Below are 72,089 nucleotides of genomic sequence, written 5' to 3'. Positions count from 1 at the left end.
TTGGGGTTGTGGCACGTTATATGGCTACACATGGCAAGAAACATTGGGATGCCGTAAAGGGTATAATGAGGTACCTAAAGGGCACAACAGATATGTGTCTTTGTTATGGTAGCCAGGATACAGGAGTCGTAGGGTACACTGACTCTCATTATGGAGGACATGCAGATTGTAGAAAGTCCACTTCTGGCTATGTGTTCACTTATGCTAGAGGGGCTATCTTTTGGATGTCCATGGTGCAGAAGTGTACAGCCCTTTCTACTACAGAGGCCGAGTATATTGTAGCCACAGGCTTGCAAGGAGGCTATCTAGTTAGGCCATTTGATTGCAGACCTTGATATGGCAGATGCTATGCCTACACTGCATTCAAATTCTATGAGTGGCATTCAATTGGCCAAGAATCTGGTCTTCCATGTGAAGACGAAACATATTGAGGTGAGGTATCATTTCATTTGCCAGGTTGTTGAGGACTGGTCTATTGACCTTGTTATTGAGCAGAATCCTGCAGACTTACTCATCACGAAGAGCCTCACTACCGAGCGCCTTGCCTTCCTCAAGAGATTGATGGGCATTGGATGAGATGATGTCTTTTTCCTCATCCTATTGTACATGTGTACATGCTCTACTATCTTTTCTTTTTCTCTCTCACTAGGGTAGATTCGCCTTTAAGTGGGAGGTTGTTGGGGGTAAAGGCGCCTCCGCCTAGCCGCCTGTGTATTACTACACAGACAGTACCCGCCATTACACACTGTAGGTAGCAAACTGCAAGTAGTGAGCGCCCGTCACAGTCACTTATTCTTTATTCTTTTAGTGACAATTTGAATAAAGGAAGGCCCGGCCACGCATTGTGGTTGTTGCAGTTCCCACTTTTGAGTCTCTCTCTCTCTTGGCTCTTGCTCTCCATCTACCATAGCTCTCACAACCAAGCTTCTTCCTCCTAGGTTCCACTTCCCTTTCACTGAGTGGGACGTCTTTGCCTACGTAATCATGCCCTTCGGATTAACGAACACACCAGCCACCATTCAAAGACTCATGTGTGCCATTTTCAAAGACATGCTTAGGCAAGAGTTAGAGGTATTTGTTGACGATCTATGTGTCCACTCTAATTGAAAGGCATACCTAGACAAGCTCTGAGTAGTCTTTTAAAGATGTAGGTTGTATTGTCTCTCGTTGAACCCCTTGAAACGCTAGTTTTGGGTGAAGCATAGATGCATCCTAGGGCATGTGGTGTCAAAGAAGGGCATTGCCATCGACTTCTTGAAAGTGAGGGCTATTGCTGACCTTTCGCCACCAACTGACTACAAGGGAGTTCAGTGCTTCCTCAACCATACAGGGTATTATCGATGATTTGTGTTAAACTATGCATTAATCGCTAGGCGTCTATATAAATTGTTGGTAATATTTGAATGGACAGAGGAATGCCAACATGCATACGAAGAGTTAAAGAAGGATCTAACTATAGCACCAATCTTATGAGCCCCAGAGATTGGAGCATAACCTTCCACATTCACATTGATGCCTCGAAGTCTGTCGTGGGGGCTTTGTTATGCCAGCCGACTAAACACAATTTAGACTATCCAGTGAGCTTTGCTAGTGGACAACTCACGAATACCAAGATGAACTACTCCACCAAGGAGAGGAAGGGGTTAGCCATGGTGTTTGCTGTGAAGAAATCTTGGCATTACCTTTTTGCCACATCTTTTGTCTTCTTTGTTGATCATCAAGCCTTGCTTTATCTTGTTAACAAACCCTACGCTACCGAATGCATTGCTCAATGGTTACTTTTGCTTCTTGAGTTTTCGACTTCTCGGTGGTTGTACGCAAAGGGAAGCAGCACTACATGGCCAACCATATGTCTCGCATACCCACATGAGAAACCACTAGATAGGCCATCATAGACGACTTGCCTAACGTGCATCTATTTAACCTATCCAATGAAAGTGACTTATTTAGAGTTGATTTGATGTCTTACTGGGCAGATGACATAGTCCAAGTGCTTGAGCACGACGGACTACCCGAAAGACCTATCGAGAAGGCCCAACTTCTCATCCTTAAAATACAACCATATTAGTTGATAGTGAGATAACTCTATAGGTTAGGGCATGATGGCTTACTGTGCATAGGTGCATGTGCAAACATGAGACCATGACGCACTTGTAGAAGCACATTGTGGAATTGTAGGAGGGCACTTCAGTAGAGACACAATTGCCCATAAGTGCTACAATCTCAACTGTGGTAGCGAGATAACTCTATAGGTTAGGGCATGATGGCTTACTGTGCATAGGTGCATGTGCAAACATGAGACCATGACGCACTTGTAGAAGCACATTGTGGAATTGTAGGAGGGCACTTCAGCAGAGACACAATTGCCCATAAGTGCTACAATCTCAACTGTGGTAGCCTAGTTCTTTTCGAGATGCAGCACAATTTGTAAAGCACTGCAAGACAAGTGCCAACGGACCAAGATACCAGTTTGCAAGGACTTAATGGAGCTAAGCCCAATCACTGCACAACCATTCGAGAAATGGAGAATTGACTTCATTGGGTCGATTAGTCCTACGGCATAGTCTTTGCATGCCAAGTACATCATCATTGCTCTAGACTATCTCACCAAGTGGGCAGAAGCACAAGCCACGAGGAAAAATGATGCTCAAACCACTCCTAAGTTCCTTTGAGAGTAGGTGATCTCACATTTCAGCTGTCCCATTGAACTAGTTAGTGATCAAGGCACGCACTTGATTAATGAAGTGATTGCTCACCTCATGCCGACCTTTCTAATCATCCATTGAAAATCCTCACCCTACTATCCTCAAGCAAATGGCCAAGCAAAGTCTACTAATAATGTCCTAATGAATGTCTTGACCAAAGTGGTCTCTGCCTCGCGTAGTGAGACTAGATGGTGGCAGCCTTATGGGCCTACCGAATAGCTTATAAAATAGTGGTAGGATGGACTCCCTTCAAGTTAACCTATGGGACTGAAGACATTCTACCTATAGACTTCCTTGTCCAGAGCCTAAGAATAGCCACCCAAGAGAGATGGGGCAGAAAGGAGGCATGGACTGACCGGCTAATTGAGAGATGGGGCGGAAAGGAGGCATTGACCGCCTAATTGAGCTAGAATGCTTATCGAAGACTCGACTTCTAGCCACCCAAGAGAGATGGGGCGGAAAGGAGGCATGGACTGACTGCCTAATTGAGCTAGATTGCTTATCGAAGACTCGACTTCTAGCCACCCATGCACTAATTTGTAAAAAAGCATGTCACAAGAGTTGCTTTGACAAGCACATCAAGGCAACGAGAATTCAAACAAGGTGACTTAGTGTTGTTGTACTCAATAAAAGGCCACAAGCAGAAGATGAAGTTCAGGGGATTAGGACCTTTTCAAGTCTACACTATCAGCGACCAAACTAGCAATGTAGAGCTCAAGACCCTAGATGGAGAGGGCATAGGTTTCTTCAACAAGAGCCGCATGAAGAAATAATACCCTCCCATGCATCCACTTTACAAGCCTCCCATGCTAGAGCCCCCTATGAAAGTCATAGTCACCACAACAACAAAAATTGAGGAGGAAGATGAGAAAGCAATAGCACCCATGTACATGCGCATAACAGTCGTTGCCCAACAGACACATACCTTTGATGCATTGATCAATGAGGGAGAGAATTTCAATATCTTAACTCACGATCATCGAACTCAAATTGGCAGCACACAATAACAACCTACCAACACCAAACTGAGCCCATTTGGGGGTCAATCATATGCCCTTTTAGGAAGGTGCAAAGTAGCAGCCTCTATCGATTCTGAAAGCATACCCATAATCTTTTACATGTTGCCGAATAAAAAAGATTTTGGTTAGGAATAGCTGTTAGGACACTCATTTAAAAAGCGAGCACATTGTAATGTTGACTATGAGTCACAATGTATTCAACTTGCTATTGGCAATGTACGAATTGTCATAGCTTTCGGCAAGGGCAGCGCAACTCCGTCAAAGCTCGTGAGGCCACCGATAAAGAAACCCACCACCAAGTCTAAGGATGGGGGTCAAGACTTGTCACAACCCACCATGCCACACCGCACGTCCCTAGGATCAAGGCTAAGGCTCCTAAACCACAATTCAAGTGGGTGCCTAAACATAAAGGGGAGCATGCAATCACAACCTCGCAAGCCTAGGAACTCATACTTGAGACCTAGAAGGCAAAGAAGCAATTATAGGCACCGACAAATGGTCCAAGCCGTGATGGGTCCCCAAAACCTTATTATACAAGCGCAAGACTATTACGAGGGCTAATAGCACTATTCAAATGCCACCCTCAAACTCTACTATACAGAGCTGCATGACAGATTAGGCACTAAGGCCGTAAAAAGCTCAAGTGGCAAAGCCCATAGAGCCCAACATTATTGACCTAGAAGAACCTCAACAAGTCTATCAACCTAAACCGCAAGTTGATGACTCCAAACCAACTCAACCCAACACTATTAGTACTACTCAAGCCTCACAGATATATGCTAGCACAAAGTTGAAATCCCAAACCAAGCCTAGCGCAGGAGAGGCCAAACCACACACTCTAGAGTGGCCACAATCGTAGACATCAGCCTATTGAGCTGTAGAGTGATTGCCTTCCTCGGTGCTTGGATGCCACATTTACCACACTTGCTAGAAGCTATGATTGATTAGACCTAGATCTCTTAGACAAGCCTTTAGCAACAAAGGTACACGCGCTACCTTGCTCATAGGAAGAATCAGAATTTGCATTCATCAAGGCTCCCCAGGCAGGTGAGAAACTTGTAGACACTGAGATTTCCTACGAACAAGCATATAAGCAATGCCTCAGTACATCTTATGCCAAGGGCACAGTCCTTATCACTGACCAAGAAATTGCAAAGTTGAAACACCTGGCCACTAACGACTCCTCTTTCTTGCACCAATGGTATGCTCTCAGACTCCAATGGGAGCAAGAAGGCTACCAAATCAAGACCAATGCGGAGCAGAGACACGCAATCAAGACCTCGGAATACAACCCAACTTATGTAGCCCCAACCTCCTATAGGGTGTTGACCACCATCTAGAACCCGCCCCTCAAAGAGCACATCATGACTCACCCCTACTTGGATCGCCGCATGATGACCAAGGATGAGCTACACATTGCCAGTCGAATGGACTCCGGTGATTTCCTCACAGATGTCCTCACTTACCTCACCCATGTAAGCATCCAACTTGTCGACATGGACCATTATGCCCAAATAGAGTGCAACCCGAACTTCTACGCCTGGCTCATACGAAGCTAAAACACATAGGCATGTGTTGAATGGTCTCCACCCTTCAAGCTCTAATCCTAGGAAGGATTCTTCTCATCCCTAAGGGGGGAGGGTATGAATGATAAAAGGTGTAAACATAAAACTTCAATCAATGTTCAAAAACGGAAAAGAATGCATAATGATAAAAGGTGTAAACATGGGTGTGAATGATAAAAGGTGTAAACATAAAACCTCAATCAACATTCAAAAATAGAAAAGAATGCATAAAAATCAATTCATGACTAAGGAAAAGTGTTAGAATTTTTTGTGAAATGCATGGATTGTTTTAAGAAAAATTATCTTTCTATATTCAAGCATTTCAATTTTCATAAGCATTTCCTCCATCTCCTATGCATCTTCCCACAAAAATTATCTGAAGAATACTAATGGTGGGTTAAGGCTTCATGATAGACACCTACAATGGCAAGATAGGAGAAGACCAGCAAGTTATCATTCTCCGAGAAAGAGTAGGCAAAGTATGGCCTCTCAGTGGAGACAAGGGCCTACAGCCAATTCAAGTTCAGGCACATCCTGAATTTGGGAGACATAGTCATAGAGGAGCCTGCCATCAAAGCAACTTGTGAAGCAATGTAAGCTACAAAAGTATGTGGAGAAGGTGGGCCAAGCCATGGACTACAAGAAATGCACGGAATTCCTCTCGACTTTCAATAGGAACTGTGACACCATCACATGTGTCAAGAAAATGAATCCCACCAAGAACTAAGTCCCCAATTGGTGTAGAGAGTGCTGGGCCTACCCAACAAAGTTGAAAGATGGCCAAAAAGGGATGTATACAGCATGTTGGAAATGGACAAAGTGATGGTCCACACCCATGACGGCATCGGCCTAACCGACATTCCCAACCCCAAAGTCTAGGTATAGGCAAAAATAATGCATGTCTTGTTCTCCAGCCAAATGTACAATGCATTGATGAGTAGAATTAATGTGCCAACGCTAGAAAGCATCACTCCCAAGTCCTTTGATGAGGTGAACCTAAACGACTTCATGAGGAAAACGATAGAGACATCAGTGAAGGTATTGGCCACAAGTGGAAGACCCATGGGGGGAGAGTCCCTCGCCTCCAAAGCTAGGAAGTCGTCGTCATCAAAGAGGCCTTCGAGGAAGCGCAAGAAGATGAGAAAATCGGCAAGATGCCAGACAGGTCCCCTCTGCACAAAGAACAAGAGCAATGTAGCGAGAGGACGATGAGTGAAAAAGAAGGAGATCATCAAGTACAATCTAGCCAAGGAGGGGCCAAGAAGTCAAAGAAAAAGACTCCATGAAAGAAGGTTGGGGAAGAGAGGATGAAGAAAGGAAAAGCAGATCTACCAAGAGCCTAAAGTGAGTCCAAAAGTGCCGAAGAGAGAAGAAAGAGCAGGGAAAATGAGGAAACAAGAATAATAAAATAAGAATCTAGGAAGGTTGAATAGGAGAGGAGGAGGAAAGCAGAGTGAGAGGTAGAGGAGCTAAGGAGGAAGAAAGAAGAAGACATAGCCTCGGCCATAGCCTTGGCCATATGCCTCTCAATGGAGCAGCCTTCAAGGGAAGAGGAGTTGGTAGCCATGAGACCCTCACGAAGAAGAACACCAAAGCACAAGCTCCCAAGCACCTAAAGACATGCCACCCCTAGTAGAGTCGAGGGCAAGGGAAAGGGTCTAATTAACCCCATCCCACCTGTCCTAGTGCCCACCACCCCAGCCTCTGCACCCACCCAAGGCTCATCTACCATGCTGGATGCCAACAACCTCGTGGCTTGGGTGCAGTTTCTAGCTAACACTCTAGCTAACAAAGAGATAGTTCAAGGTGGAAGCGGAGCAACCCTAGTGACTAGAACCAAAAGATCGACAACTGCAGATGCGGAGTCCATAAAGGACCCCAAAAGGCAAAAAATAGAAGCATCCACAACAGCTACTCCTATAGCACTGCATCGTATACACATTACAATGACTATGTCAAGGAACTCCTATCATAGCTGGAGAGGGAAAAGTACGAAAAGAAAAGTGCTATTGCAGAGCTCGAGGCCGAAAAAGAAGCCATGGTGACCTTCCAACTAGAGAAAACATGCCAAGTGGCAAGCTACTAGAAGGAAATAAGTGAGCTGAAAGCAGAGGTTAAGGCTAAAGAAGGAGAAGAGGATAAGTGGCATAAGGGGCTTGAGGAAGAATATAAGAGCTGATTGGACTCCAAAGGCAATACAAACTCCTCATAGTGTAGAATGCAAAACTGATAGGGCGAATGGATAAGATCCAATAAGCCATGGATCAACTTGCAACAGAAGAAGCAGCAAAAGCCCTAGAAGGGGAAGACCATTTTTTAAAAAAGGATGAAATAATAGGTAGGTTGATGATGGAAATGGAAGAGCAAGGGAGATTAGAGAGAGAGAGATCAAGTATTTGAAGAAGGAGAAAAGATAGTCATTGAAAAGTGGAAAGCACAAGAACCAACCATAGTGGCCCTAGCGCGAAGACATAATTAGAGCATAAAGGAGATGCAACAAAAGGTCAACGAATGGGTGGCAAAGAGTGAGAAAAGAGTGAAAGACCTAGTGATCCACCTAGCCCTTGAAGAAGGAAATAGAGTGGTTGCATAGAACAGGGCAGAGGCCGCGTAAACAATACTAGAAGCCCAACAATGTTCCTTTCTCAGCACTTTAATGGATGTCACACAGTCAAACGAGGAGGAGGCCGTTGAATCACTGACATGATCAAAGAGATTATTTGCTAAGGGTAGGGCTGACAGTCAAAGAGGCAGACTACTAAGCTTCAAGGAAGGAGAACCGCAAGAGCCCAAGAGTGAAGCTAAAAGGTAGAGGCCACTCCCAGAAGTCGCAAGCTAGAGCTTGAAATGGGACAACAAAGAGGAACTAGTACTGCAACCTCCCTCCCCACAACCAAAAATGTAGCAAGAAGTGGACACCATTGCTGAGAGAAAAGTAGAACTCAAGAAGAAAAGGGTAAGGATGTTAGAGCAAGCAAGAAGAAGATTAAGATCCCAACCAACAATAGCCCCTAGAGCGCCCATCCCACCACGAGCGGATTACGTCCCAATGGATTGGAATATAGAGCTCATAGTATGGGAGCAAAAAGAAAATGGCAGCCAACCCTTTGACTTCACCTTCAAATTCCCCTCCACCTTATACAGAGTGCTATCGACCAAAGTGGTGGAGGAGGTAATTAGCGTGGGAGGAAGGCTTAGCAAGTAGGTGGAACTAGGAGAGGGAGAAGAACATGGCACGATGGGAAACGGAAGCACTCGAGTATACTAGAAAGATAAAGTCATGGAGGTGCCCCGGACAATTTAAGGCTATGAGCCCCAACCAAAGTGGTGAAGGAGAATTTGGGATGGCAACATCGATGCCTGGATATCGGTTTGCAACACTCTACCCTTCGAGAGAAATGACCCCACACATATGCCATATCTAAGAAGCGTAGGGGTGGATTTTAATCCTATCATCCATGGCAGATATGATTTTCCAAAGATATAAAACATAAATGCCACCAAGCTAGAGGATGCCCTAACCTTCTCCAAAATCGATCTATGGGACTCAATTTTCCATTTCCTCAATGAGTTCACTTTTTGCCCAGATCTTGCCTTTATTACTATTTGTAATTATTTGAGATTACTTAGGGTACTACTTAGACAAGAGCCTACACCACAAGAGCACCACCTCCCACCACTCTTTTTTTATCTGAATGCCGACATAGATAATTGTGCAATGGCTAGGACAATGATGTGCATTGCCCTCCTGCCATCTTTTTGTGTAGCCCTCTTAGAGGATATGAGCGGTAGTTGTTTCACTAGCTGTAACCATCCCTTCCTATCTATCACTCCCCTTAACACTTGAAAAAAGGATACATCCAAAGTAGACAATTTCTTAGCAAATCCATTAAGCCTCCAAACCTCCCCCTCTCATGAATCCGATGAGGAGGACTAGACCTTCATATATATATATATATATATATATATATATACATATATAAAGAGAACAAAAATAAAGACAAAAAAAGAAATGAGAAAAAGCAAAAGAAAAGAATAAGAGAACAAGCAAAGAAAATAATAAGAGAATGCAATCGCATCATCGCACTATAAGTAGGCCACAGTCACTGCACCTAGGGGTCCTCAAGTTAGGAACATCTGGTGCTTCGGTCGGCCAACTCCACCCCTAGTCCCCCTAACCCATTTTGATTCTCCACATCATGCTTAGGGCACATCAAGGGCAAGAAATACCTAGGGAGACTACCCTCGCCTATGGTTAGACTTGTCTCCTTAAGCCACACTCACTGCACCCCCTTAGGCAAGAACTAGGTCCTCAAGTATGGGACAATGCCCAAGCCTACCTATGTTGATCAAACTCCTAGTTCCACTAGCACGATCACAAGGCAAACATGATAAGATAGACACACCCCCATGCAATGCACCTTCTTTTCTTTACAAGTAACTGTAAATAATGCAACCCACAAACTTCTGAGGCCCCATCATCATCGGCGCACACAACTGCCTATCAAATCACTGAATATCCCTCAATTCAAACTCACACGTTCCATGGGACTAGCACTCATCTAGGAGGGGGTAATGTTGTAATGCTACAAGATATGTCACGAACATGAACACCGACCATGCAGCCAAAAAGAAATGGAGGAAGCCTCGGTCAAAAAGTGAATGAAGAAGCTCATTCTGCCCAAGCAAGAAAAGAGGAGGAGAAGGCAAGCTCAGAAAAAACGTGGGAGAGCATCGAAGATTCTAGCAAGGCTCTCTCAAGGATAAAAGAGACCCTCCAAGGGCTCTCGCAAGGAAAGTGTGGAGCACAATGTAATTCATTTTAAAGAGTGCCATGATCCCTCTTGTGCAAGTTGTAAAGTCTAAATGGGCATGGGTGAAGGGATAAGGCAACTAGAAGGGAATAGGGAAAGAGAACCTTGGCAAGATGCCCGATCATGTAAAAAAGGGGATGGGTGCCCAAGGGATTTAGGGCTTGCATGTAAATCGAAAAAGTGAATGAGGAGCTCATTCTTTGGTGTGTGGCAAAAGTGGCCTCTTCTTCTCCTCTTCTTCTCTCCTTCTTGTGTGTGCTTGAGAGAAGAAGTGTAAGGGAGTGAGGGAGTGAGTGTGTGAGGGTGAGGGATCTTGGAGAATAAGCTCTCCTCTCCTCTCCTCTCCTCTCTTCTCTTCTCTTCTCTTCTCTTCTCTTCTCTTCTCTGAGTGAGGGAGTGAGTGTGTGAGGGTGAGGGATCTTTGAGAAGAAGCTCTCCATCCTCTCCTCTCCTCTCTTCTCTTCTCTTCTCTTCTGCATGGTTATGGAGGATAGAGCTTGAAGGAGGAGGCTTGAGATTGCTTGAGCTTTCATCTCAAATTGTGGAGCTATCGATGTACTTGAGGGAGGAGGCTACTCATTCGGGCATCAAGGTAAGCTTACTACACCTCGTAGGATCAAAGGTGCATTAGCTAGGTGAGAGATAGCCATTTGTGATTGCTTCAAACGCTTGAAGCAATAAGCGGATACAACATCCGATTCGCACACTAATAAAAGAGCACATTGATACTAAGTATGCGATTATTGAAGATGTGATACTCAACTCTTGGAGCCCTCTCAAAGACAATATGCTTGAAATTGCTCATCAATCACTTACTATTTTACACTACCATATTCATCAACAACCTTCCCAAAGATCATGTCACAAGCACCTTATCAATCTCTATCTTACTATGGTATCTAGTAACATTGGGATCATATTTCCATCTACAAACATACTCTCACCGTTATTTTACTCCATAACTATCAAGCTCCAATTGGAGTATATTATCTATTTATATGCTGAGCCCATCTCTTATCAAGTCTATCATGAAGCAAACTATGGTGATCAGCTGTTCATCAAGGTATCCATCAACCAAAGCCCAAATATCTTCATCATCAACTTGCATCTCTTAAATCATTGCAAGGAAATATTGATGTATATATTCTACAACAACAAGGACAAGGTCTCATGCTATAGTCATCATTGTAATCTTACTTCTCTTGTAGCCAAAATGATTGGCAGAAAGTCTTTGTACTGCAAAAGAAAATTCTATTTTCTTTGAGAAGCGAGAAAGAATGTTAGAAGATATTGTTAACCTTTTCTAGAGAGGGGGAATGTTAAAATATTAGGATGTACTCATATGAACTTGTACTCAAAGAATATCTAGGAAGACAATATCTAGATATTTAGGGGAACTAGATAAGATGGATCTAGAACATGTGGATGATACTTCTCCAAGAGAACCTACCATGTCCATGCCTTTATTGTATATATGTGTGTACTCTCACCTATTCCAAAATAGAAGTGTATAAGCAAGTGTGCATTACAAGTGTGTGGTTCATTCTCTATCTCATTGTCTCATTATATCTCTCTCTCTTTCTCTCACCATCACTTTCACTATAAGGCCTTTGGCCATTTTGGCTTCAGGCACCTAGATCCAAGTGTTACCCACATGTAGCCTTGTGCTTGCAACAGTAAGGTCTTGGGGACCCATCGCGGCTTGACTGTACGTCGATGTCTATAGTTTTGTCTTGGCCTCCTAGGTTTTGAGTGTGGATCCTTAGCCTTGCGAGGCCGGAGATATGTGCTCCTAGGTGGCGGGCCTTGATGTTTAGGTATCCATTGAAGCCTTGGTTTCGGGGTCTTAGTTTTCGACATCAGCGGTTTACAAGTCTTTAGGTTTGATAGGTGGTGGCAAGTCATGACCCCCCTCCTTAGACTTGATAGTGGGTTTCTCTACCAGTGTGGCTTTACAGACTTTAAAGAAGTCGCGCAGCCCTTGCTGAAAGTGATGACTATACATGCATTGCCTATGGCGAGGTGAATACATTGGGACTCATAGTCGACATTGCAATGAACTTGCTTTTTAAATGTGCATCCTAACAGTGATTCCGTACCTGCATCTTTGGTGTTTGGCAACACATAGAAGATCATTGATATGCTTTCAGACTTGATAGAGACTACAACCTTGCACTTTCCCAGGAGTGCATATAGCCGGCCCCCATATGGATTGAGTTTGGCATTGGTGGGTTGCAACTATGATCTACCAATGTGAGTCCAATGATCATGAGTTAAGATATTAAAGTCAACTCCCTCATCAATCAATGCATTGAAGATGTGTGTTTTCTTAGCAGTGACCATTATGCTCAGGTAGGCTGGTTCTATTGCTTCCTTATCCTCATTGTCAATCTCTGTGATAATGGCCACTCGCACATTGACAAGGGACTCTAGCATTGGCGGCTCATGCAGTGGGTGCACGGGAGGGTTGTACTTCTTTATGCAACTACCATTGAAGAAGCCTATGCCCTCACCCTCTAGGGTTTCGAGCTCTACATTTCCAGTTTGATTGATGGTGCAAACTCGGAAAAGCCCTAACTCTCTAAACTTCATTTTCTACTTATGTCCCTTGACTAAGTACAGTAGTACCAAGTCTCCATGTTCGAAGTTGCGCTGCTTGATGTGCTTGTCAAACTAGCTTTTGCATCTTGCCTTCTCACATATTAGTGCGTGGGTGGCTAGAAGTCAAGTTTTTGATAGCATTCTAGCTCAACTAGGCACTTAGTCCATGCCTCCTTTCCATCCCATCTCTCTTGATGAGCGATTCTTAGGCTGGGAATGAAGAACTCTATAGGTAGAATTGCTTTAGTCATGTAGGTCAACTTGAAGGGGGTCTGTCATCCCATAGTCGTTTTATAAGTTGTGCAGTAGGCCCATAAGCCTGCCATGAGTTTTTTATCCTAGTCGCTATGCAAAGCAAAGACTACCTTGGTCAGGACATTTACTAGAATTTTATTCATAGACTTGGTCTAGCCATTAACCTAAGGATAGTACGGTGAGGATTTCCGATGGATAATTAGAAAGGTGGATAGAAGATGAGTTATCACTTATTGATCAAGCGTGTGCCTCGATCGCTAACGAGTTCGATGGGACAGCCAAATCTTGAGATTACCTGCCCCTAAAGGAACTCGGCAGTGGTCCTAGCGTCACTTTCTCGTAGCTCATGTTTCCGCCCACTTCGTGAGATAGTCAATGGCAATAATGATGTATTTCGCTTGTGAGTATTGTGTTGTGGGATTGATTGGCCCAATGAAGTTGATTTCCCATTTCTCGAATGGTTGCCTCACAATGATTGGACTCAACTCCATTTTGTCCTTGCGAACTGGTACCTTGGTCCTTTGGCACTCATCACAGTGCTTTAGAATCGTGTTGCATCTGGAAAAGAGTATGCCACCATAGTTGAGACTGCAGCACCTTACACATTGTTGTGTCTCCATTGAAATTCCCTCTTGTTATTCCTCTGTGTGCCTTTGTAAGTGTGTCGTGAATTTCATGCTCGCACACACATATGCGCAACAATCCATCTTGTCCTAACCAATAGAGTTGGCCTACTATCAACTGATAAGGTTGGATTTTGAGAATGAGTCACCTAAGTCTAGCTTTTTCTATTGGTCATTCAGGGAGTCCATGCTCAAGCACTTGGACTATGTCATCTGCCCAATAAGGCATCAAATCAACTCTAAACAAATCTCTTTCACTGGATAGGTTGAATAGATGGGCATCTGGTAGTTCATCTACAATGCCTTGATGTGAGACATATGGTCAGTCATATAATTCTACTTTCCTTTATGCACAACCACGAAGAAGTTGAATTCTAAAATTAGAAGTAACCATCGAGCTATGTGTCCTGTAGTGTATGGTTTATTAACAACATAAAACAGGGCTTGATTTGGTCAACAAAGAAGGTAAAGGACATAGCCAAAAGATAATGCTGAAACTTCTTTACAACAAACACCATGGCTAAACCCTCTCTCTCCATTGTCGAGTAGTTCATTTTTGTATCTGTGAGTTGTCTGCTAGTAGGAAAGCTAACAGGATAGTCCAAGTTGTGTTCACCAGGCTAGCACAACACAGCTCCTACAACGAAGTGTCAATGTGAACAACGAAAGTGATTGTCCAGTTTGGTGCTCGTAGAATTGGTACAGTGGTTAGAGCCTTTTTCAACTCCTCATATGCATGTTGGCATTCCTCGGTCCACTCGAATATAATCGGCAACTTGTATAGAGGTCTAGCAATCAATGCATGGTTCAACACAAACCATCGATAATACCCTATATGGCCTACGAAGCACTGAACTCCCTTGTGATCAATCACGGTGGTGGAAGATCGACAATAACCCTAACTTTTGAGAAGTCAGTGGCAATGTTGTTCTTTGACACCACATGCCCTAGGATGCATCCATGCTTCACCTAGAACTAGCACTTTAAGGGTTCAATGAGAGACAATATAATCGACACCATTCAAAGACAGCTCGAAGTTTGTCTAAGTGTCCCTTCCAAGTAGAGTGAACACACAAATCGTCAACGAAAACCTCTAACTCCTTCCTAAGCATATCCTTGAATATAGTGCACATGAGCCTCTAAAAGGTAGATAGCGTGTTAGTCAATCCGAAGGGTATAACTATGTAGGCAAAGACTCCCCACTCAGTGGCAAAGGATGGTCTTATGCCTATAGTCAGGGTGCACTTGCACCTAATTATACCCCAAGAAGCTGTCCATGAAACTGTAGGCCTCTTTACCAGCCACTTTGTCGAGCATGTGCTCTCGTCGGTGTACGACAATGGATAAATATCTCTCTTCATAGTAGCATTTACCTTTTTGTAGCTGATTCACACTCTGATCTTCGCGTTCTTCTTCAGTCACGATGACTATGGGTGAAACCCAGTCCGTGTGCTCAATCTCATAGATAAATCCTACTCTCATTAGCTTATCGATTTCTTCCTGGAAAACATCAGCATGCTTTGGATTCATCGGATATAGTCGTTGCTTGATTGATGTTGCATTGGGTGTCATGGGGTATATTGTGAGTCACTACACTCGAATCTACCCCTTTCAGCTCCTCCAAGGACCAAGCAAAGACGTCTATTTACTCTCACAAGAGAGCAATGAGAATTGCTTCCTCTTCCTCGGTCAGGTCATCGGCTATAAAGACAAGTCAGCGTGTCTCTCCCTCCTTTGCTAAATTGACCTCCTTGACCTTGGCGGGTCCTTTTATTAGTTCGCTTGTTGCTTGCCTTTGGCATTTGGCTCCCAGAAAGATCACTCTTAGTGAATGTCTTTGGTAGGTCTTGCAGTTTTCTGTGCTCCTCTGCCTGTACATCCCTAGGCTATTTCCTTCTTTCCTCCTTTAACCTTCGACGCCTTAGGTGAACAGGTAAGTTTACTTTGGTGTTTAGTCTTAAGAAGTCGAGGTATTTCATGATCACTATTTGAGCTGACTTTCGATTCGAAATCAAACTCTCCATCTTTGCTAGAAGAGGGAGTCTCTCCCAGTGGTCATAGCTCCAATGGTGAATTCATCCTAAGCAATGGCGTGGCACTTGGTTGGGCTAGGTTTGCTTGCTCAAGGTCTATTGCACGTATGTGCTCCAACCATGTGCGATCGCAATCCATGCGCATGACTCCTCTTTCGAATCTAAAGGCATTTCCCTTGCTATCAATTTGTGTGTTGACGATGAGAAATAGGGTTGTATGCAACATGCTATTGGCAAGTCAATTGGAATCGCCGGCAACTAAAACTCAAGCATGGGTTGTTAGAATAAGTAGATGATATGGCTATTCTACAACAAGATTCTAATTCACATAGTCCCAACTTCCTTTAGGAGTTATGGATAGCTAGGAGTAATTATGGGCTGATTGTGATGAGTTGTGGACACTTGATGAATCTTGGACTTTCTCTCTTGCAATTGGGGACAAGTCTCTTGCATCAATCATAGGTAGCAATTGTGGATAGTTATGCAATTCTTATATAGTCGTGGGCAATTCTCATGGGGTGCAATCATGGAGTGTTGATGTAATCACAAGCAAGCTAATCATAAGTTGTGGCTAGAAATGCACCTTCTGTTAAGCATTGTGGCTACTTTTTTAGCTAATGATTGCTTTATTTAGCCCACAAAAGCATAAGTACTACTTGCTTTCCAGTCATGGGGCTACTTTCTTCAACCATGGGTTACTCTTTCATGCAATTGTAGGCTAGTAGGTAGGGTAATGAGTATAGGTAATTACCTAAAGATGATGTTTACATTGGACCACTAATATCAATGTGTACCACTTACAATTGACAAATAACTCTCATTGAACCATCTTTTGAAAAGAAAGCATGTTGCATTTTACCCAATATGCAGCCCTCACAATTTTGACAATCAAGACAATATTTGCAATTTCAAATATCAACAATAATTTCTTTTTAAAATTTGGCACATACAAAGCATCTGAGTGTAGGAAAGTACTATCGACACAAATTTACCAACTCCTTAAAGACAACAAGAGGAGTTATTGGCACAATACTAGGGGCTGCTTTACTAGAGAAGTGAACAAACTCCATTTGCTAAATAATATGCTTGGTGGCACCACAATCAAAGTAACACACATGTAAATCCATAATGCATGTGCAAAATCATGTAGAAAAGGGTCATCATTGCATTGCATTGCACAACATGCCCACTCTTTATTCTACAAAATGTTTACAAATTCTAAATTTGAAGAAGAGGAATTTGAAATAGCCATACTAACCTTTTTCTTTCTTTGCCTCTTTTGTGGCTAGTACAAGGCAATCCTTAATGACATGAACTCTTTCCTTACAATATCTATAAAAGCTTTTACTCTCATTTTCCATCTCATTCTTATTAGGCTTCCTTGTTTAAGTAGTATTTATAGATATCAAAGGTAGATTTTCCTTGATCTTTTTAATTGGCCATTAAATTTGCAAATTTTCTTTCATCGTCAAATGAGGAGTAGATGCAAAACTACCATGAGAATCAAAGCATCGGGATTTTCTTTCATCATCAAACACAGAGATGCAAAATGATGATAATAATCAAGAAGGTCTTTGAGAGCAATCTGCAAAAGTGAATTGTTTGGCAAAATCTCATTTGTAACAATTAATGGCTCCTCAAGTTATTTGATCTTTAGCAAGAAACTATCCATAAAATTACCTTTGTCCATGTGTTTTCTCTCTAATTTCTTACAAAAATAAGCAACATGGGAGTCATTTCTTCCTTGATACAAGCATGCATGTGTATCACAAGCCTCTTTAGTTGCCTCTCAAGAGCAAGTGTGAAATTATGGTATGTTTAACAAATAATGCAATCAAGACACAAGTCTCTACACCTCTGCAATCTTAGGGAATCTTCTTAACAGTAGGTGGTGGTGCTCTAATATTAATTGCAACAAAAGTGGGACTTGTGACATTCTTAGAATCACTTATTTCTACTACACCTACAATATTTGTAGCCATGACATGATGTACACCAATTCCTTATACAATGTTCCAAATCCCTTTTGTAACTAGAACATGATGCATCATATAAGCCTAGAATGGACAATTAGTTCTATTCAAGTTATACTAAACAACCAATAGATGGAATATATAATTATTATCCATTAAAAAGCTGCATACATAGAGGAAAATATACACAAAATCAACCTGTGCTATGTAGCACACCATAGAGTGGACTATAAAAGGCATTACTTGCAAAAAGAAGCTCTATGATAAATTCTATACAAAACAACAAAATAACTTGCATAATAACTAGCAGTAATGCAAATGGAGTTTGAAATTAGCAAAGTAAAAAGTTTGACACCATCAAGCTCCATGAGCTTGCCTATAGAATTAATAGATTTGTGGATGCTCATCAAACTTTATCCTAATTGGAGATGGAAACAAAGGGTGATTGTGCCCAAGAGGTTGAAGCCCACTCTCAGTATCAAAGATTGGATTTTGGATTAAAGGAATGCCCATATACAATTTGAAGAGAGAGGAGCTTGAAAACTCACAACATGAAAGTGTCTTTAGAGGTATCATAGTAAAAGAATCACGAGATTAAGTTTGGTCGGTAAATGGGCATATATGCAAAGTTTGGGGGGGGGGGGGGGGGATTTTCTAGTGAGGGAAAAAGTTGTGCAACTAGTCCTAAAATGTGTTCACACACATCAATACCAAAATGGTAATATTTTAAACATTTGACTTTGCAACAAAAAAGAGAGCCCTTCTTTCTCCCTTCCCTCCCCCCCCCCACCTTTCCATTTTCATAAATCCCTTAACACTAGCATGCTTTTATTTCAACTCGGTATTTAATGCATATCATGGTTAAGCAAGAAGAAACCTATAGTGGCTACTTCTATGTGTAAAGCACATTGCAACCTTTATAGCTAGGGCTCCTACAACTTGTTGCTAACTTGGTTGTTAATCAGTCATCACATATCATTGTCTCTTACTGTTAGTCTAGATGCTTTGGTATTCATGATGAATCCAATCTTAACACTTGCATAATGCACATTGAGATACATTATCATTATGTATAGGAGCAACTCTTAGCACATGAGATCAATTTGGTCTATATCTATACAAAGGATAACTTCATAGATCTATTCACAATGGCTCTCACTCATGATAAGTTTGAAGCTTTTTCTAAAACCATGAATATCTCACCCTTCTCACGATTATCTTGTTGAGAAATCAAATGATTTATGCCCATAGAGGCTGAATGTACGCACATAGAGGCTTTAGGAAGAGATGTCAAAAATCCCATAAGCATAGTGAGGAAGAGTGGTACTATCCAAAAAGCTATATAAGCATGTACTTCACACACATTTCAAAGAAATGGTACTATCAATTTGAGTCACTCAAGATTGTCTTCATGAATCCAAGCTAATCTATCATGGAATCTAATTCTCTTGAGTTACAATATCTCTTTTTGATAATGTATCGTGTGTTTGTTGACTTGCATCCACCATAGCTAATTAGCTTTAGATCCACGTTTCTCAACATGGTATTAGAGCCATGGCTAAGCTAGGTAGATAGTGGGCATAGTCTTTCAACATTTCCTTCTCATTGCATATTCTAAATCCTTTCTATCTCATTTTTCTCCTTGTACAAGCCATTCAACATCCATTGCTGTGCACGAGGTGCTATATACGAGGTGAAGAAGCTCAAGGAAGGAAGTGTTGCAATGATGTTCAAGAAGATTTGTTTGGAGTTCACATTGGAGGCATTGAGGTCCATTGTCATTTCCATATCCTCAAGTTGTCATTTGGTAGAAAAGAGAGAAAGGCTACAACCATTGAAGGCTAGTTGTTGTTCAAGAACAAGCAAGAGCCACAAAGGAAGAAGCAATTGGATAGAGAAGAAAGAGTGATGCTGGTTTAGAAGAATTGGTTGGCAGCATCAAGTTGTGCTCTACAAAGCATTGGGTAGTGTTTGTTGAGAATAGCAAATGATGCTTGCATGTACGCCCATAGAGGCTAGATTATGCCTAAAAGAGGCTGCCCATAAGAGGCTTTGTATGAGAGATAGACAAATATGTATGCTCTAGAAAGAGAGTTCCTAAATCCCATAAGCATAGAGAAGAAAAGTGGTACTATCTAAAAAGCTATAAAGGCATGTACTTGACACTCATTTCAATAGAATGGTACTCTTAGTTTGAGTCACTCAAGATTGTGTTTATGAGTCCAAGTTAATATATCTTGGAACCTACTTCACTTGAGTTACAATTCCTCATTCTGACAATGTATCGTGTGTTTGACTTGCATCCACCATAGCCGATCTAGCTCTAAATCCGTGTCTCTCAACATGGTATCAAAGCCATGGCTGAGCTAGGTAGCTAGTGGGCATACTTCCCAAACTTTACCAAAGCTCCAAAATCCAAAAAATTGTCTACTCATGAGGCTGCACTTGCCATCGTAGATGCCCGCAAATGAGACCGAGAGGATGAGACGAAAGAAGTTGCTCTGGTTTATGAATGCATTATCTTTTTCTTTTAAATTAAAACCCTATTTACCAAGGTTAAAACTCTCCCCTCTTTTCAATCCTTTTTACACTTACCTACTTTCCAAATCAATATGCTATAAGCCCTGTTCACACTCATAGTGTTTGAATTCATTGGTATACTCACTCTAATAGCCAGTTCACACTCTAACTAGCATTTGGCATTCTTTGGACCGGTTTATGCCTATTGTCACTGCTTGACATTTAGGCTTCTTGCATTTATGCTTTGGTCAGATATGGATGCCCCTTGGTTTGCCCATGTTTGACTATCACTTGGAGCTTCGTCTTTGGATGTATTTGAGCATTTTGGACCTACTAGGCATTACATTTGATTGTCAGTTACATGCTATTTGACTGTTTTCAAGCTTATGCTTTACGAGTCTGAGATAGCTTGGGATTTATACTCCGGATGTACCCTACTGGGATTTGGAATGTCTGATGCTATGTACTTGATGTATTTGAGCATTGCTTACTCTATTTGCATCTAACTTCACTTCCAATGGGAGCCTCTTGGCATATTCGAATATACACAGAGTTTTACTTACACTTGAGCTTGAGCTTGTAGGACAATTACATGTATTTGCTCTCTTGAGAGCTTTATGTCTGTAGTTAGTTTGTAGTGGGCTGATTTGATATGCCTATTGGGGCAAGCACCTATCTTTGTCACAGGTTTGTCAGTTTTGTATGCATCTTGGATGGTTATGCATTGAGCTTCTTGCTCTATCAGTTGTGCTTGTGCTTGGTCTCTTCTCTTACCTCTCGAGACCCATTACATGCATGACTTCTAGACCTATGAGATGTCTCTTTCCTGACAGGTTATTGGTTTGACAGTTCTTGGTACCTTTTTGCCCCTAGACACTCACCGTTGAATGTATCTTGCTACCTGGCAGTTGGAGTGACATATGTATGAGTGATTGCTTCACTTTGGGATAGCTTTACATACTATTGTCATTTATTCCAGCAAGCTAAAATCTACAGATTTCGAGCACTTCTATGAGGGTAAGGCTTACTATTTGATGTTATCTTGGTCATATTTGGTGGACAGGTGGTTCTCTTGGTGATATCCACTCTTTCAGCCAGTTTTAGCAGTGGTTTTAGTGCATTTTCTACTAATGACAACAACATGCAATTTTACTTTTTAGCTTTGATTTGGGACAGTATGGCTGGTCATTTGAAAGACACAGCTCTCTTTCACATTGCCAAGTTGGATGGTACCAAGTATGGGTATTGAAAGTCCCAGATATGGCAAGTTTTGGTGCAGAAGTTGTAGATTAAATCCTTGCGTTTCAAGGGTGTTAAACCCAAGGATATGGATGATGATGTTTGGATGGAAATTGATGAGCTATGCAAGTCTACCATTATCTTATCACTCTCATGAGAGGTCCATCATAATGTTGTTGAAGATGAGAATCAGAGTGCATGGGACTTATGGGAGAAGATTCGGGAGCTTTATGCGCAACAGAGTCATGCGTCACATATGTATTAGCTAAAGCAGTTAATGGACCTTTGCATGAAGGAAGGGACATCCCTGTCATCTCATTACAGTTAGTTTCATGCTATCATCATGAAGAATTTGTTGTCACAGGGTATTGAGTTCAAAGACAACTTGCACCCATTGTTTTTGCTTGGCACCTTGCCTGAATCATGGGATGTCTTCCGTACTACCATATGCACAAACAAGCTTGATGGGTTGAAAATCAAAGATGTTGAGAGTGCTTTATTGACTGAGGAAATCAACAAGAGAAACAATTATGCTTCCCGTTCTTCACATGCATTGACTATTAGAGGTGGTAGACATGGAAGGCATGATAATGATCATAAGGGCATGGACTCTCAGAAGTCTAGGTCAAAGTCATGTGGCCATAGTAAGTCCCTGTGGATGGAGTCTGATCTCACCTGTCATTATTGTGGGAAAGCATGGCATATCAGGCTGCAGTGCCATAAGATGTGCGATGATAAGCGCAAGGAAAAGGGAAAAGAGAAAGTGCAGGAAAAGTCTTCTCAGCGCAGTATTGTACTTGCAAAGTCTAGTGTGAAGATAGAAGAGGTTAATGTCATGCAGGCCACTGCTTTAGATGAGGATTACATACTCGTAGCTTCTTCATGTGATGCCTTATAGCCTTCTGAGACATTCTATGTATGTGCAGTGTTGTCTTTTGGATTCGGGTGTGTCATTTCATGTGACACCCTGTAGAGATTGGTTTCACACCTATCGTACCATGTCTGGTTCTGTGTGTCTTGGTGATGACAGGTCTCTTGACATTATGGGCATTGGAGATATTAGACTGTAGTTTTCTTCTGGTAGTTATTTTGTTTTGCATGATGCACACCATGTACCTGCATTGACTTACAGCCTTATGTCAACTGGATAGCTTGATGATGCAGGGTATTTTGTGTCTTTTGGAGACTCTACATTGAAGATTACTCGTGGCAGGCTTGTGCTTGCAAGAGGTACCAAGTTTGGTAGCCTCTATTCCTTACTTTTATATGGAGCTACATTGAATCATGTTTTGTCTATGGGTTCTATCCCCCATGTATCTCTCTGGCATGCTCGTTTGGGGCATATGTCCCCTAAAGGAATGAAAATGCTCAGTGCTTTGCAGTATCTTTCGCCTTTTGACTCTTCGCATTTTGATTCTTGTGATCATTGTTTGTATGGCAGGTATACTAGAAATATGCATAAAAAGTCTAATAAGAAACGCATGGGTGAGCCCTTGGCTCTTGTGCACTCAGATGTATGTGGGCCCATGCCTTGTTAGTCACTCGGTAGGGCAAAGTATTTTGTTACTTTCATAGATGATTAGTTACGTAAGGTTTGGGCTTATTCTATAAAGAGAAATTCCGATGTCTTAGACACATTTCAACGTTGGCTTGCATTAGCAGAGAACCAGTCTAGGAATAGGTTGAAATGCCTAAGGTCAAATAATGGGGATGAGTATGTATCACGTGCTTTTTGAGCAGTTTTGTGATGACCAGGGTATTAAGCGTCAGTTAACCGCCCCTTACACCCCTCCCCTGAATGGTATGGCTGAACGCATGAATAGGACCATTCAGGACAGGATCCGTAGCATGCTTAGCTAGGCTAGCTTATCACAACAATTTTGGGCTAAGGCAGTTACTACTGCAGTGCATCTCATTAACATGTCGCCTAGCAGTGGCATTGACTTTCAGGTTCCAGAGGAGGTATGGACAGGCAAGTCCCCCTTTTATGATCATTTGCATGTCTTTAGATGTGAGGCATTTTGCCATGTGCCCAAGGATAGACACAATAAGCTTGATCCTAAAAGTGTCAAATGTATTTTCATTGGTTATGGAGATGCAGGAGAGATGGGTTACCGTCTATGGAATCCCCACGTGCAAAAAGTGATCCGCGGCCATGATGTTATCTTTCATGAGGACAAAATGCATATATAGCCTGAGAAAGTGGTTGAGGTGCACAGAGTTATCTTTCAGGAGGAGCCACCTACTCCTATTCAGCCTGCTCCACGCCTAGCTAGACAGCATGCAGCATCACCTAATGCTCATGACCTAGATACTAGACATGCTGATGTTAGACAAGATGTCGGTCAAGCAACAAAGCCTGGATTGAGGCACTCTACTAGAGGTAGACGACCTCCTAACCGCTTTGCACCCTCTATGGATTATGTACTAGTTACAAATGCAGGAGAGCCTCTCGCTTATGATGAGGCTATGCACAGGGGTGATTGTCACTCTTGGGAGAAGGCTATGAAGTCTGAGCTTGACTCATTGTATGAGAATTTGACTTGGGATTTGGTTTCCTTGCCTCAGGGTAAGAAGGCTTTGCCATGCAAGTGGGTGTATAAGCTAAAAAGTACCCCTGGACACCCTAAGCTGGTATACAAGGCTCGATTGATTGCTAAGGGCTTTAAGCAGGAGCATGGTGTTGACTTTGATGAAGTCTTTTCTCCTATGGTCAAAATGACCACCCTACGCTTAGTCTTGGCCTTGGTTGCATAGCTTGATCTAGACTTGTACCGGATGGATGCCAAGATGACTTTTTTACATGGGGACTTGCATGATGAGATTTACATGGAGCAGCCTAAGGGCTTTGCATACCTTGGCAGGGAACACCTAGTGCGCAAGCTAAAGAAGAGTCTATATGGCTTGAAGCAGGCACCTAGGAAATGGTACCATAAGTTTGATGCATTCATGTAGTCACAGGGCTACAGCCACAATGCTATGGATCCATGCTTGTACTTGAAGAAAGCTCGTGACGGTTCTTTACTAATATTGGTACTCTATGCAGATGATATGCTTTTAGCAGGGACAGCTCATGAGGAGCTAGATGCTCTTAAGGCTCAGCTCAAGAAGAGCTTTGAGATGAAAGATTTGGGACAGGCCTCTCATATACTTGGTATGCACATTATGCGTGATAGATCTTAGGGACTACTCTATCTGTCATAGAGGGAGTGCATTCATAAAGTCCTTGAGCGCTTCCGTATGCAGAATGTTAAGCCTATTGGCTATCCATTACCTTCTCATGTGAAGGTTTCACAAGCCGATTGTTCACAAACAGATGACCAAAGGGTCGAGATGGCCAAGATTCCCTATGCATCAGCTGTGGGCAGTCTTATGTATGCCATGATATCGACCCGTCCAGATATTGCTTTTGCAGTTGGGATTATGGCATGTTATATGGCTTTACTTGGCAAGAAACATTCGGATGTCATGAAGGGTCTCACGAGGTACTTGAAGGGCACAATAGATATGTGTATTTGCTATGGCAACTAGGATACATGAGTCGTGGGGTACACTGACTCTAATTATGCAAGACATGCTGACAGTAGGAAGTCCACTTCTGGCTATGTGTTCACTTATGATGGAGGGGCTATCTCTTGGATGTCTAGGGTGCAGAAGTGTACGGCTCTTTCTACTTCAGAGGCTGAGTATATTGCTGCCACAGAGGCTTGCAAGGAGGCTATCTAGTTAGGCCTTTTGATTGCAGACCTTGGTATGACAGATGCTATGCCTACACTGCATTCAGATTCTATGAGTGCCATTCAGTTGGCCAAGAATCCGGACTTCCATGCGAAGATGAAACATATTGAGGTGAGGTATCACTTCATTTGCGAGGTCGTTGAGGATAGGTCTGTTGACCTTGTCAAGATTCTCCTCAGTCGTAAAATAGTACATGAAACTTTACCTTCCTTAGGAGATTGATGGGCGTTGGATAAGATGACGCCTTTTTCCTCATCCTGTTGTACATGTGTACATGTTGTACTGTCTTTTCTTTTCTTTTCTCTCTCACTGGGGCAGATTCATCTTTAAGTGGGAGATTGTTGGGGATAAAGGCACCTCCGCCTAGCCGCGCGTGTATTACTACACTGAAGTACCCGCCACTACACACTGCAGGTGGAAAACGTGCTTCACAGTCACTTATTCTTTATTCTTTTAGTGACAGTTTGAATAAAGGAAGGCCCGACCACACATTGTGATTGTTGGTGTTCCCACTTTGAGTTTCTCTCTTACTCTTGCTCTCCATCTGCCATAGCTCTCACTGCCAAGCTTCTTCCTCCTGGGCTCTACTTCTATTTCAAAATCTTACTTAGACAAGAAGCTAGTAGTGATATTGTTAGGTGTGATGGTTAATCAATGTGCATGCATTTCTTGGATGATATCACAAACATTATCACCATCTTCTTCACATACTTTGGTAGAGCATTTAACTCTATTAGTGTAAAGACGATGCTATTGTTCCAAATGTTGTAAGGGCAACACTAGTGGCATCCACTCCCATATGAATTAATGCCATCCCACCTTCAATGCATAAGTAAGGTTTTGTACCCAAATCTTCATTTCTTGGTGGTTGCACACTTTGACTATGAAGTGGTTCACCCATCTCAATTCATGTCTTTGATTTTAAGCTCATTGCCATGGATCCTTGGTTTTGTAAGTTTCATGTACTATTTTGCGAGAAATTGAAACCTTAGTGGCATCCATTCCCACATGAATTAATGCCATCTCACCTTCAATGCATAAGTAAGGTTTTGTGCCCCAATCTTCATTTCTTGGTGGTTGCACACTTTGACTATGAAGTGGTTCATCCATCTCAATTCATGTCTCTGATTTTAAGCTCATTGCCATGGACCCTTGGTTTTATGAGTTTCACGAACTGTTTTGCAAGATCCACAAATTGAAACCTCTCTAGATTCTTCTACATGCTACACATGCTTGCATATGGGTCATAATCCACCCCCAACTTCGTATTGGGAGAGTCTCATGCACCTTCCTTTTTGCATGTACAAGAGCTCACATTGACCCCTTTAGATAGTTGAGCCACGCCTAAATTTGCCTCAACCGGAAGTCTTGCGTGTTGTCACTAGGGACGGTTCAATTGGTGCCACTCCATATTGGTAATATGAACATGCATGAGGGATACTCATACACGATTGGTACAACCTCTAGACACACAAATATGACCACTAAGGGAAAAAGGAAAATCTCCCTAATGCACAAGCTATGTGTATAAGTATTTAGGCATTAAATGAATGGCAATAACAAAAACTTAAAAGAAAATGTTATAGGTACTCTCCATGAGGAGTTTTTGTAGTCTGGACTCCATGATAGATTTGCAAATAATTATTTGGATAAGAGTATTTGTACATGCTGCATTATTGTTGCATGGCTCGGGATGTGCATCGAGAGGAAAGGAAAGGCAAGTGTGGCTCGATAGTGGGTAGAAGAGGAAGCTCAAGAAAAATATGAAGGAAAACCACTAACAAATGGAAGTAGTGTAACACTATTTTGTAGATGTGGCAATGGGGTTCACCAAGATTCTAGCTAGATCACTAATGAGGCACCTTTCGGCCAGACACCATTTCCATGTACAAGCAAGGGGGCTTTGGTAATGTCTAATGGCTAATCACTCTAGGCCATGTTGTCTTTCTTTCTTTTTGGTTGTTTGCAGACCACATGTTCCCTTAATTTCGATTGATGTCTGATAGGCAGGTTGCTTACTGGAAATGAAATGGAGTTTGCATGTGTGTGTGGGCTAAGAGTCCTTTACTTTTGTTAAGCTAAGAGCTTGCGGGTTCAGTTTGAACTTTGAATGAGAGAACCTCAGAGCTATGGAAGCGTCCTCGAGATTCCTCACAAGGGGACATGCATCTATACATATGCATGCGCGTGTGTGTGTTTCCGGATCTTAAGTTTTAAGGTTGTTCCATCATTCGTGTCCGACAGTCCGAGCTCGAAAAAAAGCGAAAGAGGACTACACCACGCATACGCGTGTGTGAAAGGGCCTGTTCATGCGTCTCTCCGGGTCCTCGCTTTCGTCTCCCGCCATTGCCGAGGCATCTCCGGGCCCTTAGCGATGGCTCGCTCCCCGTGATCCGTCGTCGTCGTCATCATCATCCATGGCCCCGACTCTGCTAGCGGAAGCAGAGAACCCCGGCAAACCAGCCATGCCGCCGTCCGCCTCATCGGCCTTCTCGTCCTCCTCCTGCAATGCAAGCATGGCCCTTTGCGAACACATCCAGAAGCAAGGGTTCCATAGCCATCTCTTCTCCGACATCACCCTGTCCTTCCTTGGCAAGGACTACCTGCTCCACAAGATCATCCTGTCGCAGAGCCCCTACTTCCGCTCCCTGCTCTCAGGACCTTGGAGGGAGAGCGGCAAGGCTCGCATCGAGCTCCAGATTGATGATCCCAATGTCAGCGCTGAAGGCCTTGAATCTGCTCTGGCTTATATGTATGGCTACAGTCCTGTGTTTACCGTGGAGAATGTGGTCTCCATCCTTGCCGCCGGCTGCTTCCTAGGGCTCGAGAACCTGTGCGAGAACAGCGTGGAATTCGCACTGCATGACTTGAAGGTGGACACGTTTGCACGATACAACCATCTCTCAGAGAAGCATTGCTATGGAAAGTTCGCGGAATCCGTGCGGAATGCATGCTGGTCGCTGCTGTGTACCCATGCCTCCCGAGAACTGTTGCATCATTTGCCAAAGCTGTCTCTAGAGGTACTTAATGCATCTCTGTCTTTAGCGGCTGGTGAAATCAAACGGTTCGCTTACCTTTTTTCACGCTCTCTTGTAAGTGCTGTTCGAAAACTACGTGAAAGGAGCCTATGTGGGGTCGTCCAAATGTTTAAAGTTGTAGTGAGCAAGTTATATGCACGTCTCACAAAATGCTTTGTCGCTTGGATTCTTGAGGTGGCTTATGATGTGACGGACGTGCTTTACCCCTTTTTTGGGCGTACATCCTAGATTTCGCTGTTTACACGGCACACCGCAAGGTAGCAATTAGTATTCTGACACCGACAAACCTATGTGATAGTTAGACTTATTGAAACTTATTCTTAGATGACTCGAGCTGGTCACATAACTTACATTCAGGGATAGAAGGTATGTCAAAATTGCAACATACAAACAATCAGTTCAGAGGTGTTCAACTTGAGATTCAGCTTTAGAGCATTGACACTCACAAGTGATAGCAAGCAATACAATGCCTTAAAAACACACAAAACGAACATGGGAGAAGAGAATGCAAAGGTAGAGATGCTCCCTTATGTATATATTACATTACACTAATATAATGCATAGACGAGGGATTGGGCTGCTTAATAATTTACTAGACTTATTTGTAGCCCTAAGTACCCTCCAAGACAATGCAAATATTGAAACATAAACCTTTGAAGCCGGGCTTGATTTAATGGGTGTGAATACTTGCCTAGGAAGATCAAGGAGAGGATGATGAAAACTAGTAGGTTGAAGAGGAGAAGAGCTTTCTTGAAATAGGCCATTTGGAATACTTATATCATCCAACGTAGTGAGATTTAGGCACTAGTCAGTGGCGAAACTAATGTGATCATGAGGCTGAACCTTGATCAAGTAGTTGTTCCCAATGTGGATTATCCTGGTTGTAGGGGCTTGGGAGATGAAAATGTTCGAGATGGGGGTCATACGGTAAGTAGCTCCATTGCCCACAATCCAAGGAGTAGCTGAAATCACTCGGCTGTGATGAATGGGCCTTTGTAGCCACCTCGTCATGAGGCAACTCGCAAATGTGAACAAGACTTGCATCTTCAAATGTCTCTAAGGAGATGATGTGGGCCTCAACAGATGAGTTTGATATGCCCTCGCGTGTTGAGAATGATGTAGATTGTGGCAGTGTGATGGTTGACGAGTGGCAGCACGTGTTGAGAAAACCAATTCTTTAGTTTACACACTTCATCCAAAAAGGGCCGGTGTCCACATTTTTGTCACTTTTTTAGTGGGTGCCCTCTTAGTCGTGCACTACCCTAGACAACTAATGCCTATAAATAGGTAGCCACTTCATTCATTCTTGCACCACCTCAATCATTCTTCACCCCTCTTCCTCCATCGCTCCCACACTCTTTCCTCTTCTTTGCACTACTATCCATACCCCTACTGGAGGACATCGTAGTTCGTGATCACCCTTCCCCTTCTTCTTCAAGCACCTTGTTTTATCACTCAGGTCTTGCGTTTGAAGCTCTCCGAGCTTGGCGTCAACTTCTTCCATCAAGGCTCTCTTTGGATTTGCATTTTGCTATCCGGACTTTGGATTTGCATTTAGCTATTTGGAGGCCTCATTCTTGTTTGTGTCTCCTCCTGCAACCTGGCGTCAACAATCTTCACCTTGGCGATAGCACCCATACCCTAGCATAAGCTTTACTTCCTCTAGGTGTCATCACTTTTTTGTGTTTGATTATTTGTGAGGCTTCTTCCACCTTGGCGATCATCCTTGGCATTAGTTGTGTCAATATTTGGGCTAATCTCTCCTCCTTGCGTTTGAGAGCTCACTCACATTTGGCATTTGTGTTGCTGCCCATGTATCTTCCCAGCATTTGAGGATTGCAGTTCGCTCCCTTGATAAGCTGTCCTTCACCTTCTAGTGATTATTCGATAGCCCATTGCTCAGAGGACTGCGTTTTACTCTCTTCACTGTGTATATTCCCTATAGGTGTTGCTTCCTGATTTAGACATGATAGTGCAGTTATCTTTTGAGCTTCGGCTTTGCTATATTAGCTTTTTCTTCTAACAGTACAATTCAGTGCATCATCATCGAGTTCTTTTGTTTTTGAGTTTCTCTCCTCTCTCAATGTTTGCCGTACACACTTTGTGTTTCTCTTGTAAACCCTATTGTCTCTCTGGTCTCTTTGTCATTTTTTTGACACGGTATCAGCGCTAGAGGTACTTAATGAGCCATGAAGATCCTTTGCATCAAAGAAGGCAAAGATAGGCTATGGATTGGTCATCATCTACTAATTTTCCCCTTCATTTCCGTTGCATCACGAGGAGACAGAGATACTCATCTCTTCCTTTTCCACCCACCCTCCCTTTACAAGTTGACATTTGGTGCTGTGACTTCTCCACATGGACCATTGGGTGCTTCTCTTTTGGCATCATCGAATCTCCCACTGATGCTTGCTGTGGTGAACCTTTGCTCCCTACACCACTGGAGTATATGCGTTTATCCCTAGGCACTTGTTGTGCCATCTCCCCCTTTTGGGCCACAAAGTTTATTCTGCATTGGCTTTCAACTTTTTATGCTCAAGGCAATAAGACGCATCCGATGTGTACTAAGCCCTTTCGAGCCACATGAGAATTGGCAGGTACCATTGTCTTCTTGCCATTGCCGCAATGTGCTACGGAGGTTGCTTCTACTACTTCTAGGGTTTCAAGAATGCCACCTCGACAACCCGTGGTCCTACATTTTACTTCACTGAGAGACAGTGATTGTTGGCTACTGTCCCCTCGGCAATCCGCTCCTTCGTGATAGTGGTTGTTGGACATCTTTCATTACTTGGCTCCACAATCCACTCCATTGATAGATCGATTATTGCCCACCCTTGGCTTAGTATGAGCCTCACCTTTCCCGACCCTCGACTACTCAGCTTTGAGAGGCCACCTCTGGGAGTTCTTTGATATCTTTAATACCCTAGATACCTTCTTTGGCACAATCGATAATACTTTTTTTGTCATTCGATGATTTGGAGTCCGTGATCTATGAGTTTTTAGATTTTCTCTCATAGAGGTGGATTCAGAGGGGAATGCACTCTCTTTGCTTAGAGAGGGCTTCTACTTCCTCGTCTTCAGAGGGGGCCCCTGCACCTCCACCCTTAGAGGGGACACCTATTCACCATGATGTTCGTTACCCACCATGCACTCTTTGGAGATGGTTGTCTTCGAGGATTATACCCAGGATCTTCAAGTATCACCTAGATCAGGGTCTTGGAGGTTTAGCCGCGTCTTGGTGACGAGCCTTCGAATTCCTTCCAGCATGGAGTTATGGAGCTAGTGGCTTCTCTCTCGAGGTGGAGTTAGGTTCTACAGTTCATCTTGTCTATAGTTCCTTACTCGGGTTTCCTTTCAGTTGGAAATCTTGGATCTTTGGGAACCTCTAGATCTTCTTTTCTCTCTTTGCTTCTCTTTCTCGCATCGAATTTGCGTTTGGCTATTTGGAGGCCTTCTTTCTGTTTGATGTTTCCTCGTGCAACGTGGCATCAACAATCTTCACCGTGGCGATAGCACCCACACCATGGTGTTAGCTTCTCTTTCTCTAGGCGTCATCACTTTTCTACGTTAGATTGTTTGTGCAGCTTCTTTCACCTTGGCGACCATCCTTGGCATTGGACATCAGTATTTGGGTTGATCTTTCCCTAGGTTTGATAGCTCACTCACATTTGGGATTTGTGTTTTGCTGCCCATGCATCTTTCCAACATTTAAGGATTGCGGTGTCGTGCCGCTACGCGCACACCGTGTAAAAAAACTAGAGTGTAGCTTCCTTTTAGATTTAGAGAGCCAATGCCACTTTAGGCATTAGTATTAGTGTCCATGGTTCAAAATATTAGATTTTTTTGGACAAGTTTTTAGTCAAATTTTGATATTCTAGATATTATCTCTTGTAAAAATCCATAAAACTATAGATAACTTCTAGATTAGGAGGATATGTAAAAGAAAGCATGTAGCTTTCAACCAATTTGAGAGGATTTTATGAAAAAAAAAAAAGAGATTAGCGAAATCGCGCGACGCGCGATCGCTGTTTTCAAGCAGTAAACAGCACTCCGAAAGTGGGAGATGAAGGAGTGATCTAGCAGGATTCTGGCCAGGTGTCCTGGTATTTAACCTCCCTTTCGGAGCCATTGGAAGCATCAGATTGGCGATCTGAGCAGCATAGAGGAAGATATTATTTTGTACACGTTTTTGTCTATTAGAGTTATATTTTCTCATAATGCTGAAAGAAACTGACAGGCTTCATCTCTGTTAGTATTTTTCTATATTTTCTAATTCTTTTTGGGAGTATTCTTCTACATCTTCAATCTCTTCGAACCCTTCTCTTTCGTCTACTCCTCTCCTTGAATCTATCTATACCCTACTGTCTCTTATCTTTAAGAACTTGGCTTGAAACCTTCAACCCTTCTCTTATCTCTACCATCTCCAAAGTCTAAGCTCTTGAACCCCCATATATTCTTCTCTTGCCAAACCCCTGTGGTGATCTTTAACTCTATGCGCTGCGACATTGGTGAACCCGACGTGAATGTCGGTGTAAGAGAACTCCAAGATGGGGGATTTTTCAGGAGATACTCTACAACAATTGGTGCGGATACTACAGCAGACTCAGCAACAACAAATCCAAATGTTACAACAACAACAACAAAGGCAAGACGAAGAGAAAATTGATTCCACAGCTATCAAGGCCCTAAAGGAAGTTGGGCGTGAATTAAAAAAATTTAATGGTCAAAATGTCTCTATTTTTATTCGCTTATATGTTGAAAAAATGCTATTCTTTGGTGTACCACAACATACATGGAGCCGTTATTTTGCTAGACTAGCTAAGCGTGGTCTTCAAGAAAGAATCCATGGTATTTTTCAACAAGATGCGGATTGGGCTGCATTCAAAAAAGCCCTACATGAAGAATTATTCTTAGAAGACTCTGACCTAATGTCGAAGAAAAGTTTCACTGAATGGGTTGAAAAACCCAACAAAGGTTTAGCTGCAACAGCTCTATACCATGAGTTTGAAAGTAAATTTGGACAACTTGATGCTGAAGACCAACAAAGTATAGAAGGTCAGAAGATTGAATTATTCCTTAAGGTTGCAGATTCCATTCTACAAGAGAAGCTTGCTGATCGCCTAGACGACACTACCTCCGAATCAGGAGTCAAGACTGCATGGACAGATGCTACTGCTGCAGTTAACATGATTGCTCGAAGAGAGCGGATGCGACTAAGATTGGGCTCTACTTCAACTTCAACAACTCCATTGATGGAGCTTGTTCCACCTTCAAAATCTCTTATTCCTTTGACTAATCAACCAACTCTTTCTTCTTCTGTTCCTTCTAAAAATGATGTAATGGATGAACTCATTAAAAGCATGCATGACCTTCATTTGAATCTTACAGAAGTTAGTTCAAAAGTAGAGAAGCTGGATGTCAAAGTCGAAGAGCGAGGACGAGCATTAACTCAAAGACCCATGAGAGAAGGCTTTAAGAGGCGCTGTATTTGGTGTGACAGCCAACAACATGACAAGAGGGAGTGTTCTGCCTTTCGTGAGACTGAAGCACAGAAGCTTGTCTTTTGGAAAGACGGAAAAATTCATGCGGCTGAAACTGGTCTTCCACTAGAGCCAAATTTTGGTAATGGTGGAATGAAGAAAAGATTAAAAGATTTAGCTGTAAAGAATATCTATGTAGCAATTGATGCAGTTACCTATGGGTTGCAAATTGAGCCAATTAAATCAAGTTTGAAAGCATGTAAAGCTAATGTGTAATCTAAAGTATGGATGCATGTACTAGATCAAATGGAACGTGGTAAAGCAACCAAAGAAGATTTGGCTAACGCCAGTCAGTTTATTTGAGGAATAACTGGTTGGAAAGAACCGGTAGATTCTTTTTCTACCTTTGCACATTTGGCTGCCGTCAATCATAAAGAAGTCTTGATTGAAGAAAAGAGAAGATCAACCAGGGCCTTCCTCTTCTGGCCCTCCGAAACAGATAACTAGAAGAATGCGTGAACAACCAAAGCTTGCTGAAAATATAAAAGAACGCGTAAACAACCAAAGCTTGCTGAAAATATAACCCCAGATCAAGAGATGGAAGATGTGCCACAAACAAAGAAGACCGAAGGAAAAAAGAAACGCAAGCAGCCAGGCTACAAATTGTAGTCTGACATAGAATCTGCAACCGATCTCAAACGAGTCCTAGAAGAACGAATTCTAGGAAGTAAAATTGAATTCACCTTAGGCAAAATTCTTGGAATTGCCAAACGTGAATTCCATGATGTAATTATTAATGTAATCAAAAGGAAAAGACAATATGTTGGTGATGAAGCTGAAGAAACAATGCATGCTTTTTTACAAGTTCTTCGAGTTTTTGTGCAGGATGAAGAGAAGTTGACTTCACAAGGAGTTCAACTTGAAGCAGTTAAAGAATTAATTGCAGCAAATGAAGCTGAAGATAAAGAAAACATGAATAAAAAAATTAAAGAAGTGAAAGCTGAAAATGTAATGGTCGGCTGGTCCAAACCAGTTGGGTAGGCCACCTCTCAAAAAGAAGGCCGTCTACAGCACATGCATGAGGAAGAAGAGGCTCGGTTCATTCCAAGCAGTCACTACTCTCGTATGCATTGGGCAAGAGCAACAACGGAGACAGTCATCAAAATTGGAGAAAAAAAAAAAACCATGTATTGCACTCTTAGACCATGGCTTGGAGATAAACATCATGGCAAGGAGTCTCTATGAAAGTGGCGGATGGCCCATAGATGTTGATCCAGATTGGCGAATGAGAGCTACAAACAACTCTTCTGGAGAGTTATATGCTGCATGTCCTAATGTGTAGGTAACTATTGGAGACATAAAAGACAATTTTCACTTTTTTGTTCAAGACTCTTGTAGTTACCCTATCATTCTTGGGCAACCTTATATTTCTGAAGCCCGCTTGGAAACAAAAGCTCTTGATGATGGTTCTTCCTATGCTCGAATTTGAAGCAAGGATAATAAACGAGCTGTCCAATTTCTTACTGTGTGTGTTAACCATCATCGAAACAGAGATCGACTGCGTGATTATCCTGTGCGTCCTAATGCCTGAGAATTCAAGGGTTTTTGGGCTGCACTACTATAAAGGGAGGCTATGGTAGTGCGTTATGTAAAAAGATTGAACCTCCTTATGCTACAGAAATTGTGTCTAGCAAATTTGTATGTATGTACAGCCAATAGTATGGACTGTTATAAGTCTCTTCCGGCCATGACTAAGGCTGAAAGAAAATATTTGTCATGTAAAAAGGAAGCTGAAAACTTATGACATGACGGTTGAAAATGAAGATATTTTGGGTATTTTTTTTGGACCGATTACTACTGACACATTGGCTGAAATATATGCAGTTGCTCATGCAGAAAATCAGTCCATAGAAGTATGTACATTGGATTTTTATCAAACAATTCAAGAATTTGTTGAATAGGAAGACAATGGTTTACTCAACAAGGCTGAAGCACAAGTGGAGACAAAATACAAGACAGTGGATAAGAAAGTCAAACCTGTGGTAGTCCCACTGCCTTCTGAAAGTGAAGGGCTCATTGATAGGGCAGCAAATCAGCGAAGTCTTCGTGGTCCTTTCAACATTGGTCACAAGTTCACATTTGAAAGTATAAAAGAGCTCAAAATAGGTGAAAATTCTTTCCTTTCGCCGGTTGAAAAACACTCTTTTATGCAAATGCTAATGAAACATGAAAAAGTTTTTGCATTTCAACTAAGTGAAATAGGCTATGTGGATCCAAATATTGTGGCTTCTATGGTTATTTTTACGGTCCCACATGTGCCTTGGAATCTCAAGCCCATTCCTGCTCCAAGGGCACATCTGCCCAAATTATTGGAACTTCTAAATGAGAAGTTCAGAATGAAGATTTTAGAACCTTCTTCAGCACCTTACTCAAACCGATGGTTTACTGTGCCTAAGAAAAATGGATCTTTACGATTCATTCAAGATCTATAGCCTGTCAATCGTGTCACAATCCGAAATGTTGATTCGGGTCCAATTGTTGATGAGTTTGCTGAAGCTTTTGCAGGTAGAGCAATTTATTCTATGGGCGACCTATATTTAGAATATGACCAATTTCAGCTTTTATTAGAAAGCCGAGATATTACCACAATGAAGACATCTCTTGGATTGGTCCGTATGTGCACTCTACCACAAGGTGCAACAAACTCCGTAGCCCATATGATGAATGCCATGCACAAAGTCTTAAGGGACTTTATTCCACAACTTACTCTTCCATTTCTTGATGATGTACCTATCAAGGGATGTGAAGTCAATGAAAAGAATGAGGAGCTTGACGAAGATGGTTGCAGGACATTTGTAGTTAACCATATTCATGATTGTGACATGATTTTGACAAGGCTAGAAGAGGTATATCTTACCCTTTCTGGAGCTAAGTCGATTTTTGGAGTAGAAGAAGTCCTAGTGGTCGGTCATCTATGTGGCCCCTATGGACGTAAACCTTCTCCAATCAAGATAGATGCCATCAGCAGAATGCAAGAAAAATGCACAAATGTGTCAGAGGTGAGAAGATTTCTTGGCGCATGTGTATTCTATCTCATATGGATACCACATTTTGCTCATGTAGCCGAAAATCTTTATCAATTATTAAGAAAAGGCTTAAGATTCTCTTGGAATAAAGAGCATACTCTCACTATCCGTAAATTAAAGAAGCTATTAATTTCAGCCCCCACTCTCAAAAGGGCTGACTATTTAAATGGTTAACCCATCATCCTTACTGTGGATACAAGTTCCATTGGGATAGGATGGACTGTTGACCAAGAGGATCTTGAAGGTAACATGTATGCAATTCGTTTTGGAGCAAAAGTTTTGAATGAACGTCAAAGAAGGTATGCACAAGTAAAAAGGGAATTGTGGGGAGTTGTAATAGCATTGAAGTGTGATCGTGAATACTTTATAGGTGCTTCCGTAGTGGTAGAAACTGATTGTCTTCCACTCTTGAGTGTGATTGCCAACTGCTTTACACCCGACATTGCTATGCTAAGATGGATTGCATATATTAAGTCTCTTAATCCCAAATTAAAGCATTGCAGGAAAGGCGAATCCAGTTGTTGACATGCTATCACGTGCAAGATATGACAATGAAGAAGAGCTAATGGAAGAAGATGAAGTTGAAGAATCTATACTTGACGAATTTCATTCCATGGCTGCTGAAAATACATTTTCAGTTATTGCATATACTGGTCCAAAGCTGAAAACAACAGGATGGTCAACTAGAAGCCAGCATGCTCATTGCATTGCTCAAGTTCTAGTTCATTTCCTTAATAAAGATTATGAAGAAAATTGGCTAAAGATCGGCCAATATTTGAGCACAATGAAGAAGAAGGAAACTTGGACTCATGAGGAGTTCAAGCATATCAAGAGAAAAGCTTATGGCTTTTTTCTTAAAGAACATCTATGGAAGCATACTAAGAAGAAGAAAGGAGCGCCTGTCCGAGTTTTAGGTAACAAAAGATTGCAACAACAGGTAATGAATGAATTTCATGAAAGCCTGTGGATTGGCCATAGAGGCATATGGGAAACCTTTAGTAAAGTCAAAGAAAAATATTGGTGGCAAAACATGTATCGGGACATAGCATATTTTGTTGAAACCTGTTATGTGTGTCAAATGTATTCTATGGTCAAGCATCGAGATGGGTTACAACCAACTTATCCTTTGTTTATACATTATAGATGGGTTATTGATCTTGTAACCATGCCTATAAGAATATGGAATATGCGGTATTTAGTGCTTGCAAGAGAGGATCTAACTAATCAAGTTGAAGGCAAAGCCTTAATAACCAAATCCACTCAAGTTGTTTGTCGTTTTTTGCTTGAAGAAGTGTTTTGTAGATATGGTTGTGTGGGTAAAGTAACTGTAGATAGAGGAGAGTTGGATGCTGATGAGGCATACAACTTTTTTGCTCAATTGGGTATTAAGTTGGCTTTAACATCATCCTACAACCCTGAAGGCAATGGAAAGAGTGAGAGAGGTCATCAAGCTATTCTCAAAGCTCTAGCAAAGTCTTGTAGAGGAAAGATCAAAGAATGGCCTAAAATGCTACCTTTTGCATTATGGACTGACCGGACTACTCATAGTTCAGTGACTGGCTATATGCCAGCGGAACTTATGCATGGACAACAACCAATTATGCCAATTGAAGAATCTATTCTCACACATAGTCTTTTACCTTGGAAGGAAGGCATTAGTAGAGAAGAGTTGCTGACTTTGCGCATATGGCAGCTAGAAAGAAGGCCTGAAGATGTTCAAGCAGCTACTGAGAAGCTAAAGACTGCAAGACTAAAAAACAAAAGAAGATTTGATAAGCGACATCGACTTCGGCCAAGAGCAATTCAAGAAATGATTGGGTGCTTATCTATGATAGCAGCCTAGACAATCAATACAGTGCTTCTAAGAAGATGGTAAAGCGTTGGTTTGGCCCATATGTGGTAAAGGTCGTTCATGACAATGCCACATATTCATTGGCTGAATTGGATGGAACAAGCATGAAGATACCCATAGCTGGAAAAAGAATCAAGCTCTTCAAATGAAGAGAAAGTTTAACATATGAGCTAGAAGACTTGAATATAATTCAAGAGCATGAAGACATAGAGGAAGAAGAAGAGGCAGAAGATGAAGACATTGACATGGTAGAAGGTACTTTTTTTGACATTGCAAATCCGTAAGACTTTGGCACATGCTAGAGGATGTGCAGGTTAGGAGGGGGTGGATGTCGTGCTGCTACGCGCACACCGTGTAAAAAAAACTAGAGTGTGGCTTCCTTTTAGATTTAGAGAGCCAATTCCACTTTAGGCATTAGTATTAGTGTCCGTGTTTCAAAATATTAGATTTTTTTGGACAAGTTTTTAGTCAAATTTTGATATTTTAGATATTATCTCTTGTAAAAATCCATTAAACTATAGATAACTTCTAGATTAGGAGGACATGTAAATGAAAGCATGTAGCTTTCAGCCAATTTGAGAGGATTTTATGTAAAAAAAAGAGATTAGCAAAATCGTGCGACGCGCGATCGTTGTTTTCAGGCAGTGAACAGCACTCCGAAAGTGGGAGATGAAGGAGTAATCTGGCAGGATTCTAGTCAGGTATCCTGGTATTTAACCCCCCTTTTGGAGCCATTGGAAGCATCAGATTGGCGATCTGAGCAGCATAGAGGAAGATATTATTTTGTACACATTTTTGTCTATTAGAGTTATATTTTCTCATAATGCTGAAAGAAACTGACAGGCTTCATCTTTGTTAGTATTCTTCTATATTTTCTAATTCTTTTTGGGAGTATTCTTCTACATCTTCAATCTCTTTGAACCCCTTCTCTTTCGTCTACTCCTCTCCTTGAATCTACCTACATCTTGTTGTCTCTTATCTTTAAGAACTTGGCTTGAAACCTTCAACCTTTCTCTTATCTCTACCATCTCTGAAGTCTAAGCTCTTGAACCCCTATATATTCTTCTTTTGCCAAACCCCTGTGGTGACTTCAACCCTACGCGCTGCGACGGCGGTTTACTCCCTCGACAATTGTCCTTTATCTTCCAGCGATTATTCGATAGCCCACTGCCTAAAGGTTTGTGCTTCGCCCCCTTCTCTGTGTAGATTTCCCATAAGTATTGCTGCCTAATTCAGATAAGATAGTGTAGTTATCTTTTGAGCTTGGCTCCATTGTATTAGCTTTTTCTTCTCATAGCATGATTCAGTGCATTATCATCGTATTCTTGTGTTTCTGAGTTTCTCACCTCTCTTAGTGTTTGCCATACACACACTATCTTTCTCTGGTAAACCTATTCTCTCTATGGTCTCTTTGTCATTTTTTTGATAGCATGGGTCTAGCCGTGTTAGTGGCCCCATAGAGGGTTGCGACTACCCTAGCTCCCTTGCTAGGGTTTGCTTGATTGGGGGGGCGGGGGTCCGAGTCTTAGATTTTGGTGCCATGCCTCTTGCCTTTGATCAACACTGGTCGTGAAAGTGGGTAATCTTTTGACAATACTAACAATACCTATTCTTTTTAGCTACATTTTGCCATCCGCTTTTAGGATAAGATTGGGTGTTTTCTTGGGTCTCACTAGATTGGTTTTGATTTTGATCTGAATTTTGATTTTTTTTGTCCTTCCCTTGCTGCCCCTTTTGAGAAGAAGCAATGAGAGTCCCCTCTGTAGAGGTCATACTATGAAAGTGATTGAACGGCCGAGCGTAATGCAATAGTTGATACTTAAATTCATAGAATGTGAGCATGGTGGACTGTGAGATCGCTTGTTGCACAAAAATGCTCTAAATACAGAAAATAGTTATGGTTAGGGTAACTCAGAGATAGTGAGCACAATGAATAATGAAGTGAATGACTACTAAATATACAGTGCTCCTGCAGCAAATGCATTATGTAGTGAATACTGAACCTCAAACTCTCGTATCTTTGGATCAAGGTAGAGGCTATGAGGTGGAGAGTGTGTTGTATTTTGAACGGATTTTGAAACGCAACAAGGCAGCTCCATGTGCTGAATACTAGCAAATGCAGCCATAGAAGACTAGATCTGATGTAGATATATAGTGGAAGAGAGAATATGCAGCAAATGCAAATTTGTAGAGGAGAGAAAAAACCTGGTGACAGCTATAGGAGGCAAACGCAAACAGTCTAATGTAGGCGATAGGTTGTAGAGTGTAGGCGACAGTGAGGATAACCCTGTGGAGGAGAGAAGATCAAAGGTAAGTTGTTTGGTCAAGGTGACATCACTGGATGATGGCAACAACTCTAGAAGGCCCTGGTGACAATAAATGCAGCTTGAATGATGACGCCTACAGCTAGAGATGGATGCCTGGCAGCATATGCAAAACCGGCAGTGATTAATCAACAAGTGACAGTTGGATGTGGGTGATGGAGGTTAGAATTAGGCGCCAGATGGTAATAGATAGCAAAGGGAAGCTTTGACCACGATATCCTCTATGAATGGGGTGTGGATAGTATGACTTCTAAAACTTGCAAAAACGAGATTGAGGGAGAGTGGTGGGCTGCATGTCTATTTATAGAAAGTTTGAGACACTCAAATTAGGGTTTTGCATGTGGGACGTAACTCTTTAGGATTGCGTTTCTTTTTAAAATAATAAGGTTTTTTCATTAATTAAGTGTGTTTTGGGGTTGTTTAAGTCAAGCTAATGCATTTTTAGCTCTACAAACAAGAAACCTATACTGCATGGCATTTGGAAGAGGAACTTTGATAGTAACTAACTTAGACATTGGATCCATAGTGAGAGAAATCGGCTAATACTCGATGGCACCAAACTCCAAGAGAAGCTGGGAAATGTACTTGTGCTAGGAGCTAAAAATATCCTATGTAAATTGATAGATCTCAAGATAGAGAAAGAAGTGAAGGATACCAAAGTTTGTCTTATCAAACTTTGGTTGCAAAATTTGTCTTGCCCAATCCACTTGATGAGAGCCACTCCCGGTAATAATTAGGTCATCCATATATAGGATGAATAAAAACTTATCTTGCTTGCAACCTTAGGGTAAAGATTCTGTCATGCTTTGATCTCGTTGGAAGCCACTTGGTAGAAAGAACTAATTGATTTGCTAGTACCAAGCCCTAGGAGCTTGCTTCAAGCCATAGAGGGCCTTTTGAAACTTGTAGACACGATTTTTTCTCCTTGTGCACGAAAGCGAGAGGCTAGTTAATATAAATCTCCTCCTTTAAAATGCCATTAAAGGCGGCAAACTTCACATCCATTTGAAAAACTGGCCATTGGTGATGGGTTGCAAGAGCCAAGGTAGCTTGAATAGTAGACATATAGGTTGTAGGTGCAAATGTCTTAGAGTAGTCCAAGCTTGCCCTTTGTGCGAAAACCTTGGCAACAAGCCTAGCCTTTTACTTACCCAAGGTGCCATCAGCCAAGTATTTGGTCTTATAGATTCACTTCATGCCAATCACCTTCACTTCCGTGGATGCAAAACGAAGTCCCAAGCTTTGATCATATATTTGTGCAAGAGTATTGTCAATAGTGATGTTAAATTTGTGACATGAGAGCATAGTTTACACGTAGTGAATTGCCTTGCTTGGCTTGTATCTTGGCTGATCTATTACTGGTGTCTCTCGAAAGTAAAGCACTTTGCGGTAGAGATGTAGACCTTCGGTACTTGTAATACACGTGTTTGGGATAGGGACTCCCCCTTACTAGAAGACTAGGGCTCCCCCTTTGCTAGCTTAATACTCCCTGGGGAAAACTGAGGGGATGATGAAGGAGTGGAAATACTCAAAGAAAAGAAAGGAGTTGTCAAGGGTGGAAGGAGAGTAGGTGGAAAAGGAGAAGAATGTTGGAGAGAGAGAGAGAGAGAGAGAGAGAGAGAGAGAGAGAGAGTGTGTGTGTGTGTGTGTGTGTGTGCGCGCTCACAAGACAATGAGCAAGAGTGGGCAGTAGTTTCACACTCAAAAGGTGCAAGTGCTAGAATGATAGAATGAAAGTACAATAGGTCTCAAGTAAGTTAGACCTATCCCTAACTCAAGTAGAGTTGATTTAACTCTAGAACTAACTTTAGAAGCAGTGACAACTTATTAATGTAGTCGTGTTCACACTACAAACCTACTAACTAAAACATTGGACATTGCCCATAGAATTGGTAAATTCTAACATCCTCTCGCAGTGCCAATGCGGTAGAAGTATAGGAAGATCAATCACCAAAGGATAGCTTCAAGGACTTTCGAAAAGCCTCAAACTTCTCATGAGAAAGTGCTTTTGATGATAATGTTTGCAACATTCTCCTATGTAGGGTCATACATAAATTTAATCTCTCCTGCATAGGATCTCTCTAACCTAATGGTAATGTACCTCAATGTGTTGTTTCGTGTGGCATGAAACATAGGATTTCATGTCACTGCAATTGTACTCTGATTGTCAGAAAGAATGGGTGTAGGACCCTCCAAAGAAATCTGTAGATCAACCAATAATCTACGCAACTATATACATTCCATTCTTGCGATGAAGGCTGCCCTGTACTTCGCCTCACAAGATGAGGTAGCCATTGTCAGTTGTCTCTTACTTAGCCATGAAGTGCATTAGTGGCCCAAAAAGAAACAGTGTCCACTAGTAGACTATCTAGTGTTTGCATTACTAGTCCAATTTGAATCATTGTAAGCTTGTAGATACAAGTCTCTCACCCTCGAGAAATAATAATGCATGTGATTCAGTACCTTGTAAATATTTGAAGATCTGCTGAATAGCTTACCAATGTATGGCCCATGAGTTGTGCATATACCTGCTCACTTAAGATACTGCATACCGAATGCCAGGGCGTGTGTTGCAAAGGTAAATAAGACAACCAATAGCTTGGCTATAAATTGTAACATCAGACATCCCTTCACCATCATGCATATATAGCTTTAGGGCTGGCTCTATGGGAGTGCACATAGGTTTGCAATCTTGCATATTAAACCTATGTGAAAGCTTGTCTACATATTGTGACTATGACATGATGATGCCATGTTGATTTTGGGTGAATTGAAACCTCAAATAGTAGTGTAGGCAGCCCATATATGACATAGCAAATGCATGTTTCAATTCAGCCTTGAAATCTGCAATTATCCTCTTAAGGTCTAGTGAGTAGCATGTCATCCACATAAAGAATGATATTCAGCAAGTCTCCCCATTCATTCTTAATGTATAGAGTGGAAGCAATGGGACTATTGTTGAACCTTCACTGGCAAATAAGCATCAATTTTAGAGTACTATGCATGAGGAGCATGTTTAAGACCATAAAGAGCCTTATGCAACTTGCAAACCATGTGCTCTTTTTCCTTAATCACAAACCGTGGAGGTTGTGACACGTAAACATCCTCATGTAGATCCCCATTAAAAAATGCAGTCTTAATGTTCAACTAATGTACTTTTCAGCCATAGCAATCACACATTTCACCTACTTATAGGGGATGTAGGAGCAAAGGTTTCCTGAGACTCTATGCCCTTCGTTCTTGCATGGCCTTTTGCTACCAATTGTCCTTTGTACTTGTAAATAGTGCCATTAGCCTTGCGTTTGAGTTTAAAAACCCATTTCGTACCTATGGCCTTCTTGCCAGGTGGTGGATCCACAAGATCCCATGTAGAGTTAGTGGCAATAGAGTCTAACTTTTCCTGCATAGTTTGCATCCAATGTTCATCTTATTGAGCTTTGTCCAAGGAAGTAGGCTCATCATCATCTAGCAATGAGCTCATAAACACATGCTCATCACAATCATCTATTTCCATAAAATCAGCCAAATGGCTCCCCCTTGCATCATGTGCTACATGCCTAGCAGTCCTTGTAGTACATTGAGGTAAGGGAGTATCTATTCTACTCTCCTAGAGAGTACGCAACAGCCATCTAGGGACTGTTTTGGTTGTATTTACAACGGCTCTTTTATGTTGTATTGCATCTTCCATTGCATGAGGCAAACCATCATCATAACCTTGTTGTTTGGGAGCATGCAGTGTAGCAACAACTTGCTGTGTTATGTTTGTCCAGCCATTTACAGTGGGCACAAACTCCAAAGAAAGTAGCAAAAGACCCTCCAAGACATCACCAATGTCATGGGTGGCTAGCATTTCAATTAGATCATGTAAAAATACAGCATTTTCAGCAAATATGACATCCGATTGACAAAACTTTATTCGTGCGTGGATCATACAAGCGATACCCCTTGCTCTTTGAATTATAGCTATAAATATGCATTTTATAGCCTTGTCATTGAGCTCTCCATGAAGCTCCTTTTGAACATGTGCATAGGCTATGCATCCAAACACCCGAAACTAGTCAACTTGGGGTTTCTTGCCATGCCAAGCTTCAAACGTTGTGATGGTCTTTAGTGCTTTGGTGGGTGCATGATTTAATATATGATTCGCACATTGAAGGCTCTTTGCTGAAATTTATATGGTAGCCCTTCGCTTTTCAGCATACAAAATGAGTTATCTCCACGAGTGTCCGATTTTTCCTTTCAGCAACACCATTTTGCTGAGGTGTCATTCTTACACTGTCTTGTTGTGTAATGCCATTTTCAAGCAAATATGTCTCAAAAGCACAAGACATGTACTTCCCTTCTCTATCCGTGCGAAGTGTCTATACTTTCAAGCTAGTTTCAGTCTCAACCTTTGCAACAGGATGTTTAAAATGCATAAACAGATCATATTTTGCTTTTAGCCCATATACCCATGACTACCGAGTGTAGTTAGTGTAGTCATTAATAAAGATGACAAAATAAAGACGATCCCCAAGTGACCATATCCTCGTAGGACCACAGACATTAGAGTGAATAAGTTGTATATTATGGACATCATGCACTGCATCATTCTTTTTGAAAACAAACCTGTGCATTTTTTCAAAAAATATTTTTCACATGCATGGGGAGATAGGGTCTCCATCGGAGGCAATGTATCTACCATCTGATACTGTTGAAGGGTTTACCAAAACTTGTATGCCCATAGTGGTGATGCAATAGCTTTGCGTTTTGCATTGCGAGTAAAATAGTACTAACTGCTAGAGCATTATGAGACCGTCTATCATACGTATCCAACAAAAAGAGACCCTTATACTTGGTGTTGGATAGCCTGAGTATATTGTTGATCTCTTTGTCTTTGATAATGAATTTGTCATATTCAAAGATGACCTAAAAAGCTATGCTTATTAAAAGCAGATGTAGACAAGAAATTCTTTGTAATACTAGGCACAAACAAAACATCCAGAAGCATGAAATTGGAAACATCTGCAATAGTAATTGTGATTGAACCAATGCCATATATATATCATAACTGTTGTTGTTCACACATGCAACATGCTTTCTAGCAGGGGTTGAATGCAAAGAGGTAAAGAGACACTTGCTAGAAGTGATATGCTTTGATGTCCCACTGTCAAAATACCCTGTGTGTTGCGTTTTAACAGCATTAAATGTTGAGTTAGCCATTGAAGAATTAAAATTATATGTAAGAATTGCATATCCTCCTTCTCAAAATTAGCTAAAGCATTACTATTAGTAGATTTGCTAGTTGATGTCTCTTGGATGGCCAAACCGAAGTCCTTTGGCCAATGGCTTCTTGCATTTGTCAGTATAATGACCGAGCTTCTTGCAATAATGACATTTTTTTTTTATGATCAAAATAGATTAAAGATATCTTTTGTGTTCTTTGGCTTTCCTTGCTTTTTTTTTTTCTTACACGACTTGGTTTTGTCAAAATTATCTACTATATCTATTATAATAGCTTTACATTCAAAAATAATATTTTATCATTTTGAAGCTTTTGACGATAAACATATTTAAAAAATAAATCAATTATACATGTATGCATACAAAGTTTTTTCATTTGTGAGTATTTACAAAAATATAATATTTTCATGCTATGAAACGTATAATTTTCAATAATATTTTCATAGTATCAATTATATAATTTTTATATATTAAAATGAGATTTTTAAAATATTTATTCCGCATGACTCAATCTAATCACTTCAATACAAAGCATATTCATATTTTTTAATCTATTTATCAAGCATAATGCAATTAAGGTCACATGCGTGTTTATGTAACAAGTCATGGATTATGCGACAAATAAACAATATTTATAATAAATAAAATACAAATAATCTTATTTTCATAGTGAATTTCGATAAAACACAGTGAATATCATAATCCCATAACATTTCTTGGGAGTTAAAAAGTAATTGTTCCCAATTGATAAAACAAAATCATACAGATGATTAGCCGTGTACTAGTGTTATCTCATATAGAGAATTTGTATTTTTTGTAGAAATAATATTTCATTAATTTTATGTGAAACATAATTTCATGTTGTAAATTTGTGTTCGTGAGATATTTAATGTGACTATGAATGGTAGATATTAATTAAAAAGTCGGAGTTAGTACAAACTTTTGAATCTATTAAGATTCATTGACAAAATGATTTATGTACTTTATTAGATACCTATGATATTGATTGCCATTAATCTTATGAACAATATGGAATGATCTATAATACCTTAGAGTTAATTTAATTTTCGAATGTTTTTCAATAGATTTTAATATTATCTTTTCAATTCTCAGTCAAATTAAATTATCTTTTTTAAATATAGTAGTTTTATATTTCTTGTTTGCTTGGATTGTATATCTCAATTATGATTAGTTAATCTTTCCGGTATCTTTTTTTAGAATTTTATTATGATTGTCAGTTAAAGTATCAATAGTTGGAACATCAATAGCAATAATAGTCATAAAGATAGGTAATTTATTTCTATAAATAATTTCAAAAGGTGATCTACTTGTAGCAAAATATGTAAAGTGTGATTATAGAAAAACTAGAGAATAGATTCCAATTATTTGGTCTTTTAATTATGTAGAATCTAAGAAAATCAAGGATAGTTGCTCTTAGAATGGAAATTTGAGGTTAATTTTTTTTTAAAATTCTATCTAAAGATGATTGCAAAATCTACCATCATAATCTAAAAGTATAACCTTAGGAAATTCGTGATGAGGAGACAATGATATTTACTTATCCATGATTATGGATACTTTTTCTTTAGCTTTACTATGCCTATCTTAATATATCTTATGGCAATGTAGCTATATATGCCCTTACTGTCTACAATAATGACATGTAAAAGAAGACTTAGTACTATAGATTTATTGTGATCCGATTTACGAGATCTAGACTTAGACCTATTCTATTGTGGTTCTCTATTGCAACGATCGTAACTGCCTTTAACATCATTCTTGCCTCCAATCGTAAGAGCATAAAAAATACAGATTCCATCAACATGCTTTTTGTCAACCTCTTCAATGAGTAAAGCTTCCTCTATATCTAAATGGTTAAAACCATCTTTAAGAGCTTTAGTATTCTCATAACTCAAGAAGAGTGATGAGAAAAAATATAGAATTAATATTATCATCAAAGATGATCTTTTGTGATCTAAGCTGGCTACAAATAGAGTGAAACTAATACAAATGAGTAGACATTGGAATACCTTTCATCATATGAAGATCTACAAGCTTCTTGAGCTAATACAACCAAAGCTTTGCTTATTATAAAGATCACATATTTTCTCATATAACTTTTATACACTACTAATATTATCAATGACGTTAAAATATACATGCTTAGAGAACGACAAGATAATAGTGAACTTGATAGCTCATCAAGCTCCTCCCAAATATCAATATTCGGATCTTCTAACTTTATGCATTTCCATTTCAATAGCTTAACTTGCTTTTTTTACACCAAGACTTGCCAAACCTAGGTCTTCAAATAGTGAAAGTTATTACTACTCAACTTGTTAATGTTCAAGATGACACCATCTTGAAAAGCACTGGAAGCACCTATCATTATAATTGCGAAATAAAGAGAATGTAAGATATTGTAATTTTAGTAAAACAGTCCTAAAATTGAGCCAAAAGTATATCAACAAGAGGAGTACAAATCAATATGCTAGTGTCCATAAATAGAAGCACTAGAGTGCTTGAAAGAAGTATTTGCTATTAAGAAAATAACTCAAAGTTCAATTAGAGCATTATTATCCATAGAACTATAGTAAATGATAAGTCAACAATAGGCAAATGTTCAATATAAAATGCTCCTACTACTAGGGAAGTTTGGATAGCAATGAAACTTATGATATAACTAGTAGTGAGACCAATAAAAATCATACAACTCCAAGTATCAAATATTGTTAGGGAATCCAAAAGTGTTAGATACATAGATATATCCCAAACAAAGGGGTGACCAAGTACATAGGCTAATTGTATGTCTACTCATTTGTATGAGTTTCACTCTATTTGTAGCCAGCTTACATCACTATTAATTCAATATTTTTGCCTATCACTCTTCTTGAGTAATGGGATACCTTTTGTACTATAATTAATACTAAAGCTATTGAAGATGGTTTTAACCGTTTAGATATAGAGGAAGCTTTACTCATTAAAGAGGTTGGCAAAAAGCATGTTGATGGAATCTGTATTTTTTATGCTCTTACGATTGGAGGCAAGAATGATGTTAAAGGCAGTTACGATCGTTGCAATAGAGAACCACAATAGAATAGGTCTAAGTCTAGATCTCATAGGTAGGGTCACAATAAATCCACAGTACTAAGTTTTCTTTTACATGTCATTATTGTAGACAGTAGGGACATATGTGGCTATAGTGCCATAAAATGTGTTAGGGTAGGCATAGTAAAGCTAAAGAAAAAGTATCCATGATCATGGATAGGTAAGTATCCTTGTCTCCTTATCACGAAATTCCTAAGGTAATATGCTTAGATTATGATAGTAGATTTTGTAATTATTTTTAGATAGCATAAATTTTTTTAAAAAACCTCAACTTTCCATCCTAAGAGCAATGGCTAAATTGAAGCGACTAATAGTACTATCCTGTCAGAAGTGAGCAGCAATGAAAAAGTAAACATATGCTATAATCAATTGCTGAATACAAGACAAAAGAGAAAGAAAAGGAAAAACACAATACGGATGAGAACTTAGATGTATACTCGGGAAATGGAATCCATATATCAGACACAAGACTGTCGCATATAACAGTGAGTCACCGGTTGCGTGGGCACTAATATCGGCTCCTTCTCTCCACGGAACCTCTAGGTGGTAAACTAATTGACTGAGGAGGAGAAGTCTAGAATATATAAGCATGAATAATGTCATAAAATATGTTAGGTTGGCCAGTATTTAATGCAAAAAATGCCATTAGGTGTCTAGCCCACAATACATGCTTAGACTCACACACGAGCTGATATACTCTACTAACACCCTCTCTCAGATTATAGATGATCTGATACAATACAAAGATACAATGACAAATGACTCATCATAGTCCATACAACAGAGAACCACCAAGTAGAATCATAATAATTCAGGCAGTGGGTAATCAAGTCACTGCTGGAAATAAAGGGTCCTTGTGCCTTTTATATGTGTACGGGTGTGAACACACCCTTAGCACTTGTACTTTCATATATATATATATATCTATCTAAAAACCTAAAGAGATACACACTTGTAGTATATTTTTATCTGAAGCAGCTTGATACTCTTTATGGTTTATGTTTGTGTAGATTAGTTCATAGGTTCAATGAGCTGTAACCACAAGTTGTGCTCACTCTCTCACTCTCAACTCTGCACTCTCTCTCTCTGTCTCTGTTGCTAGCAATCACTGCGTGTCTCGATCTCCACGTCCTCTGAGCTCGACAAACTGGTATTAGAGCTTCGGCTAAGGTGTTTGTGCTCCTCGGAGTTCGTGCGAGACATCTCTAGTGTTTCACTCGTGCGAAATCATCAGGTCGCCACTGATTTCAGGCACGTGTGTGTGCACTGCATTGTTAGTCGACAGTCCAGAAACCCTAAATCTGCACAGGCGACAGTTGGTTTTTGACTTGACAGATAGACGATGGGTCGTTTTTTGACCTGGCAGGCAAGCGACAGGTTGTTGTGAACCAGGCGACAGTTTTTCAGGTCAGGGATTGATCACGATTGAAGGCGACAGCTTCCGTGGCATCAGGCGGCAGTCTTCTGCAAGGCTACAGGTCACGACAGCAGGCGGTTGGTCAACGGGAGTAGATTTGTCACTTTCCAGGTATTTTTCCATCATTTTTTTGTCAAATTCTTACAATTTTTCCTCTTCCACTACCGAGGCTTTCCGCGCGCAAGCACAATGTGCAGATTTGTACAGATTTAGGTCCAAAAATTTAGGGCTTTTCCAGATTGAGTGCTGTTCATGCAAAATTGAGGCATCTGTGTCAGAAATTGCAGATATTGTGCGCATTTGAATTGGGGATTTCGCCAAAATTATTGAAATTTTACTCATTTGAGTGAAATTTCTCAACATTGGACCCATAAAATTTGGGGCTTTTACTGTATTGGTGAAATTTTGTTCAATTGACTTAGATTGATTGACATTGGTGCACATTTGGACCCAAGAAATTTGGGGCTTTTGCAAAATTTTGTGGAATTTTGCTAATTTTGCCCGTTCTATGATTTCGGGAACATGTATTAATGCAACTTGGATACCTAGCACCTGGAAAAATTGGGGATTTTGCTGAAATTGCTCTATTTTGGCAAAATTGGTCCAATTTATGCATGTTAGAGACAGTGCAAACGTATGGTTGATGCTTTGAGCACAAAAATTTTGGGGCTTTTGACCGTGCATGTCAAATTTTATGCCCGTTGGTACATGTACAACAGAAATTGCAGCTAAAATTTGGGATGTCTTATGTAATGTGATGTATTTGCCCTTGGAACAGCTGTAATCAGTTGTGGAGTGTTGTAGCACATGTTTTGGTGCTTCTGAAAATTTACTTACAGATCTGAAATTTCTGCTTCTATGTGGTCATTTATTGCTGGTTGGTACTTGTTTGTACCTTGGTCACTTGTGTGACAGTTTGGGCTTGCATTTACTGAATTTTTTTGTTGCATTTGGGCTGAAAATTATGGATGGCAGCAGTAATCTCATGCACAATAAGAAGCTTGGAGGAGCACATAACTTTGCAGTCTGGCAAAAACAATGCTACAATATCCTGTTGCAGACGAAGTAGGCAAAGCCGATTAAGACCAAAGGGACAAAGCCCGTAGACATGGAACAAGAAGATTGGAATGAGTTAAATGAGCTTGCATGCTCAACCATTAAGCTATCGATTTTTGATGCCTTGGTGTTTAACATTGAAGGTTTGGATTCTACATATGCTATTTGGACTCAACTAGAAGAAATATATGCCAGAAGAGTGCCACAAGCAAAGTGTATTGGTTGAAAAAGCTTATGGATTTGCGTATGAAAGAGGGTACATCAATGTCTACTCACTTAAGTGAGTTTAACTTCATTTTCAGCTAGTTGATTGCTTTGAAGTTCTTGATTGATGAATAATTTAAGGATACGTTCTTGCTTTGCACTCTATTAGAGAGTTGGGATATATTCAGGATTGCTATAAGCAACTCTAATGCGATTCTTTTGTATGTTGATGTAGAGAGTGCTCTACTCATGGAAGAAATGAATCGGCAGAACAATGCATCTAAGTCTTCCAGTGCTTTGCATACTAGGGGCAGATCATAGCAGAAAGTTGAATCTGATAGCAAGGGATGCAATAAATCACGTGGCAAAGATGTTGAATGCCATCATTGTGGCAAGAAGGGTCACTTTAAATGTGACTGCTATAAATGGAAGAAATAAAAAGGAAAGGACAAGAAGATAGATGATAGCAAGGAAGAGAAAAAAGAGAGTCAGCATAAGAAGAGCGGTGTTAAAATTGAAGAGGTAAATGTAGTTACTCATGACAATGATAGTGGGAATGATGTGCTCTTGGTCTCTTCACACTTTGGTGCACATGCTTTACTTGCAGATATAGATGATGACATACATACTTGGATTCTAGATTCAGGTGCTTCCTTTCATGTCACCCCTCATTGTGAGTGGTTCTCTGACTATACAGGGGGTTGACATGGTATTGTTCATCTTGGGGACAACTATGCATGTGACATTGCAAGTACTGGTAGTGTGTAGTTGCAGTTTTAGCATGGTTCTGTCTTCACACTTCAGCATGTACGGCATGTACCTCAGCTCAAGAAGAGCTTAATTAGCACAGGGTAGCTAGATGACGATGGATTTCATACCACCTTTGGTGATGGGAAATGGAAGATCTGTAAGGGATCTAGAGTGATTGCTAGAGGTTGTAAAAGTAATACCTTGTATCCTCTCCATGTATCTAGTGTGAGTGATCATGTTGTTGCCGTGACCAAGTAGCCAAGCGTTTCTTTGTGGCATGGCCGGTTGGGACATATGAGTCAAGTTGGAATGAAAGTGCTTTCTCGTTTGGGTTACTTGCCTAGTCTTGGTTATATTAATTTTAAGCATTGTGATCATTGTGTTTATGGTAAATATGCACAGACATCTCATAAGAAGTCTCTTTTGCTGAAATCTTCTCCTCTAGAGTTAGTACATTCCGATGTATGTCAGATGCCAGGATTATCTTTAGGGGAAAAGAAATATTTTGTTACCTTTGTCGATAATGCTATACGGAAGGTATGGGTTTGCCCTATTCGTAGCAAGGATGAAGTGCTTGACAAGTTTAAAAAATTCTTGGCATTGGTTGAAAATCAGACTGATAAGACACTTTAGTGTCTTTGCTCTGACAATGGGGGAATATGTGTCCAAGGTCTTTCAGGCATTTTGTGATAACAAAGGGATAAAAAGGGAGCTCACTGCTCCTCATAATCCACCCCAAATGGCGTTGTAGAGCGTATGAATTGGACCATATAGGATAAGGTCTGTACGATGCTGTCTTATGTTGCATTACCCCATGGTTTTTGGATAGAGGTTGTTATGACAGCCATACACTTGTATAATCGGTCACCAAACAGGTCTTTGGAAGGGGAGTTTCCCAAGAAGCGTGGTTGTGCAAGCCACCTTCATATGCTCACGTGAAAGTGTCTGGCTACGAGGCTTTTGTGCACATTCGTAAAGAAAAACACAGCAAACTTGAGCCAAAGTCTTGTAAATGCATTTTTCTAGGATATGGTGACGAGGGTGAAAAGGGATATAGATTATGGGATCCCGAGAAAAGGAAAGTAGTACGCAGCAATGATACTATCTTCCAGGAAGATTGCATGCATAAACAACCCGAAAGGATTGAGGAGGTCCGTAGGGTTGTATTCCGGGAAGAAATACTTTTTGGATAGCAAAATGTGTGTGCTGTACAACAGTAAATACCTGTTGTAAATGAACCTGTAAATGCAGAAAATAATGCTGGAAATGATCAGCAAGCTATTGCCCATGATAATGAGCTACTACATGTGTAGGAATAGCCAGGACAGCAGGTTGTTAATGCTGATTTGCAGGCTGAAATGCCAGGACAGCAAGCTGAAAATGCTCAACAGCTGGCAAACAATGATCATTGGGTTAGGAGATCATCAAGGGCTACTAGACAACCTGATAGATTCATTCCTGGTGCAAACAATGTGGCTGATTATGTCATGTTGATAGATTGGTGAACTGTCTTGCTTCAAGGAAGCAATGGACAGACAAGACAGTAAGAAATGGTATAAAACCATGTTGTCAGAAATAAAATCTCTTGAGAAAAATGACACTTGAGACTTAGTGCAGTTGCCCAAAGGGCAGAAAACACTTCCATGCAAATGGGTTTATAAGATGGTCACTTTTGATTCCTCACCAAAGTATAAAGCAAGATTGGTTGTGAAGGGGTACAAGCAGGAACATGGAATTGACTTTGATGAGATCTTCTCTCCTGTAGTTAAAATGATTATATTGAGAATCTTTTTGGGCTTGGTTGCAGCTGAAGATATGGAGCTCATACAGATGGACGTAAAGACTGCATTTTTACATGGTGACCTGCATGAAGACATCTATGCAGCAGCGTGAAGGGTTTGTGAAAAAAGGGAAAGAGAAGATGGTATGCAAACTCAAAAAGAGTTTGTATAGACTGAAACAAACACCAAGAGAATGGTATCATAAGCTTGATATATTTATGCAGTCTCAAGGTTTCCATAGAAGTCAAGTGGATCACTGCTTGTACACCAAGAAGGCAGCAAATGGCAGCTTGGTTCTGTATCTTGATGACATGCTGATTGCTGGCAGGGATACTTATGCCTTGGACTCATTGAAGCAAAGTCTTCATGGCAGCTTTGACATGAAGGATCTTGGTGATGCAAATCACATTCTTGGCATGCGAATACTCAGAGATAAGGTCAAAAGGATTACTCATTTATCTTAGTAGGAGTATATCTCCGAGGTTTTGTAGTGTTTTAATATGGAGGGGGAAAAAACAATTGGGGTCCATATGTGAAACTCAGTGCAAAGGACAACTCTACATCTGATGATGAGAAGGCTGAAATGGCTAAGATACCATATGCTTTAGTTGTTGGCAGTTTGATGTATGCTATGTTTGCTACACGTCCTGACATTGCCTTTGCAGTGGGAGTGATTAGCAGATACATGGCAAACCTTGGTAAAAAGCATTGGGAAGCAGTGAAAGGTATTGTGAGATACCTCAAAGGTACACAAGATTTGTACATCTGCTTTGGAAAGCAGAAGGCATCTGTCGTTGGCTTTACGGATGTAGACTATGCTGGTCATGCGGACTCCAGAAAGTCCACTTCTGGTTATGTGTTTACCTTCATGGGAGGAGCAGTCTCTTGGATCTCCAAGCTACAAAAGTGTGTTGCATTGTCTACTACAGAGACAGAGTATGTGGCTGCCACTGAGACATGTAAAGAGGTTTTATGGCTTTCACTTCTGGTGGGAGAGCTTGACATTACAGAGTTACATGTTCTCCATTGTGATAGTTAGAGTGTTATTATACTAGCACGGAATCCTTTCTTTCATGCAAAGACGAAGCAAATATAGGTGAAATACTTCATTAGAGATATACTTGACAACAAGAGCATTGAGCTTGTCAAAGTGCATACAGATGATAATTCCTTAGACCTTCTCACAAAGAGTCTTCGAGCAGAGTGGTTTGCTCATTGCCGACAGATGATGGGAGTTGGATAGATATATGTATTTCAGCTTTGTACATATCTAGACTTAGCTGATTCTTTTATCCTCTTAAGGCACATTGCCTTTAGACGGGAGGTGGTTGGGAATAAATAGCCCTTGTGCCTTTTATATGTGCACGAGTGTGAACACATCCTTAGCACTTGTACTTTCATATATATATCTATCTAAAAACCTAAAGAGGTATACACTCGGTTGTATCCATAAGTCGTGCTCACTCTCTCACTTTTAACTCTGTACTCTTTCTTTCTGTCTCTGCTGCTAGTAATCACTACGTGTCTCGATCTCTGTGCCCTCTGAGCTCGACAAACTGAGCTTGACAGCCACCACGAAGGCGTCTCGGAGAGAACCTAATGTCGATGTCAATCGTACCATCTCCTGAAGATAGAGAAGATCATAGCAGCTCTCAATGCGCATCAACAATGTCTTTGATATAGCACATGTGACCATCTTGTCACCAATGCCGCAGTGTATAAATGACTATGGATTCCCATTCTTTGGCCAGACCACCAAAGTGTCTCCTCATGTGAGCTTCAGATGAAAGCCATCCGCTCTATCATGTAACCAGCCCATCATGAACTTGGATGTTAATCCTAGCTCTAGGATTTGAACTTGCCGATCGATGCGTTAGGGATATTTCTCTCTGGATTCTGGGCATCTGTATAGAAATATAGATGAGGTGCGGATGCCCCATCTCACCACTCTCTCGCACTCTCTAGCATTGGAGAGTTGTGAGGAATGAACTCATCAGCACTTCTAGAAAGGAGCTGAGGAAAGGGCCACTGAGCCCTTCCTATGATCAAAAGAAGAGGATCCCCTCGGTGCCTTGCACTTCACCTTGGCCAGAGGATCTGAGTTGGAATTTGAGGTAGATGATGACTCGTTGGAGGAGTTCGCATCTCGCTTCGTTTTCTGCTCTTTTTTCTTCCGAGCAGTAATGGATGAGTAAATATATGTTGTAGTAAACTGTTGAAATACAAGATAAAAGAGAAATGAAAAGAAAGAATACATTACAGATGAGAGCTCCAATGAATGCTTGAAAAATGGAATCTATATATCAGACACGAGACTGTTGCGTACAACTGTGAGTCATTGGCTGCGTGAGCATTGACACCAGCTTCTCTCTCCACGAGATTTCTAGGTGATGAGCTAATTGATTGAGAAGGAGAAGATCAGAATATATAAGCATGAATAATGTTATAAAATATGTCAGATGAGTGAGTATTTAATGTTGATCGGTCAACAATAAATACCATAAAGCATAAAATGCTACACAATAAAAATCCCTAAAATATTTGCATAATGTGCTTAGCCCACAATACATGCTTAAGACTCACACATGAGTTGATATACTTTGCTAATATATCCTTGACCTTCTTAGATTCTATACAAAAGATCAAATAATTAGGATTTATTTTTTAAAATTTTCTATAATAACACTTCATATTTTGCTAAACATAGATTTTTTTTTGAAGTTGTTTATAGAAAGAAAATACCTATCTCTATGTTCATTATTGCTATTGATGTTTCAACTATTGATACTTTAGTTGGCAATCATAGCAAAATTCTAAAAGAAGTGACCAAAAAGATTAACCAATCACAATTGGGATATACAACCCAAGCAAATAATGAATGTAAAGCTACTATATTTAAAGAGCATGATTTAATTTGATCGAGAATTGAAAAGATAATATTAAAATTTATTGAGAGACATTTAAAAATTAAAGTAGCTCCAAGGTCTTATGAATCATTCTATATTGTTCACAAGATTAATGACAATGCATTTAGATCGGATATTTTTCCTCGTTGGCAAATTTTTAATTCTTTTCATATTAGTTTTTGGAAATCTTTTAAGGGAACACCTCTAGTTACTCTTGATGTAGATAACTCTCCTTTGTTAGAGGAAGATACAAAAATTTTAATTTTTGAAGTAAATCTTGACCACGACTAGGTGAGAATTAGAACTAGAAATCAATATCATAGGTATCTTGTAAAGTATATAAATCGTTTTGTGGAGGAATTTTAATGGATTCAAAAGTTGGTGCTAACTTCGATTATTTAATAAATGCCTACTACTCATAACTACATTAAATATCCTACGAAAACAGATTCACAATATGAGATTGTGTTTCATGTAAAATTAAAAAACTTTATTTTTACAAAAAGATATAAATTTGCCACATGAGGTAGTATTAGCATGTGGCTAATCATGCGTGTGATTTTGTTTGTTTTATTAATTAGGGACAATTAGTTTTTAACTCCCAAGAAATGTTATGGATTATGATATTCACTATATTATGGGATTATGATATTTACTGTATTTTATCGAAATTCACTATAAAAATAAGATGATTTGTATTTTATTTATTGTGAATATTGTTTATTTGTCGCATGATCCATGACTTGTTACATGAATACACATGTGACCTTGATTGCGTTATGCTTGGTGGATAGATGGAAGAATACTGATATGCTTTGTGTTATAGTGAGAAAATTGTTAGATGGAGTCATGTGGAATAAATATTTTAAAAAGCTCATGTTAATGTGTGAAAATTATATGTTTATAACATAAAAATATTATTGAAAATTATATGCTTTATAACATAGAAATATTATACTTTTGTATGTGCTCACAAGCGCAAGGACTTTGCATGCACACGTGTAATTGATTTATTTTTGAAACGCATTTATTTTTAAAATCTTAAAAAGGATAAAATATTATTTTTGGATGTAAAGCTATTGTAATAGATATAGTAGATTATTTTGACAAAACCAAGTCGTGTAAGAAAAGAAAATGCAAGGAAAGCTAAAAAACACAAAAGATGCATTCAATGTATTTTAAGTATAAAAGCTTAACGCAAATTATAAATATATACATAAGAGAGGTGCTCATCTATTGTTAGCAGATGAGTTAGCTCATGGTTGAGTTTGGACTTGTGGTTCAGCAGGCTAGGCACATAGACATTTTAGGCATTTTATTTGCCATTGTTTATTGTGGATTGACATTATTTGCAGCCCGTCGACTAGTATTTAATGCTGGCCGACCAGTTATATTTTAGGCATTTATTTGTCCTATATATTGTCTGGCTCCCTCCTCCACCATCTCATTCATCACTAGACAGTTCTTGGAGAGGGAGCAGGTACCAGGGCCTCCACAGCCGGTGACTCACATTGTATCTGTACTGTCTCATATCTTGGTATATGGATTCCATTTCCCGAGCATACATCTCAGTTCTCATCTGTATTGTGTTCTTTCTTTTTGTTTGTCTTGTGTTCAACAGTTTATTTCAGCACATGTTTATGCTTTCACTGTTGTACCACTTTTGAGACCTATGCATAGGGGGTGATTGTACCAAGTATTCTTGTGTCATGTAAGCTTTTTCTATTTCTCTCCTCTCGTGCAATTTATTCTATTTTTATTTTCTTTCAATATTATATGATGAAGGCTACTAATAGGTAATGTGATCTAGATCATAAGGAGCTATGCCATAAATTCATAGACAAAAATGAGGCCAATCATGAAATATGAGGTAGATATCATGCTCGTTGATCTGAATCTTTGCTAGTGTGGACACACCTAGGTATTGGAGTCATCTTCACCTAGGACGTAGTTTACAATGGAGGATGCATCTACAATCATTGCTCTTTGGTAGGTATATAGGAGGGTGGACTTTATGTACTCACAACCCTTGTTGTGTAGTCTTCACACGAGCTTGGGCTGCTTTGGTATGCTCATTATGGACATTTAAATCTTGATGATATTCGATGGGCTTCTCAAAAGAAGATGGTGGAGGGGCTTTCAGATTTCTCTCTTGTTCACTCTTTGTCCTAGATGCTTGAGGGGCAAGCAACATAGACTGCCTCATCCATAGGTTGCTACTTGGAGCCTTCAACACCACTTGAGTTGGTCCACACTGACCTTTGTGGAACTACGGGCACAACCTCCCTTGGGAAGGCCAAGTACCTCATGCTGATTATTGATGGCTTTAGTTGTTATGTTTGGCCCTATTTCATGGAGTATAAGTCTCAAGAGCAGGGCATACTTCCACTTCTGTGAGTGGAATGTGTTTGCAAAGACGCAAACCTCTTTCAAAGCTTGCGGTGTACAAGCAGACCACGGGAACAAGTTTTGTTCTAATCTATTTTCTTAGTTTTGCAAGGATCACAATATTCGAGTGGAGTACTCCCATTCGAACACACCATTAGAGAATGGTGTGGGTGAGGGCGCCAATTGGACAATGCTCGAAATGGCCCGATTGATGTTAGAGCATAAGAGTTTTTCCCATTCCTCATGGGGTGAGGCGATGGCTACTGCGGTACATATTCGTAATAGATCCCCAACTTTGGCATTGTAGGGTATGACTCCCTGTCTAACTTTCTTTGGGAAGAAGCCTTCCGTCTCCCACTTTTGCATCCTAGGTTACGAGGAGGTATATGTCCATGTGGACAAGAAGGGAGCTCAATTTTATCATGTAGAATCAAACTTGGGAGTTGGTTCCTCGTTCAAAGAAGCGGAAGGTGATTGGTGTAAAGTGGGTCCATAAGAGTAAGTATCTTACAGATGGGACCTTGGACGAGCATAATGCTTGGCTTGTTGCCAAGGGATTCTCTTAGCGGGCATGTTTGGATTACTTTGAGACTTTCGCACCGATAGCTTGGATGCCCACTATTCAAGCTACTTGGCTTTAGCCGCTAATCACCATTGGCCGCTTTATTAGATGGATGTGAAGTCGGCTTTTTTGAATGGCATCTTGGAGGAGGAGATTCATTTCTTTGAGCCTCGTGGTTTTCTTGTGCAAGGGAAGGAGGACCATGCTTATCTATGGCGTAAAGCAAGCTCCTCAAGCTTGGTACTAGAGGATTGACTGTTTCTTCTTACAGAGTGGCTTCCATAGTTCCGATCATGATCCCAACCTTTATTTTAAGATTGAGGGTGACAGCTGGTCATCTTGTATGTTGATGACCTTGTTGGGAATAAAGGGTGACCGTGCCTTTTACATGTGCATGGTTGTGAATGTAACATTAGCACTTCTACTTTCATATATCTATGTCAAAAACCTAAAAGAAGTACACTCTATTGTACCCACACATTGTGCATCTCTTTCACTGTACTACTCTCTATTGCTGCTCACGTTTTTCTATCTATCTGCCATTGTCATTGCTAACCATTGCATCTTTGTTGTTTATCGCTCACTTCAAACTGGTGTTAGAGCATTGGTTATTGCAAGTGCGCTTCGCGGAGTCCGCTCCAGCTGTGTCGGGTCGTCCCATGCAAAGAAAACAGCAGGTCACCTTCAATTCTGGTTAGCGGTAGCACTCACAGGTCAAACACAGCTGTTTTAGGCAGCTACGCAAGTCACACAGGTTAGGTCGCAGGTCAAGCATAGGTTACCAGGAGCAGTCCGTAGGTCAGACACAGGTTGCAGGTCACAGTACAGGTCAGGTGACAATTTCCAGGTCATGGTGTAGGTCATGACAGTAGTTTGCCAATCTGGCGATAGCTGCCAGGCCAATGCAGGTCATGCACGGTGGCTTGGTAGCAGTTCAAGTTTTTTTTTTGGGGGTAAAAATCACGTTTTGTTTCAAAGGTTCATCCTTCTGGGCAAATTTGCGGGTTGTCATGCGCTGATAAGCACAGAGTAAAGAATCTTAGAGATTGTGCATACATTTACTCTCGAAATTTGGAGCTTTCGATGTATGCTCGGAGATTTTACTCGATTGAGCAAAATTTGTGAAATTTGCACACATTCGGGTCTCAAAAATTGGGGCTTTTCATGTATTTGTGGAAATTGTGTAGTGATGAGTACAATTTCTTGAAATTTTGACACATCGGGACCTGTGCAATTTGGGGTTTTTGCAAAATTTCCAAAATTTGTGTCAAATTTGGTCTTGAAATGCACATGCGGTACAATTTCTATACAAATTGAGCACATTGGACCTTGGGAAAATTTGAGGCTTTTGCAAAATTTGTGAAATTTTAGCAAAATTGGCTTGTGAAATCTACTCGGGAGTTATGTCTGATGCAAGTTGAGCAGTTTGACCAGATAAATTTTGGGGCTTTTGACCGTGTTGGCCAAATTTATGCCATGGATGCATTTGGAGCAGAAATTGCAGTAAAAATTGGGTCTTTCTCATGCAACTTGATGTATTAGCCCATGGAACTGCAATTACTTGTGGTGTGCTGCAGCACACATTTTGTAACTCTGAAAACTGATTTGCGGATCTGCAATTTCTGCAAACTTGGTTTTTTCATTGTTGCTTGGTACTTATTCTGTACCTTGGTTATTTGGGTGACAATTAGGCTCGTGTTTGTTGACTTTTGAGTCATTTTTGGGCTGTAAATCATGGATGCTGGCAGTAGTGATAGCAGTAATCTTTTGCACATCAAGGAGCTTGAGGGTGCACACAACTTTGCTATATGGCAGAAGCAATGCTATAATGTCTTGGTGTAAAAGAAACATGTGAAGCTCATAAAGATAGAAGGGGTAAAACCAGCAATTATGGATCAAGATGAGTGGGATGAGTTAGATGAACTTGCACGCACTACCATAGAGCTTTCAGTGTCAAACACTCTGCTATTTAACATAGAAAAGTTGAATTTTGCTTATGATATGTGGCAAAGACTCCAAGAGTTATATGCTTAGAAAAGTGCAGCAAGCAAGGCTTACTAGTTGAAGAAATTGATGGATCTTCGTATGGAGGAGGGTATAGCCATGCTTGTACATTTGAATGAGTTTAACTCTATTTTCAGCTAGTTTGTTACTTTGAAGTTCAATATTGATGAAGAGTGCAAGACAATATTTTTGCTATGCACTTTACATAAAAGTTGGGTCACTTTTAGGACAGCAATGAGTAACTCCAATGCTATGCTGTTATATTTATTTAGATGTGGAGAGCTCTTTACTCATGAAAGAGCTAAATAGACAAAATAATTCAGCAACCAAGTCTTCCAATGCATTGCATACTAGACGAGTGTTCGGGGGGGGGGGGGGGGGGGAGAGTCTCTCAAGAAGTGTGGTTAGGTAAGCCACCTTCGTATGCACACTTGAGAGTGTTTCGTTGTGAGGCATTTGTGTACACATGTAAGGAACAGCGCAGCAAATTGGTGCCAAAGTCGTGTAAATGCATTTTTCCAGTATATAGCGATGAGGGTGAAATGGGATATGGATTATGGGATCTCGAGAAAAGAAGAATTGTATGTAGCAATGACGTTATCTTCTAGGAAGATCGCATGCATAAATAGCCCGAAAAGATTGAGAAAGTTAGAAGGGTTGTATTCCGAGAAGAGATACTTGTAGGACATTGAAGAGTGTCCATTGTATAGCAGCAAATACATGCTGTAAATGACCCTATGAAATTGATTAGCAAGAAGTTGCCCATGATATACCACAGTTTTAGCAAGAAAATGTGTCGTTAGAGTAGCTGGAACAAGCATGACAGTATGTTGAACCATTTGAATAGCAAGCTGTTAATGCAGATTTGCAGGTTGAACAGCCAGCAAACATTGATCATTGGGTTCGTAGATCGGCCAAAAATACAAAACAGGGAGATAGGTTTGCTCCTGGTGCAAATGATATTGTTGATTATGGCATGTTGATAGATTGTGGTGAACTATCATGCTTCAAAGAAGCAATGGATAGAGAGGACAGTAAGAAATGGCACAAAGCTATAGTGTTAGAGAGATGGAATCTCTAAAGAAGAATGGCACTTGGGATTTGGTGCATTTGCCCAAGGGACAGAAAGTTCCCACCATGCAAATGGGTTTACAAGATGAAGGTCTCTTTTGGCTCCTTGCGAAAGTACAAAGCACGGCTTGTTGCAAAGGGGTATAAGCAAGAACATGGGATTGATTTTGATGAGCTCTTCTCTTCTATAGTGAAGATGACTACTTTGTGGACCATATTAGGCTTGGTTGCATGTGAGGATATGGGACTTATAGTGATGGATGTAAAGATTGCTTTCTTACATGGTTATCTGCGTGAGGATATATATATATATATATATATATATATATATATATATATATATATATATATATATATATATATATATAAAAGCTTGTATGAACTGAAACAAGCATTGTGTGAATGGTATTATAAGTTTGATACATTCATGCAATCTCAAGGATTCAAAAGGAGTCGAGTAATAGATTATTGCTATATACCAAAATGGCAGCAGATGACAGCCTTATCATGTTGGTTTTATATGTGAATGACATGTTGATTGTTGGTAGGGATGTTTTATGCTTTGGACACATTGAAGCAGAACCTACAATTTTGATATGAAGGATCTTGGCAAGGCAAATCACATTCTTGGTATGTGTATACTCAGGGATAGATCAAATGGCCTTCTTTGTCTATCACAGTAGGAGTATGTATCCAAGATTTTTCAACGTTTCAAATGGAGGGGGAAAAGCAATTGGCGTATCATTGCCTCCACATATGAAACTTGGTGCAGAGGACAGCTCTACATCTGCTGATGAAAAGGCTGAAATGGCCAGTTGCCAAGATTCCGTATAGTTTAGCAGTGGGTAGCTTGATGTATGCTATGGTTGCTACATGTTCTGACATAGCATTTACAGTGGGAGTGGTTAGCAGGTACATGGCACATTTTGGCAAAAAGCATTGGGAAATAATGAAAGGTATCATGAGATATCGTAAGGGCACAAAGGATTTGTGCATTTGCTTTGGAAAGTAGAAGGCATCTGTGGTTGGCTTTACGGATGTAGACTATGCTAGCCATGTTGACTGTTGAAAGTCTACTTTAGGGTTGCATTCACCTTCACAGGGGGAGTAGCTTCTTGGATCTGCAGGCTACAGAAGTGTGTTGCATTGTCTACTATAGAGGTAGGATATGTGGTTCCCACTGAGGCATACAAGGAGGTTCAGTACCATTATGTGCAAGAGCGGATCGTGGATTCCAAGTTATCATGGTTTACTGTCCCACGGAGGACAACATGGTGGATCTCTTCACAAAGCCTTTGTCCAAGGCTTCCATGCTTCATCACATGAGATCGTTGGGTCTTGAGATACTCCCAGGATTTGTGAGGGGGTGTTACTGTGCCTATTTTAGTGTTGTCAGTTTGTCATCTCGTAGTTGTGAGCTCTTGTTAGAGTCTAACAAGGACATGGGAGCTTTTACGTGTTTTAGTGTGCATTTCTTTTTTTTTGGGCACTTTTCCTATGCTTGTTAATTGGTATTCACTCTGTGCCCATGCCTCTGGAGGACTACTAGGATGCCACATCATCATTTTTTGGATTTTTATGTGCAGTCAGATTGCATTTATTAGCAGGTTGGCTAGATATAGAGGCCATTTTGGTAGGTTGGCTAGATTTGGAGACTTTTAGTTATTTATAGCCAACCCTCCTCACTTGGTGTACACATCTTTTGTAGGTTGCTCCTCTGACTTTGGTATTCTCCTCCATCTTTAGTGCTGCTGCCAACATCATTCTCAGCTTGATATAGTGCCCTCATTGATGCCTCGGCCTGCATGCAAGGATTGATCAATCCACACTATTGTATTAAGCATTCACCTTCAATCAGTGCAGATTTCTTCCTGCTATCTCTTTCTTCTTTTCTCTTTGTTCGCGTCTTTATGTTGTGCACTCTCACATATCGTGCAGCTATCATGAAAGCTTGGTTTGTGTGAGATACACAAACAGTGGCTCACAATGGCTAAGACACCTTACACTTGTTGATCAGGTGAGGAGCAATTGTGCAATTAATTAATAGAGAATGAACAATGATGAGAGAATTAATTAATGCACAATGATACACAATTACACAATGGAAGCCAATGTACTAATGATTGAATGAGAGTACAATGCTGGAAAGGCCAAAACAAATAATGCCCCACTTTTTGGTGCAAGGGTTGCACAAAGTGGCTTTTTATAGAAATGCCTAACCCTTGAAGGCTTTTGATAGAAATGCCTAAGCCTTGATGGTTTAGCCCTCATAAGAAACCCTAACCCAATGCCACGACTCACTCTAATAATGCATGTGCCAACCATGACCACATATTATTAGTCTAGGATTTTGTTACCTTTCTTAGATTAAAATTTCCACATTTTTTTATTTCATATATTGATGATCTGCTGACTTCCTCATGATTGGGATCAATGCTGTCCAAATTGTAGCAGCATTATTTACAGCAGCCACCTATTGTCATTGTTTTTGGTGAACTTTGTCCTCCTTTGGCACTCCAATTTGTCACTATCAAGGGGGGCATCCTTACATCATTGACATAGTATTCAGCTTCTCAATAAAGTGTAATCATTTACAACCCTCTTGTGAATCAGTAAGGGGGGCCTTCACATGTTTCAAAGGTACCAAGGATTTAAGACAGTTTGACAACTCTGTTCGTGAATGCTCTACCTCCATCAAAGTTTCGCACTTTTTGTCTGTCTCTAAATTTGATACCTTTTAAAACATGACCTGTCATTCATTGTATTGTCAGATTGCTATATCCATCAGGACGAACATGACTGCTGCAAGAAAGTCAATGATTTCTTATCTTGCATTCTATCAAAGGAGTCAAACTTGTTACACTTATCGCGTTCCTCCATTGTTCTAGTGTGAAAACTCCTTTATCCACATGCACTTTTTACTTTCTAGCTAGAGAAGGGTTTTTTCAAGCATGGTATTATAGGACCTTAGGGATTGTACCCATTCAATCATTTCCACATTAGTGGATGTGACATTCAAACACTCTTCTCTCTTGTTGTCCGTTGTTCACTGTGAGTGTGTGTACCTGCACACGTGTGTACAGTTAAGCATTGATCTGCCAATGGTATCAGAGACACACCTTATCTGCTGCCACTCAGCTCATGAGCTGCCATGGCCACAGCTGCCATTGAGCTTCAAGCTCAGCTACTTTCCTCACCTGCTGTTGCTCTACATGTGACAGCCATTTGTGCGTTACGACCCAGCCACATAATGTGACAGGTCACGGCGCAACATATGCACCTGAGACAGTTTGTCTTGTGACAACTGTCTACACACTTCAACATAGTCCGAGTATGTGGCCTTTTTTATGGCCATTGACAAAGTCCCTTGCCTCAACCTCTCGACCAATGGCAGATCTTCCACCTCCTATGGCATCAGCTCTCACATTTGACTTGTGCTTGACATGTCAAGACAATATATCTTCAGGCTCCACAAACTGTCTGTTGGCCCCCATTTGTGACGTTTGCAACATGTGCCAGTCTCAACCTGACAAGCTGCACCTGACTTGCACTATGTTGGTCACTAAAGGATTTGCTAGTTACTGCACACTTGAATGACCCCTAATTTTTGACGTGGCACATGGTGCTTGCTGTCTTGAAATGCTTCTGAGATGGTTTGTTGCATTCTAATTGGAGGTGGCTTCTGGTTCCTGCTACTGAATTGCACAGTGCTCAAATTTTTTATGTGCAGGGTTAAGTAGTGGAATTCTGCCAGTCCTGATTTTGGAATAAGTTATAACTCTCTTTTTCTGCTATATCAGGTTCTATGTCATCTCTTGAAGTCAGATGAGTTGTGGGTCCAGAGTGAAGCTGAAAGGTACAAGCTTGCAAAACAAGCCTTGATTGATTGGAAAGTGGCACGGCAAGGATCCAATTTTGGGTTGCATAGCTCCATGCCTCGGAAGACAAGAGGCAAATCATGCAACTCACGGAAATCCAGCAAAGGCATTCAAACATCTATTAACTCAAGAACTCGCACTATTCAGAGAGGTGGACGCACTATCTCTAAGCACAGGCCTAGCAAGAAAAAAGATGGTGGATCACTTGATACAGAGCAAGGCATCACTGCAGTAGAGCAACTGAAAGAAGGTAGTGAAACAGACCTGCTGAAGCTGAGAAGATTGTGGGAAGAGGATTCTAGCCAGCTGACAGATGGATGGAAAGAAGGCTTTGAGTTCTGCACAGAACTTTTAACAGCGGGTGGAATTATATTTGCACACATGGAGGTAGATGAAATTTTACAAGCAAGAAAGGAGTTAGAGGACGCTAACCTTCCAACTGATGCAGCTAATGATGGTATTTGGCATAATGTCTTACTGAAAGACCACATTCTTAAGCTTAAGCGCAACCATGGAGCTGCTGATTCTTCTTCAGAAGATGATGGTGATGATTACATTGATGATGATGATGATGACGACGACGATGACGATGATGATGATGAAGAGGATGATGAGGATCTCAGTGAAGGAGATACAAGTGATTCTGATAGATGGAGCACAGATAATGGGGATGACAGCAGTGAGGGAAGGGGGACGGAAGGACCAAGCACAAGCCCAAAGAAAAATCTAGATTCATCGGTGGTGTGTTTCAATTACACAGAGACCGGCTGCTTAGATGAAACTGATCCTAAGAGGAGAAAAACAACTGGCGGATTTACTTGGACAGCAAAACCAGATCTTGGAATGCGCTTGGCCCAGTTCCCACCTTTCAGATTTGGAGCTGAATTTATCATGAAGGATGGTTTTTGGATCCCTATTCTTCATCCATCCACTGCTTTCAAAGTTAGAGAAGTTTTCTATGGTGGATCGACATGGAGGATATCAGTGGCAGATAAAGAGCGCTCTGAAAGTTGGCGGTGTCAATTGTGGGCATATGATAGAGGGGTGTACAGAGATGTTCGAAGGGAAGTGCGTTACCTTGCAAAACTATACATAAAAACATCCTCAGGACTGAGATGTGTGACAGGCACAGGATTACGCAGCTCTCAGCGGCACTTACGATGCAGCATTAGTATGAATCTGTCAAGAAAGGATGTGCTAGAAGATGAACCCTTGAGAGTGTCTGCTGTGATTCAGCTAATAGATGATTGATGGGTCCTTGTATGCAGCTGATATTTTGGTGCATTGACCCAATGGGTCAACAACTGTTTTGTATTTACTGCAGTTTGATGTTATGCATTGGGGATAAAGTAAGCCCTTTTTACATGTACACATAACTAGTAAATCAGAAAAGCTGCTCAAGTGGGCTAACGCATTCTGTGAAGTTTTTTGGGAGTGGTACTTAAATCAGGTAATAAATGTGTTCAAAGCCCGCTTGCCTTTTCGAACCTCTTTTTATGGGAAAATGATCGGAGTTCCAAGTATAGAAACTTTCTGTAGGTGCCTTATAGTTTGTAAGAAGCTATGGCAAGAGACTTATTTCTGCCAGAGTTCAATCAACAGTGATCAGGATGCTTTGGAGATTCATCTAACTTGAGATTTATGACACCCCAGGAATCATGATGATCTCAATGTATACTAGGAAATTGCTTCTAATGATTGTTCATTTCTGTTGATACAAATATAAGCACCTGTGCTGATCATGTTGAATGTATTGGTAAGAGTTTGGTCTCTTCTCATATCATCCTTAGTGATCTGCCTCTTTGATCAGCACGCATTGACTAAATATATATCATGGGTTGCATGCTGAAGAAAGCATTTGCTTAGAGTGGGAACCTCGAAAACCTATCAAAATTGTTTTCTGATTTGGCAAAGATTTCAGTATTTTAGCTATATAACACTGGTCTTATTCTGAAAGTCGCAGGAGTTAATGGCTTTGAGCTTAAATGCTCTGTTGGCATGTAGTAGTGAGTCAAGGCATGTGGTTGTTGTAAGGCTTCAACTACTACTAGTCATGCGGTACTGCTGTAGCTTACACTGCCTATTCCTTTTATTGGACTGGAAGATTACTTGCACCAGGAGATTTGTCCTGCTGCATAAAAGAATCTTTGTAGTGGCAAGTGGAGGTAGAAAGATGATCAATGTGCTATGTGCATATTGTTTAAGAAGAGTGTAAGTTGGTCCAGTGTGGTGTAGCCTGTTGTCATTTGTTTGTTAGTTGGTGGATTGCAGGAAGAGAGATCAGCTGAGAATCGAGATCTTCATAAGCTCCATTGGTTGCATAGGGGCTCTTGACAGTTTGATTACTGAGGCATAAAGAGGTAGACATTTTTTCTGTTTGTAGGTAGCCTTCTATAAAATTATTTGCTTGCTAAATTGGTGGTCGTGTGGCTGCATGCCCAAGCTTGGATGCAATGATCTGCAAACATAATTGGCTGTGGTTTTGCCCTATGGTGGGTGGTTTGCTGCATAATTGTGTGCAAGGAGAGGAACACAGATAAAGAAACTTGCAAGAATGTCCTCTAAGATGGTTCAAAGGCATATTAGACAAAGAGACAAACATCAAGATTGTGTTAAAATTCCATTTCAGGGTGCGAGTGGCACAAAAAAAGAAAGACCAACTGCTAAAGCTATAATAGTGACTAGATACATGATGACCTAAAGCAACTTAATGCATAGGCTTTTTGAGCTCCTCTATGATGGCTTTTTCACCATGACGGGCTGCCCATTTGCCCTCTTTTCTAGTTGCTTTTATCTTAGCGAAGTCACCTAGTCGTGCTTTGAGTTGCATTGGTGTAAGTTCATTTGTGATCCAAGATTGTTCCCTAGAAACAATTTTATTGCGTTAATGCTTTGATGTAATATTCAATGTTGTCAAACTCAAAACTGTTTTCTTTCCTCGGTGAGACATCTTGGTAATATCCAATCGAACTTTTGTTCTTTCAATATTGGCCTTAGTTTGGTCTCTACCTTGTATAACTTTGAACATGCTTGGTAGCCTTCATCATTTAGTTCTTGTTTTTCTTCGTGTCATTCGTCAGGGAGGCCGCCTACATGTGCATGGAGTGCAATCTTATTTTGCAACGTAGCTCCATCAATTGCTGAAAAGTAGTGTACATCGTAACATATTGGTTTGTCTTCATTGTTTTTTGTATTGTACCTCCTCTTGTATTTTGGTAGTGATCTCCTTGACTTCATCTTCAATATTCCTATTAGCTATAATCACCTTCATTGCCAACTTTATTTCTAGCTCTACCAAGTGCGTAAGCATGTCAACAAGTGAGTCCATCAAGATCACATTCCTTGTTGACAAGTTGACATAGGTATTCAACCATGGGTTTGGCTCTTGGATTGGCTTTGGTGTTGTTGCTAGGATTGTTGAGAAAGTCCTTGGATATATCTCATTGTGAGGGCAAGAGCTAAGTCTAAGTCTCTCTCGTAGTTGTTGCCCAAGCTTGCATCATAAGGGGAGGTGGTACCAAAGATTAGGAAAAGCTCTAGGCTTGTGAAAATATACCTTTGTGTAAGGGGGGGTGATATAGAGTGTGAATGATGGAGAAGCTAGAAATATTGGTCTAGAAATGTGGGAAGAGAGTTGTTGGTAAGAACACCTTACTCATGTTGCATTGGAAAGATTGAGATAATGAGAAAACAAGCTAGCTAGGTTTGCAATTGCATGCGTGTAGAGAGAGAGAGAGAGAGAGAGAGAGAGAGAGAGAGAGAGGGAGGGGGGGGGGGGGGGAGGGAGGGAGGGAGGGGTTTAGTGAGAAAATTTAGAGACATTGCATAAAAGATATATCCTTTTAGCCATGTGAAGCTACGACATGTTTTTATATAGTAAGTTATATCCCACGTGCATCAACCAATTGAGTCATGTAAATTTTCTCTATTTTGATTTTCATAAAGTCTTAAAACAATGCACCCCTCGAGTGTCACTCTATTGGCTTCTCATGGTGACTCTTTTGTAAACCTTTCATCTATAACTGGGTTCACTCGATCAAAATGCTCCAAATTCTTTTATTGATTGTAATATGATATAAGTGATTTATCTACAAGATATTCTATGACTCACGTGGTACAAAAAAGATCCCATGGTGGCCAGTAAATGTCACTCTATTGGTCCCTTTCCCTAGAAATGAAAGTTACAATGTTCACTATTCCTTTTTGCTTCTTGGGTCATATTCACCAAAAAAGGAGAAGGAAAATAATTCTATAACTTTTCAAACCACAACAAGATAGCTAAAAAGACCAATAGATAAAATGAAAATTTAAGATTATAATTTCAGATGAATATTGAAGAGGGGTGACTTGTCCTTTTAAAAGTTAATCCACAACTTGCAATGATTAGAGTGCATTCTTTTAGCGAGCTTGTGTAGGCGAGCTTTTGAGCCATGAAATAAAAAAGGTGAGCTTTTATATCCATTGTGAGCATTGATACTTTAACATATATGTGATCTTACAATGGAGGATATAAAAGATCCTTCGGGTGAAGATAATATAGGTGTTTGATCTCAGTGGACTACATAGTGTGGCACATTTGGAGGATGTGCAGGTTCGGAGGGGGTGGATGTTGTGATGCTTTGTGTTCACTTGGAAAAAATCTCAAAGGATGATTGTAAGACATGGTGTCAGTGATACTATAATCAACATCAATTATAGTGTGCTTTGGTTTGTCACATGATATTGCATATGAATTTTCCCTTGGTGTTTTATCTTCTGTGTTAGAGGAAGTATTAAAAAGATGCAAGAAGGTTTTCCTGAGAAGATGATCAAGAGCTAAAACACAACCAAGTTGGGGATTGGAGCTACAAATGTGTGAACCAAGATTATAATGAGT

At 40.5% G+C, this 72,089-nt stretch overlaps 1 protein-coding gene across 1 annotated transcript; it reads left to right on the top strand.

Moving 5' to 3' along the window:
* The first annotated feature begins 27,293 nt into the window (after positions 1–27,293).
* On the top strand, positions 27,294–68,920 carry LOC148010169 (uncharacterized). The gene is made up of 2 exons (XM_087673214.1): positions 27,294–28,105; positions 67,136–68,920. Exons 1-2 carry the CDS (start codon positions 27,503–27,505, stop codon positions 68,462–68,464), a joined length of 1,932 nt encoding a protein of 643 aa, XP_087529340.1. The 5' UTR covers positions 27,294–27,502; the 3' UTR covers positions 68,465–68,920.
* The last annotated feature ends 3,169 nt before the right edge of the window (positions 68,921–72,089 follow it).

Source organism: Lygodium microphyllum, chromosome 30 (assembly GCF_053477565.2).
Source record: "Lygodium microphyllum isolate KBCC chromosome 30, Lygodium_microphyllum_v1.1.10, whole genome shotgun sequence".
NCBI lineage: Eukaryota > Viridiplantae > Streptophyta > Polypodiopsida > Schizaeales > Lygodiaceae > Lygodium > Lygodium microphyllum.
The sequence above is the reverse complement of the archived record's forward strand: the minus strand, read 5'-3'. Positions and strand labels throughout refer to the sequence as shown.

What these genes read in the sequence shown, in the direction of transcription:
- LOC148010169 (XM_087673214.1), top strand. Translation starts at nt 27,503, where the DNA reads ATGGCCCCGACTCTGCTAGCGGAAGCAGAGAACCCCGGCAAACCAGCC. An exon ending in TGCCAAAGCTGTCTCTAGAG is followed by an intron (nt 28,106 to 67,135) that starts GTACTTAATGCA and finishes CTGCTATATCAG; the next exon opens with GTTCTATGTCATCTCTTGAA.